This window comes from Wolffia australiana, chromosome 6 (assembly GCF_029677425.1).
Source record: "Wolffia australiana isolate 7733 chromosome 6, ASM2967742v1".
NCBI classification, from domain to species: domain Eukaryota; kingdom Viridiplantae; phylum Streptophyta; class Magnoliopsida; order Alismatales; family Araceae; genus Wolffia; species Wolffia australiana.
This window is the reverse complement of record NC_135840.1, coordinates 6,123,009-6,194,719: the sequence shown is the minus strand read 5'-3', so window position 1 is coordinate 6,194,719 and position 71,711 is coordinate 6,123,009. Positions and strand designations below refer to the sequence as shown.

At 38.8% G+C, this 71,711-nt stretch overlaps 5 protein-coding genes, 1 long non-coding RNA gene, 1 other non-coding gene and 1 pseudogene across 10 annotated transcripts in view; 5 read left to right on the top strand and 3 right to left on the bottom strand.

The window, feature by feature from the left end:
• TRNAL-CAG (transfer RNA leucine (anticodon CAG)) overlaps positions 1-51 on the top strand; it is an 81-nt gene extending 30 nt beyond the window's left edge. The window contains exon 1 of the tRNA in view: positions 1-51. This exon is cut by the window's left edge and continues 30 nt beyond it. This is a non-coding gene — a tRNA (tRNA-Leu).
• A 16,298-nt stretch (positions 52-16,349) lies between these two features.
• Positions 16,350-17,141, top strand: LOC144704680 (putative calcium-binding protein CML45). The gene has a single exon (XM_078577183.1). The coding sequence runs from the start codon at positions 16,462-16,464 to the stop codon at positions 17,005-17,007; it is 546 nt and encodes a 181-aa protein (XP_078433309.1). The 5' UTR covers positions 16,350-16,461; the 3' UTR covers positions 17,008-17,141.
• Positions 17,142-27,205: 10,064 nt separating this feature from the next.
• Positions 27,206-28,802, top strand: LOC144704477 (uncharacterized). Its single transcript, XR_013581820.1, has 2 exons — positions 27,206-27,856; positions 28,518-28,802. It is a non-coding gene; the product is annotated as an uncharacterized LOC144704477 (long non-coding RNA).
• Positions 28,803-36,879: 8,077 nt separating this feature from the next.
• Positions 36,880-38,668, top strand: LOC144704390 (malate dehydrogenase, chloroplastic pseudogene; annotated as a pseudogene). Its single transcript, XR_013581809.1, has 2 exons — positions 36,880-37,037; positions 37,133-38,668. The product of XR_013581809.1 is annotated as a malate dehydrogenase, chloroplastic pseudogene (transcript).
• An 8,859-nt stretch (positions 38,669-47,527) lies between these two features.
• On the bottom strand, positions 47,528-49,079 carry LOC144704568 (uncharacterized). The gene is made up of 2 exons (XM_078577028.1): positions 48,229-49,079; positions 47,528-47,743 (listed from the first exon to the last, which is right to left on the bottom strand). Exons 1-2 carry the CDS (start codon positions 49,077-49,079, stop codon positions 47,533-47,535), a joined length of 1,062 nt encoding a protein of 353 aa, XP_078433154.1. The 3' UTR covers positions 47,528-47,532.
• On the bottom strand, positions 49,015-51,716 carry LOC144704570 (ribonuclease 1-like). Of its 3 annotated transcripts, XM_078577030.1 has the most exons (5): positions 51,230-51,683; positions 51,004-51,159; positions 50,460-50,655; positions 50,077-50,268; positions 49,015-49,356 (listed from the first exon to the last, which is right to left on the bottom strand). In XM_078577030.1, coding segments are annotated over exons 1-5 (675 nt in total). In that variant the 5' UTR covers positions 51,359-51,683; the 3' UTR covers positions 49,015-49,354. The 3 variants fall into 3 exon arrangements, with proteins under 3 accessions (XP_078433156.1, XP_078433155.1, XP_078433157.1); XM_078577029.1 differs by lacking the exon at positions 49,015-49,356 and having other exon boundaries at positions 49,931-50,268; positions 51,230-51,666; XM_078577031.1 differs by lacking the exon at positions 49,015-49,356 and having other exon boundaries at positions 50,126-50,268; positions 50,348-50,655; positions 51,230-51,716.
• A 6,910-nt stretch (positions 51,717-58,626) lies between these two features.
• On the bottom strand, positions 58,627-60,377 carry LOC144704571 (pentatricopeptide repeat-containing protein At1g62260, mitochondrial-like; the record flags this gene model as incomplete). The annotated part of the gene is given in 2 exon segments (XM_078577032.1): positions 58,627-59,470; positions 59,472-60,377. Coding segments are annotated over 2 exon segments (1,704 nt in total), but the record flags the coding sequence as incomplete, so codon positions are not given.
• Positions 60,378-66,148: 5,771 nt separating this feature from the next.
• LOC144704498 (proline-, glutamic acid/leucine-rich protein) overlaps positions 66,149-71,711 on the top strand; it is a 6,224-nt gene continuing 661 nt past the window's right edge. The window contains exons 1-12 of the mRNA XM_078576941.1: positions 66,149-66,475; positions 66,612-66,728; positions 67,436-67,500; positions 68,688-68,793; positions 68,914-68,985; positions 69,188-69,247; positions 69,367-69,496; positions 69,589-69,779; positions 69,873-70,057; positions 70,121-70,248; positions 70,338-70,624; positions 71,469-71,711. The exon at positions 71,469-71,711 is cut by the window's right edge and continues 1 nt beyond it. Coding sequence (XP_078433067.1) covers positions 66,206-66,475; positions 66,612-66,728; positions 67,436-67,500; positions 68,688-68,793; positions 68,914-68,985; positions 69,188-69,247; positions 69,367-69,496; positions 69,589-69,779; positions 69,873-70,057; positions 70,121-70,248; positions 70,338-70,624; positions 71,469-71,711 — 1,854 coding nt within the window. The 5' untranslated portion in view covers positions 66,149-66,205. The remainder of the gene's footprint in view (positions 66,476-66,611; positions 66,729-67,435; positions 67,501-68,687; positions 68,794-68,913; positions 68,986-69,187; positions 69,248-69,366; positions 69,497-69,588; positions 69,780-69,872; positions 70,058-70,120; positions 70,249-70,337; positions 70,625-71,468) is intronic.

Sequence of the window (71,711 nt, the reverse complement as noted above, 5' to 3'; positions counted from 1 at the left end):
AGTTTCAGGTACTGGTCCGAAAGGGCATGGGTTCGAATCCCATTCTTGACAATATTCTTTTTTTCTCACCATGCAAAATTGTGTTTTAATTTTCATGAACAAGAACTGAAACGGGAACATATCATTTGTCAATGGGAATTACAAAAGTAACATCACCCTCTCTGCTTCACTTAGAGGTTCAACCCAGTACGTTTTGCTAAGAACCTCATCTCAAATGTTCATGTGGGTGCACTGATTCTTAATCAGCATGAATGCCTATCAGCCCTTTAATAAAAAGTGACTAATAAATAACATAATAACAAAGAGCATTTTGTATTTCAGACTCTTGTATTAGGGAAATTGTCTACAAATCACATCATAAATTGTGTGGAATGTCTATTTTACAACATAGCTGTAACGATTGGATGTTTTCCAATCATGATAATTTTTTATTCAATCAATACTTTGGTGTGATCCAAGCCGATATTACACAAGTAATAAGTGAAGGGTAACCATTGAAGAGCCTCTGACTCTGTAAAAAAGGATTTATTATCATCAACATTCATTACAGGAGCAAGTTCAGACCCTGTTAGGAAACTCGAGTCTATCCCATGATAAGGTGATAACTACACGATTATATTTCAACTATAGACAATCAGTGGTTGTCAGTTTAATTATTCGTTTTCAATATGTATCAAGCTTTGAGTTGGGTATGCTACTTTTTGATTAATCATTGTCGCCTCTAACATTTTTGCCTCTAATGGATTTATTCCAAGCCCCAAAAAAAGTCCTATCTTTTAAATGTTCCCATTTATTTAATAAAAAAAATGTTGGACTCGAAGCAAGCTTTGCTTTATTCCCACTTATTTCATTTTGTGCTTGGTTTTCCTCATTTCACACATGTCATTGATAAAGGATATTGAATCTTCTGGATTCAATGTCAATTCATTTTATTCAATATCCCATTACAATTTTCTTTTATTAACATTCAGTATGTGAGTTCAAGTTGGATTTTCCAAGATCAAATCTTAAAAATTTTGGCTTAATATTTCATTATTCTTTAACTATCTGACTGCTTTTAAAAATGTATAAATGAATGGCCACTTTTTTGTCAATTGAAATACAGAAGCTTTTTTAAATTTACTAGTCCTCACTTTCAGTTTCAATTTTTTCTGAAAAACTTCTATAATACATTAAAGAAAATTTAGCTCCTCACAACACCACATTACAAATGCACATATATATTTAATACTTAAGATATATTCACCAAAGTACTTTAGATTTTCAGGTCCGTGTGATACTCTATGTCAATCATTAATGTTTTCTTTAGTTTTAAAGATGAATACAAAATATAGGACAATGTGTCATGTTCTAAAGACTTTATTTATTTTAAGGTTAAAGTCATCACGACTAAACTTATTTAAAATATATATGAATCAAAATTAATGATATATTTCTCTTAAAATTTTATAATTAACTGGACATGGAATAATGAGAGACTACTCTAAGTATCATTATTAAGTATATAAATTTCTAATATACAATCATCCTCATTAGAATCCTTATAAGTCTTCATAATACATTATGTTATGGAAGTGCAATATATCTTTTCGAGGCAAGATGTGTAACACAATTTTTTGTATATCCCCCTAAAAAAATAATACATTTTATCGCCAATAAACAAGCATTATGATAATTCGAAATTGAAAATGTGCTCAATAGTCAATTAAATATTCTAAGGTGATTTTTAAAGATAAAATAACTTTCATTATAGATCTATCCTAATTCATAAAATCATAACTATAAAATTACATTTGAATGAGTTAAATAAGAAAAGTTTTCTTTTCTAAATATTTTCATCATACACACACTATTTATCATGCCTCGAATATAAATCACATATTATTATTAATATTATTTTAACCACAGTCGTAATTTTGAAAAGGTTTATTAGACATGAATGATGTATTTCTGATTCATAGGATGCTTGAAAATATTTTTAATGGTTTTTTCCTTAAAATCATCAAGTCTCCTTTTAAAGTGGAATAAAAGGAGAAAACAGGAGTTTTCAGAAACTACCTGAGCTGGATCTGGACTAAAATGGACCAAGATGCATGTTATATGACTGAAAAATTGGTAAAATATAGATTCATTACCCTAGGTGTCCCTTAAGAACAATTGTGTGCTGATCATTGAAGAAATCAAAATTAGGGCTTGTGTTTCAAATGACTTTGTGGTAAAAACTGCGGTTAAAAATTAAAATTATAATAATACTAATAGTAATAAACATATAATACTACCTTTATAATTAAAATGATAATAAATTCCACACTCAAATGTATTAATCTGAATGATATTAGATTTGGACTAGATGAATGATTCATCCTAATTTTAGGTACACGGGAATGACATTGATTCAACGTATAATTTTTCCCGTGATTTTTTATTCATTGTGCTTCTTGTACCAGTTAAATTTATTTTAGGTTAATGTTTTTTAAAAAATAAACCATAATTTTAGGTTATAATGAATTGTTTCATATTGTTAAACATATTTATCTTTTTCAAAATTTGCCGAAATTATGTGGATGAATATAAACATAGGGGGATTAAAAGGGCCTTCTCATCCAAATGAGTTTGGACAGCTTAGAATGCAGTTGTTAATGAAAAAAAGACATTTAGAACCCTGAGATGCTAAATAGGAATTTTCCGTCCGATATCAGGTATCAGACATTTGATATCCGATATCCGAAAAAAAAACGGGACGGTGTCTGATATTGGATATCAGATATCGGACGATATCTGTCTAACATGTGAAAATGGATATCGGAGACAGATATCAAATGGGTATGGACAAGACGGGTATCAAATACTGGATATTGGATTCTGATATCCGGATATCGAAACCTGTATCCGGATATCAATTTCCGATATCACCAGAAAAATCATTACTGATCATCATTTAAGATGATTTATGTTATCAGAGCCATGTATTTTCAATATTTATCCTACCACGTTTTAATATATATAGCTCAAAATTTCTGTTTTCTTCCATATAGGATAACATGATTTGGAGTTTAATATGAAACTCCAAATCCTATTGTCCCATATGGAAGAAAACATAAATCTTGAGCCGTATATATTAAACGAGGTATAATATATGTTAACCAATTTAATAATATATTAAAAACATAATTATTATATTATTACCTAGTTAAATACGTAATATATTTGACAAATGTATATCTTTAATATTACTACCTCGTTTAATATATAGAGGCCAATATTTCTGTTTTCTTCGATATAGGATAACAGTATTTGTAGTTTAATATTAAGCTCTGAATCCTGTTATCCCATGTAAAAGAAAAAAATATATTGGCCTGTATATATTAAACGAGCATAATAATAACCAGAAAAAAATCTCTGATAACCCCCTGGCCCACGTTAACCCTCTCTAAATTGTTGCACGATGTCGACTACGAGGATTAAAAAATATTTTTAACAACCGTTCTATGTTGGATATCAAAATCCGATATCGTCATCCTCCTCGAGAGACGGGGGCAGATGATGACATCGAGACGGATACCAATATCGGATATCAGTACTGTAGCAACTGATACCAGATATCGTTATCTGATATCCGGATATCGAAAAAAATGGATACTGAAAATTTGATTTTCGGTATCCAGAACAGCATCCTTCCCGATACCGTAATCCGATGTCGGTATCGGGACGGGTGATCCCTAATGCTAAGTGTTCAGTTAGACCCGCTAAATTCTTCTCCTAGAACTGGAAAAATCCTCCAGTGACATGAACTGAATATTAGGGGCTCCAGGCCTGACCTTTTTCTTCTCCAACCATTCAAGGATAATAAGTGTAACATTTAAAAAAAAAGGGAGTCTCATATCAATAAATCTCTTGACAATGATATTATATTTTAGTATTGTGTATGAAATGGGAGACCTTGGGAGGCATGTCAATTTTTGGTTTAGTGCGGAAATGTGCATGTAGTGTACTGGCCTTGTCACTGAATTGAATGATTAGTGTAATGAAATTTATTTTAGACCATATTGTCAATGTGTCAAATTTTTAAGTAAGAAATTAAATCTTTGCATAATATGAGTCTATATCGATCATTATTCTAACATTTTTTTATCAATATTTAACTAGTCAAATGGTAATAGTAATTCTCATAAGATTTTTATTTATCATTTTCAGAAAAATATTTGAAGAGTATTAATTGTTAAAAATAATGGTAATGAAAAAAATCACCGTTGGAATTTTAAATAGAGAAAAAGTTAAGAGATTACTGTGTGAATTTTTTGAATAAAATTAAAACTGAAATTTATTTTATGTACCCATATGTATAGTTGTATAAACTAAGGACAATCTCATATCACCTATTGTGTCACGTAGTCATGTTAAAAAGGCTATAGTACACATCATCATTATATTTTTTTAGACTATTTTTTAGTAAAAAAATCAAATGTGATTTTATTATATTCAATAATTTTTCAATCAAATGATAAGGATGGTTCTTGAATGCGAATAGGAGAGAGGATGGATAATGTATAATACCTTTGCCCCTAACCTACATACTAGCCATTAGGTGAAAAAGGGACTATCCATACTTTGTATAGTGAAAACTATTATAATTCTTATATAAGATAGTTAAAGGGCATTTTCATGTCCCATAAAAAATTGAACTGATGTGGCTGATGGAAATAGATGTGGTCTGTAATCCAATCAATATTATAAATCTTGTTCATGTTTATTAATAGTACATATTCATTATAATGCACATGTGGTGCTTATAATGAAGTCCATGAATGCATCATCGGACTTAGTAAATTATGATGATCTCATAATGCAGAGATCACAAGTCTGTAAGCATGTGTTCTAAATATTCCTGTTCAAAGGATACTAAGGATACTCAAGAAAGACATCGACGTATCCATGTAGAATATCAATATCCATCCATACCTATATGATGAGTATGTATGTTCCCTTACCCATTAGTGTGGAGACACTAAGTATAGATAATGGGTGCTCTTAAGTAGAGAGAGTTCGCTACAAACCCCTGAAGGGTATTTGATGGTGCACGCCATCAAAGATCGTCGACGACGTCGTCCACGCGGCCTGCCGCCGTCGTCATAGCTCGGATGAAATTGCTCACTTATTGCTTTTCATTTTCTTCGCTCTCTCTCTCTCTCTTGTGTTTTATGTTTTTCGGTCTCGTCATTGTGCTTTCATTGCATTCGCAACGCGTCCGTACGTCCTTCGTCGTCGTCACGGGACGGGTCCTCAGCCATTTTGGATCCCCTCCCTTGTGCCTTTGTCTTTGTTTTCTTTTCTTTTTATTTGTTTTAATTTCCCCTCCCTTTTATCTTGTAATGAGGGGGCCCATTATATAAGGGCCCCCTTAATGGACCCCTTTTCCCCCTTTTGGTTGACCCAATTTGGGGGCCCATTTTCTCTCCCCTGTAAAAGGGAAGAGGGGGTGCCTTATGAAGCATACCAGGAATTCACGAAGAAAGGTTTGTGTTATTATTCTTGGTCTCACCCCCTCCATCGAGAGAAACCAAAGAGGGGGAAGGAGAGGAGCACGCGAAAGCTACCAGGGAAGAGGATCTACCGGTAGGAGAGAAGGGGAAATCCCGAATCAGTTCCAGATTCTGCCAACGCCCAGTATTTCTGCTGGTCACCCTTATCATGAAATCAGCCGAATGGGAACATGTTCGACCGCAAATTCTCTAGGCCGGGAACTCGCCGTGGTTGACTACTCAGTCAGCTGGATTCGATTGGTCGGGAATTAACACGACCAGGGACCCGTTCTGGTTGTGAAGTCAAACGACCTTAACGACGGACGTGAATCCCCCCTTGACCAGGAATCCATAGTGGTCGGTCGATCGTGAACCCGCTGGTCCATCATCCGAAAATCGTCGGTCTTGAATTCATTTCACCAGGGACCGCCTTGGCCGTAAAACAACCAACTGGGGGGGCCTTGGCTGAGATCTCATCTGACTTGGACCGGTCATGGATGGAGACCTCCTGATCAAGAGCTTCCCGCTTAACCTACAGTGTTGAGGCGACGGTCCTGCTCCCACCATTTGCCGGCTCATGACGGCTTGACCCACCCCCCGGTCGTCGCCGGGACTCCCGTCCCAACTTGTGAAGGAGCATTGCCCCTCGCACCTATTACACGACTCGCTCGGGCTGACTGGCGCACATTAGCTCAGACAAGCCCAGCGGAGTTGCTCGAGTCGCGCCACTACTGTGGTCACTTCACCGTCTCCTCTCCTCCGCCCCTTTACCATGCTCCGGCAACATCACATTGCTCGTAGAGCTGCCGTCTACTCTCCGGCGCCTCTCCGGCCCATCCGCTTTGACCGTCACCGACCGTCAACAAACTCTGCACCATGAGCTATGCCGATGAGGTACGGCGTCCTCTCCCGTCGCTCGTTTAATTATCACTTGTAGTATAGTTTTCGTCTTGACTCCACCGTGCTCAGGCTAGGTAGGTGAGACAGGTTTTGAGAGAAACTATGACATATTTGAGTGTCTTACCAGTACAGACGAGACCATCGTTTACGTGCGAGCCCTACGGATTGACTTTGTTCGGCCGTAGACACCTTCGTTGCTGCGACGAGGTTCGAGAGGCCACTGTCGTCGACACCCGACGACCCCGTCCAAGCTTGGAGCTCGGTGCCTCCCTCGAGTCAGAGCCTGCATGTACGACACGTAGGACATTCAATTATTTACATCGTAGTCACATTGACCCGTTAGTGTTCACCTGTCTGACGGCGACACCGTCGACGTTCGATACCATCATCCCTTATCGGTACCAAGCCATCATACTTGGTGCCGACCAGACGACGTCCCCGACGACGTCTGACATCAGTATTATAACAAATTGTCGATCAGGTTGATTTGTGTCACGATTGTATAAGTGGTCCTTAAACCAGAGACGCCAAACAAGTCTTGTGGATGGAAAGTCATACTTTGAATATGACCTGAAAGTTCCTAATCATGGGATTTTAAACAGCCTTATTTCAGGTGCATCTAGAAGTTCACAATGATGATTGAGTGGTCAAGATGGGATTTTCCATCCTAAGTATAAGAGGAGACATCTCACGGAAGACGATGTGATGAAGTCCTTGACCAAGATAATGAGATATCATAGAGGAGTTCTCAAATTGTTTCTCAATGTAGAAATGCTAACTCCGATGGAAGATTAGGTTTTGACAATTGGCGATTACCTAAGTCTTCCTGCAAGAATTAAGTGAAGGAGGGACTATACCTTCACAGTGCTCGAGGGTCTCCTTTGTATCTTCAAGAGCACGAGGTGTATCTTGACACCCTAGAAGCTTAAGCTCGATCTAATGATTGGATTGAATTAATATAAAATTAATTAATCTTTATGATGATGTAGTTAATTAATTTTCAAGGATAGTAAAAGTTATTGGACGATTGGATTCATTAACTGGAGTGATACATGAGCCTCGCAAATGGTCTTTAGAACATCAGAAGATATAATTAAAATTTGGGAGTTTTATGAAAAATACCCACTTAGTATAAATAAGAGAAGGCCATAAATGAAATTCACCCAGGACAGAATTCTTCAAGGCTCTTTCCATCCTTCTCCCTTCTCCCCATAGCACCTCTCCATTCTCGACGCATTTGAGATGGTATAACGACGATGATAGAGTGTGCATGGAGCTCGTCATTGTGGAGGAGGAGATTTGATATGCCACAGACCATGTGGATAAGTCTAAAAGCTACACACATGAGCATCTCAATATGAATCACTCGTGGATCTAAGAAATCACAAATGTGATTCACACCCAAGTGATTTGTTTCATTGTTTTGTGGATGTCATATTATTCCGTTTCAAAACTTCTCCTAAAAATTCTTCTAATTTTCATCTAGATCAAGGCCAAATAACCCAATAGTGGCATTATCAAAAGGATTGATCCTTTTAATTAATTATATATTTATTCCCAAAATTTTAAAATAGAAGACGATTATGTTCCTAGAAAGCTTTTGTGCCACAAAATATAAGATGACTATGTTTTTAAATGTGAATGTACAAAAAATTGTTTGAAGGACGATGTTGGTCATTAAAAAATGAAGGTTAAATGTATTGGTTAAAGAAATGTATAAAGTTGTACTAATTTTCCCTTTGAAGAACCGTTTTTTGTGACTAAGTTAAAATTACTTAAAATATATTTTATAATTTTATAAGTTGAATTAAAGACTTTTGAAAGCCTTTTAATAAAATTAATAATTTAAGATAGCCACATTTTGTTACGGTACAAAGTTATTATACCATAAAGAAAATGTTTACCTCCACTAAACCAGAATCTGCGTAAAAGCAATGCATCACAAGTAAATCACATTAATAATTATGAAATATGAAATTTAATTTTTTTTTAATTATCTGAAAATACATAAATTATCAAACTATTTTTATACCAACGCTAAAAATGTAAGTAATATCAATTATTATTTTCATTTGTTTAGTGATATGTACGTCATGAAATATTTTTCAGAGTGGCTTATATGATTACGATTCTTTTTAAGGATTTAATCTATGTGTCAAAATTCAAGGTTTATTCTTGAACAGCCATTGGGAGAGCAGTGACTCTAGGAGTTGCACATAATTGTGAAAACTTTAATCATGTAATAATGAATTGTTCGCTTATGTGGCTAAGGTATGTCCTAAGAGGTGGAATGAATCAGGTTCTGAAAATTATTTTTTTAACTCTAATACATATGATATGCTTATATATGGATTATGAGAGACATTAGAAATGGTAGATTTAGAAGTAGATAGTCAAAAAATTAATTGCACAATTATAGTCAAGATAAATATCAGAAGAGCAGTGGGTGAAAATTTTCGAGTGTCTATCTGAAGAACCAACCTCAGCTGGTCACTCACTCAGAGATATTAGAAATGATATGACTTTATTGGGTTACCATATCATATTACATTTGATCAAAGCATCATAAATTGTCCTATGGCCTCTCAAGGTCCTGATCAGCTCCAAGTAGGTCATACCGATGGTTTGAAAATACTTTTACATGGCATATCAAAAATTAAATATGTAAATTATCATCATGATTGAAAATTAATATTTATTTTCTTAAAATACCTTAAAATTTACACTCCTTTCAGAATCCATCTAATGATAATAACATTTAATTTTGATTTTACTCCATCTTATGGCTTTTGAAGGACAAACAAGTCAAAAAATCCTTATGAAAGGAACATTAAAAAAACAGAGAAGTAAATAATTTGAATTTCACCTCAAATTTTCTTTTTATTATTTTATTAGTTTGTTGATGACCTATAGTTTTTACATGGACCTATCACCTTAAAATAATGTTTTAGATATAGTTTCGTTCAAATTTTCAAGTTGAATAAAAATTCTCACAACAGTAATCTCCTTTCAATATCGCTGAGTTATTGAATTAAGAAACCTTAAAGACCAATGTGATAACTTGCAAATTAAAATCATTATATTTATGTGTTTTAATGACTATATTTGCATGTTATCATATAGAAATAAAGATAGATGACTTATACTTTGATTTTATTATTATTTCTAAGTTTTTATCATTTTTTACATGGAATTTAACCTCATTTTAGTGAAGAAATGTTTTTTTTCCAGGGCTTTAAATACTTGGCTAAAGAAAAAAAATTAAATAAAAGAAGGCGACATGGCTTGTTTCTATCCATTCAAAAGTGATTCAGACGCCCAATGATTGCGCGCCGATGACGAGGACAATCACGTGTCAAAACGTGATCCGAGAAGGCAGAAAATGAGAAATAATCATGCTGAACCAATCAGAAAGCGCCATTTCCAAGCTTCTTGGAGGGGAGATAAATTAATCCAACGGTGGAGATTAAGCGCAAATAAAATGATGATATCTTGAGATCTAACCGTCCGATTGAGCTGAAATTTTGAGGGCATGTTCGTCTTTCTCCCTCTACAATCCAGACGCTTGGATTGTAAAATAGAGGTTTGAAAATGGGCAAAAATCACTTTTTGAAGCTCTCTCCAAGGATTTGGCCAGGAAGGACACAAGAGATGCTTTGGAAGTCGATAGTTCTTGATTCTGCACTCAAAGTTGTAAGTTTCTGATTTGTATTTCAATCTTCGTCTTGAACAATTCTAAAACGCCAAGGCATGGGCAAAATGTACATGCCCTAGAAGTTGGTTTTGAATGAAATTAGCACTGCATTTTGATTCTGATTCAAGATCTGGTTTTTGATCTTTAACTCTACATCAATTTGGACATTTCTGCATCATAATTCTACATCTTGATTATTTAATTCCCAATTTTAATTCATAAAAATTGTCTTAAAATTTTATAATGATTGGGAAATTAATAATCCGAATTAATCTGACCGAAATATTTAAAATCAAAATTAAGTTTTACTTGATTTTGATTAACGAAAAATATTATCAGGCATAATTAATATTTATTAATTGCAAAATTAATTCATCTTTGAATTAATTCATGGAAATTGGATAAAAATTCTTATTTGTTGCCTCCCTGTGGTTCGACCCCTTGCTTACACTATATTCTATATTTAGTGTTTAAGGGAAATTATTAATTTTGATTGTATAAGTCCAAACGCCAAATCAGCGATATATTTACATGCATTTTTAGGCTTATCACAATGTTTTACTCATCAAGTATCATGTAGTTTTTTTATAAGACTTCATCATTTTAAGAAGCTCTGAATAATAAATAATAGGATTATAAAAGAATTGAGAAGCAATACACTAATGATGGCACCAAAGATATGATTCAAATTACTTAAAAGTTAAGAATTTTTATAAATTTCAGTCCCCAAAAAAACTGCTACTAAAAAGCTTCGGATTCATTTTTGAAATAAAAAAAATCAAATGGATAAAGCCTACTTTATGCGCCATTAAGAGTTAAATGTTAGGGTAGTTTTATATCTCTGAATGGATCCATAGCGGAAACTACGCCCACAAGCCCATGATGATTTTTCTTTGAAGACCTTGGGCTGGTGGGCTCAAATTAAATATATTATTTTAAATAAACTAAAAACTTAAAGCACACTTTGATCACATATATTTTTCACACAATTCGGCAAATTTTATTTCAAACTTTTATAAAATAAGTTAGGGAAATCAACTACCAGAAAATAGATGTACCTAATATTTGGAGCCCAAGTAAAATCATTGAGAAGAATATTTATAAGTTACATAATAAATTGTGGTACTACTTAATTTAGTAGTTTCTTAGTATGATTCATAGTGCTAAATGAATGTTTTTATCACTTGCTCTCACTCCACACACACACCAGAAGTAAATGGTTTAGCAGAGAGAAAAAACAATCACATTATTGAGATGTTGATCTCTTTTTTCAGAAGTATTTATGCTAGATGATGATTTAATTGGCAGTTGCTACAGCTATGTACCTCATTAACTGCATGCCAAAAGGATTTGTGCAAGGTCCAACGTTGCAATATCAAGAACTTAAGCTGACTCATTTCACTAAATGCACCAGCAGAAATATTTTTAATTGAATCCTTGCTGCAAGAGATTCAGGTTTCCATCACTGTACTACCTATATTTTTGTGAAATACATAGATGCCACTTATTTTTTGGATAATCCTTTTTCTTTTCATGCTTGAAAACATTATGTGGAAATCAACTTCCAATTCATCCACGAATGAATTTCTGTCAAGTTCCTTCAAATTAGCCTTGTCTTTAGCAAGTATCGATTTGCAGCAAAATACCTTCTGAAAAAAACAGATTCATGTTTTTGCATGACACGTTTTGCTTTGTTCTGCAGATTAAATTCAGGGGGGAGGGATAAAGGAAGATTACGAGTTATGACTCGTGACAAATGAGTCACAGGTCAAATCTGTCATCCTCAATGACCAATGGAGGTGCAATATCAACCAATATGACCTAAGTTAAATGACAGAGCAGAAATAAATGGAACATAACCTTATATTCATCATGAGAATAGTGGATAGAATTAAACCTAGTTAGGATTGAACATAAATAATATTATATATAGAGGTTAGGATTGAATCTAGATAGGATCTGTTTCAAAAATATTATGTGTACATAAATTAAAGCCAATGTCTCTTTTAAAATTCACAGGAATAATGATCAGTAACATATATGTTTCATTACTCATAATTATTTCTCTCTTCTTGATTATTTGCATCCTTCATCTTACAGGTTTATTTTCTGATAGACGAAATCATTGTGCAGGGAAGAATAGATATAAGGAAGATGAGCTCTGTTGTGTAATGGAAACAATAAGCTTGCCATCCTTCTCAGCCTTCTCATCCATGACATACCTTGGTTCAATATGGATTATCCCTGTTTCTTCTAGGATGCTTAAGGGCTTTAAGGCCTTGATATCCTAGATCATTTTGAGGGGCTTTATGAGCATGTGGCTCTGTGGAAAATAGAATGCCTTAAAAAAGATCAGGGAATAACATAAACCAATGTAAATACAAAAGCATATTTTGTCATCACCGACGTTTGTAAATATATATACAGATTTAATAACTATTAGTATAAATATAATGATTTTTTTTCTTACCTAGGGAAAGGTCAGTACCTTACTCAATGCCTTACTAAATATTTCTTAATTTTTACGAAACAATAAAGCCCAGATCCAGTTCGACTAGTTTGGGCAAACGGACTGTCCTTCAATACTAAATCTCTTCATTAGATGATGCTATTTAATTATAACTGGAATTTGAAAAATCAAATCCAACGAAATGTGTCATTTCATCTGTTATACTGTCCTCTTTTCAAAGGGATTAGACTATTCACAAATATTTTTCTTGGTTATTTATTTTCCCAAAATGAAAAGTGCTCATAACATTATTAAATGATATTTAATATGAAATTAAAACATTTATTTCTTGGGTAACGAAAGTCAACTCTGGAGGCATATTATTGATTCGCAAGAGCCAAAAGTCAATGGGGCAGAGAAATTTATGATGGGAAGATAAAATGGACATTATTGCAACTATGTATGCAGCAGCATCGGTGAAAAGAATTACCAGAAGCTAAGGACAACAAATATATGCCATAGTTCATGAGGTTTTCTAGTGGAAAAGGATGAAAGATCTAGCATAAAGTTTACTTGGTGTTTTTAGTCAAGATAATCTCATTTTATTCAAAAATTTAACTTTTGGTGTTAGAACTGGCCATTAGCCAAACAAGCATCGAGAATCAATTTCACCGATGGAGTGATATTCTTCCATAAAAGTATCCTCTCGTTCCCTCCTATAAACAGTTTTTTATGTTTTCCTTCTTCAATTTTTCTCTCAGAATCTTATGCTCTTGGAGAGAAAATATAGGATTGTCATGATAGTGTTTATTTCATCCCAATGATTACCCCACAAAACTCAAAACTCTAAACATATATTTTTTTCATAAATTCAAAAAATTTAAATAGTAGTAAAATTTTATGAAACTATCTTTTTCCAAGAATGGAATCAAGAATATACTATGAGACGGCCAGGTAAAAAAAAAGAGACTAGTGTTTGAGCTATGATAGATGCAATAAAACTTCCGTCATAAGTCATAACTTATTTACTCATTTATTGTTTTGGATGATTTTGTCTCACACAGTTTTTACTAACTAATTCAAATTTTCAATGATTTCATCTTCATTATTCGTTCCAAAACCACTAATGAATAAAACAGGCATTCCACCTTTTTCCACTTCCCCAAAGAAAGCAAACTACAATTGAGTCACACTATGCCTGGTTGTTAGGCCCCTAACTAGGCGGCATTCCTTGCCCAGAGGTCTGTGTGCTTATTGGGAAGGTTTGTCCGTGTAATTGGCTCACGACATTTCTAAGGACTGAGTCATTATGGATAGCGATATCCAAATACCTGATCTATTAGGCCATTGCCACTGTCGGTGGTGATTCACGGTAGACTGCGCACGTGCCCGTCCACGTCCAAGGCGGGACGGATCGGGTACGGCCCGCGCGTGCTGGGCGCGCGGGCTGAACGGCACGGACGCGCGCGTGCCGACGCCAAGTGCCACGCGCGGGCGCCAATGCTACCCGCCAGCGTCGAGCGCTGCGCGCGGGAGTGGGAAGCACTACGCGCGGGTGAGGGACGCGCAGGCCGGGCGGCATGCCGCGGGCGCAGCGCGCGTAGTTGCGCAGATACCGCGTGCATTGCGTGTGCGGGGCGCGCGGCTGGGAGACATCCCCGCCAGGAGACTAAGGCATGTGGCGCACAGAGAGCGTCGAGACGGCACGATGGGTGTGTGGCGCTTTTGCGGGTAATGCTGGGCGTGCAGCGCCCGACTCGAGGGCATCGAATGCGGTGCGCCGCGCAGACTGCGCGCTAGAGCGTTGACATGGGTGCTGGCGGCATGTGCGATCGTCAAGGCAGGGGTGGCGTGTGTGATCGCCAGGCCCGCGGGCGCACGGCGCCCGGCCCGCCGCGCTTGTGTAGTGGCAGAGCGGGCGTGCGCGCGCGGAGCGGTGGCCCTAAGGCGGTGTGGCGACATTACCTCGGCGCAAGGCGCCTCGTCTCGTTCCTTGTAACACCCCTCGTCTTCCCCCATGTAATCTACGATGTATTCTTGATGATATCAATGCAATGACCCCATTCACTGACGGTGCCTAGCACCAACCACTCCTCTAACCCATTCTATGCGATCTTAAGCAATCCCAAGAGCTTCCGCTGCAAGAGATCAAAGCTGCTCAGTGTTCTGCCCAAGCATTGAGGCTGGCACACGTCAATTCCGAGCAAAGAGTCCTAGCTCGAGATTTGACCGTGTGACACTGGTTGTTAGGCCCCTAACTAGGCGGCATTCCCTGCCCAGAGGCCTGCGTGCTTATTGGGAGGGCGTGTTCGTGTAATTCGGCTCACGACATTAAAGGACTGAGTCATTATGGGTAGCTATGCCCAAATACCTGATCTTTCAGGCCATTGCCATTGTCAGTGGTGATTCACGGTAGACTGTGCACGTGCCCGTCCATGCCCAAGGTGGGGTGGATCAGGTACAGTCCGCGTGTCCTGGGCGCGCGGGCTGATCGGTGTGTGCGCGCGCGTGCCAAGCGCCGCGCACCAACGCCAAGCACTACACTCCAGCGTCGTGCGCTTCTCGCGGGAGCGGGAAGCGCTGCGCGCGGGTGCGGGAAGCGCTGCGCGCGGGTGCGGGATGCGCTGGCCGAGCAGAGTGCCGCGGTTGCAGCGCGTAGCGTTGTGCGGGATGCCGCGCAGTGGCCAGGCGGGCAGCGCGCGCATTACGTGTGCGGGGCGCGGGGCCAGGAGACATCTCGCCAGGAGACTAAGGCATGTGGCGCACTGAGAGCGACGTGGACGACACAGCGGGCGCGTAGCGCTCCTGCGGGTAGTGCTGGGCGCGTAGTGCCTAGCTTGGGGGCGTCGAATGCGGCGGCATCGCGCAGACTGTGCGCTAGAGTGTTGACACGGGTGCCGGTGGTGTGCGTGATCGTCAAGGCTGGGGTGGCGTGTGTGATCTCCAGGCCCGCGGGCGCGTGGCGCCCGGCCTGGTGCATTTGTATAGCAGCAGAGTGGGCGCGCGCGCGCGGAGGGGCGACCCTGAGGCGGTGTGGCGATACTACCTCGGCGGAAAGCGCCTCGTCTCATTCCTTGTATCACCCCTCGTCTTCCCCCATGTAATGATGATGTACTTTTGATGATATTAATGCAACGACCCTATTCCCTGACGGTGCTGAGCACCAGCATCTCCTCTAACCCCTTCTATGCGATCTTAAGCAATCTGCAAAGCTTCCGCTGCAAGAGATCAAGGCTGCTCAGTGTTTTGCCCTGCACATTGAGGCCGGCACACGTCAGATTCGAGCAAGAGACCCAGCTCAGGATTTGACCGTGTGACACTGGTACTCTGCCTTGTTGTCTATGGAATAAATTGAGGACAAATACGAAGACAGTCTGAGACGAAGGACCCTTGTATGATGCTTACAAATATGATTGCACTTTCCCTCCAACTACTCCACCGACTCGTCAATGTTCGAAAGTCAGTGCCATTACTCCTCTCTTTGTAAAAATAATTCAGGAAACGCGGAGAAAGTCGGTAGTTGATTGACTTCCCAAGACATATTCAGATCTGGAGAATATCTTATGGTATGTGGACAGCGTTTAGGCTAAGTATCCTAAGTCAGCGTTTCTCATTCTTGCACGCATCCGGACCTGGCCCGGAGTCATTTTCACGCGTATATAATTGACCGAGTCACCGACTCCCTTCACATAGAGAAGAAACAGGGAGAGACCATACAACAATGGAAAAATATTAAACTATATTACACTTGGAAGATAAAATGTCTCTAAAAGCTTTCCTGCACGTCCTGGCAGCTTCCTCCTCGCGGGCTATTAAAATTGCCAGGATCTTCTTCTCCTCCGGCGAAATTGAGAGCTCCTCCCGTTTCTCAAACTTTCCAACAAAAAAACAAAGTGAGGATGGAGAAGTGGCTCTCTAGTTTTTCCTCCTCTCCTCTCTTCCCAGCGGACGTTAACAAGACCATAGTTTTCGTCTTCTTTTCCTCTTTCCTTACCTGGGTCTCCAGAGTCAAGAACTTCTACGCGAGGTTCCTTCACGCTGCGGGGATCTTCTCTGCCGGGTCAAAGCATGGTGTAGAGGAGAAAAAGACAGAGAAGGAAGACGATCTAAGGATCACAGCTAAGGAGATGAGACTGGTAATGAAGACGATCGGAATAAGTTGCACTGGAAGGGAAGATTTGGACATCTGTGCTGGCGATATGAGACGGATATTCGACGTGGAGCCGAGCTTAGATGAGATGCAGGAAGCATTTTCCGTATTCGACGTGAACGGAGATGGGTTCATAGACGCGGAGGAGCTGCAGATTGTGCTTTGCAGGTTGGGCTTCCGGGAAATCGCCACGGTAGAGAACTGCCGGCGGATGATAAGCGCCTGCGAGAATAAAAGTGATGGGAAACTAGACTTTTTTGAGTTCGTCCATGTTTTGGAAATCAGTTGTTCATGATGTCCACTCCTGTGTTTCTGTTTTCCTCTTCCATCTTTTGTACAGAGAGCAAGAGGTATGACTTCCTTTGTTCAACATGAAGAACAAAATACAGAGCAGGTCCGTGGATCATGCTTGTTTTAGATTCTCGCTGATTTGTGGATGTCCAGTCTTGTTGCTACTCAATTTCAGCCTCTTAAGGATCGTCACAAGATAAAAATGATTCTAACTAAGATGTCGATTAATCATGTATTGTTTTTCATCGCTTGATCTATAACAAGTTATAGATGCCATGAACGACACAGAGTTTGGCGTAAGGATCTACAGTCGTATATGATCGACACGGAATTATCTCTAACGGCTGGTGATGTCTCAGCATGAGAACACAAGTGATATAATAATGTATCTTTTGTTTTCTTATTTGTGTTCTGGTAGGTCGACTCATAAATGGTTCTAGAGAGTCATCTATAATTTAAGATCCCGCACAATTAGTCAATGTCCCAATTTGGTCTAACCAAACTGATTTTTTTTTCCCTTTACGGCAAGCACATTCATGAAAGAGTAATGGTTGGAAAATATAGACTCGGACGCGCACATCGGAAGATGTTGTTGGGCAGTTAATTCTGACTCAGTTATTTTAGGAGTCGGTAGTTTTTAATAGGGGAAATACTACGTATCATCACCAACTCTCTGTTTTGTTCAAAAAATAGCACAAACTCTGTGTTTTGTCCAAAATATAGCATGCGCCAACAAGAAGACGCCAAGTGGCGTCTTCTTTTTTGTCCAGCGATGGTCAAAATGCTGACGTGGATTCCACTGTGGTAGCCAGGTGGACTCCACGTCGGCATCCACGCCAGGTAGACTCCACGTCAGCATTTTGACCATCGCTGGCCGTTGCCGCCGCTGCCCGTCGCGGCCCGTCGCGGGCGGATTCCACCGTGGCTGCCCGTCGCTGGCCGTTGCCGCCGCGGGCGCCCGTCTCTGGCCGCCGCCGCCCGTCGCCGGCCGCTGCCGCCGCTGCCGCCGCCGCCGTCCGTCTCCGGCCGCCTCCGCCGTCGCCGGCCGCCCGTCTTTTTCTCGTTTTCTCACCCTCTTCCTCTGTCCTTCCCGTTTTCTCCTTCTCATCGTCTCTCCCTCTCTCCACTCGTTCTCTCTCTCTCGACCTCTCTCCCCCTCTCCTGCTCCTTCTCTCTCCCTCGCTCTCTCTCCTCTCCGTCTCACCCTCGCTCCCGCTAGTTCTCTCTGTCTCTCATCCCTCTCTCTCGTGCTCTCTGTCTCTCGCCCCCTCTCCCCCCTCTCTTTCTCGTTCTCTTGGTCTCTCGCCTAGTTCTCTCCCCCTAACTCTTTCTCGTTCTCTCCCCCGAACAAGTGGAAGAATGAGGCTGAAACTACGGGAGAGGGAGGGGGCGGAAAGAGAGAGAACGAGAAAGAGAGAGGGGATGAGAGACAGAGAGCAATCAAATCATTCCCAATCCTTGAACATAATTCACCTCTGAATCTAAAAACCAACATGCCGTTCACCACATATGGATGGACAAAAATATCATTACTAGAATCTCAGGAGAGTACCACTGAATTGACAAGGTTTTCACCGCTTGAAGATGATGCTGCAATCAAGAAAGTTTTTATGTGGATAAAAAAGGGTGTAAATGACAGTAGGATAGGGAGAGAGATCCTGAGATGGACAGAAGGATAGAGACACATGATGGCACATATGACGAAGAGAGGGGGCATTAATCAGGATTCTTTTGAATCATTAAGAAATGTCATATTTTATAAATATTTATATGTATTAGGATAAAAATTATATTCCTAAAAGTTTCAATCCATATTATTTCCTGATATTTATAATATTTTTAGTACCAAATGGAATTCTTGAAGTGATTAAAATAATGTAACGTGTTCTTATAATTTTACGTCAAAACTTACCTGGGAGTTCGAGTTTTTAAAGTGTGTTCCTCCATCCCTGATGATTTCTCAGGAACATCTGTAGCTACAAAGGACATAATGAGTAACTAATTTTGCAGAAGTCTTGAGGTATTTATCCTTTGTTAAACTTGTTCTACCGACTATGAGACATAATTAATGAATATGAGTATGTGTTTGTACCTTCTAAGGTGGGTAAAATGGATGCATGGAATCAATGCCACATATATATAAAATTCCCATTTCAGGATTACTAAATATACATTTTTTCTATCCTGGAGACATTTTACTCATATCAGGATCATTTTTACTGCTCAAAAGTTATTGTGCAACTTTGAAGATTTTTTTCCAGAGGAAGCTACAAAGAAGAATCTTTTTTCATGTAAATTTTATGGTGGTGATATTTTCACAATGTTTGAGGACACATGGTAATGACAATTTATTGCTGTTCTCCAGCGATGTATCCTCTCCCACAATTCAACCATCAATTTAAATTACAAGTCGACACCATAATCTAAATTATTGCCAATGACATCAAACCCGAATTTATTTTTTGAAGAAAATCACTGCCAAATTTATCAATCTAGATGAATGAGTTTCCTGCATCTGATTAGAGTAAAATAAAATGAATCATCTCGACCTTAAAAATTTGAATAAACTTACAGTAGAAACCAATAATTTCCTTATTATTACAATATTTCATTATTGGTTTAAAATGAATGACATTTATTATAGAATTCAAAAGATCATTTAATATATCTTATTTATTATTGAATATTATGAATAATTAAAACTCACCTGATGACTCTAGTTTGTGCTTGATTGTAATCAAAATAAAACTTTCATCCCATCTCTACATTCGATACCAACTTGTTCCAGTAGACTTTTTAGTTAATTTTAATGTATAAATGTCAAAAAATATTTTGTCTTAATATTAAGTTATTTTTAGGACATAAAACATGCTTTTCAGTTGGTTTGGAAGACTTGTAATGAAAATGGAATTATATGACTGATTAGATTTAAGTCATTGTGATTCTTCAAAAATCTTTTGGATCTTAGTAAAAACACTTAAAAGGAGAACATTTTGTTTAACCAGCTAATTAGGCCTATTCCCTCTCATTTCTGTATGTTTTAGAATAAGACTCTCATTTGTGTCTTTTTATAGTATTTTCTCCCAATTTATTAAATAAGAGCAACATGTTCCTGAAAAATTGTATCTGTCACTAGGTGTGTGATAAAACAATTAAGTTCAAATATGTCAACTATGGAAGAATAATATAATCTTACATACGGGCACAAATCAATGAAGGCTCAAATCCTTAGAAATAATGTGATAGTGAAATTTTAATTTATATTTATTAAATGTAATTACATTGAGAAATATATATTTATATCTTATTTAACCAAAGTTATCCAAAATTAAAAATAATTTTTGGAAATTTATGGAAATTATAGTAAGAAATACCAATTAAATTCAATTTAAATACCTTAGGTAGAGCTTCAATATTTTTGGGTTGAAGTGTGCAAGGGCCAAGCGGAATGGAGTGGATATTACCACTGCCCATTGCAATGGTAATGTCATCAGATATGTGTCGACAACTAGGGTAAGATGTATGAATCTATCACCATTGGATACAAAAAAGTGCGATGGAGTGGTGAGTTTTTTTTCACCTTCAGAACTTGATCTCACCATCTCACCTTTTGTCACTCATTGCTATAGGTACCCATCTATTCCTCATCTACTCCCAAGTTTTATTTTCTTCTTCCTCTTGTGATTTCATTCTTTCATGATATATTTTCCTTTCTATCTCCTTTGTTTTCATCTCCCTCTTCTCATCTTATTTCACCCTTCCCCTACTAGCATAGGATCAATGTTATGATGATTATATTTGATAAAAAAATTCCTTGTTTTTATAATAATATTAGGTTTTGTTCTTATTTTTGAAGCATGTATTGTCATTATTTTTATCAACCCATTTATCATCTTGTGTGTAGGTGGTACAGACCATACTGTCTACCGTATCATGAATTTTTTTATCCTAATTTTTCTTACACCCTTCTAGTGTATTCTGCTTATTCATTTATAATTGGGAGTAATCTATCTGAGTATGATATGTATATCTGGTATCCCTTAGATACATGTATCCATTTCTTTGGAGCCATCCATCATCCTCTACTTTATTTACATGTAGTTAGATAGGAGCCTCACTGCACATCCTGGAATGATACATAGTGGATACTAACTATCTTTTATTTTCAGGTAGGAGAAAAGTTAGCCAGAATTATAAATGGTAAGTAACCGCCACTAGTGAATGGTTGACATAGATACAAATAAATAAGAGAGCATCACCTGGATTATAGTATCACCCACTGTGAAGTAGGTTCAATCCTCAAGATCACCAGATTTTTTTGAGATCATAAGGGATTCTATCATGTGCACTCTAGAGTTATAAAATTAGAGGTGTAGTTGATATCTTTCACACAGCATTCTGATGCTTTTAGGTTCGTGAGGTGAATGAGTAATCAATGGGTTTTAGAGGCCATTGCAATAATTTAAGTGAGAAGGTGTCTGATAACATACATTTCTAGTAGGTCAATATGATGACATTTATATATCTATTTGTTTTTTATTTTCTTTTGGCTATTCTTTCTTTCTATGAAGCCTAAATGATTCAATGTAGTCTAAGAAAGATGTTTGATTTTATGATATAAACTCATTTTTAGACTTTTTTGATGTTACATTTTGAACCAACATGACTTTTTGAGTCAAAATATGACTTTTCCTTTAATTTTCTACATTATATTTATGAATATATGATTTTTTCTAAGTTCAAAAACATATAAATTTTATTTTGGGATCTATAATCAATTTTATATGAATTTATTAAAGACTTTTGGGCTTAATAATTTGACATGCCACGTGTTGCCATTCGATTTTCATCAAATGATGACTAATTAACATGTGGGTTAATGATTAAGAATGGCCTATCATTAAGAAAGATGACATTACGGTATCACAAATTGTGATGCCGTAATGGCCAATCATTTCCCAACCATTTTTTATGTATTGTAATAAGTAGGGATGCCATGACCCAATCACAAATGATGACATTTCATTCTCAATGAATGTGGTTGCGTGGATAGAGGGTACCATAATCAAGTAAATGCTTTTTTTTATTGTTATACGGATAAAAGTCAAAAGTCATGGAATTATCACTGCATGTTGCAACTATATATACATGTGGTTTCACATGTTGTCAGCTCATTGGGCAGGAAAAAGGAAACATTGGTGTGGCATGCACTGACACAACAATACATCGCTAATCTAAAATTAATGTTTCTTATATTTCTCTTCTTGTCTTTTTTGTGCGCAGGATACATGTCACCTCCCTAACCATCGATATGGAATGACATGTGAGAATCCACATCAAAGGATCGGGATGTTGGTGAATATTAAAGAAGAAACCCACAATGTGACATGACGGTTGCAGCACGGATGAGGAGAGAAACCTTTAAGTGAAATCAAAGGCCATGAATTGTCCAACTTGAGAGCTTGATATCCTACAATCCAAAGGGCCAATTTAAGCAAGTTTCATCTTTCTCTCCTCTATTTTTATGGTTGGACATATAATATGAGCTCCCAATCTTTGAACTTGCTTCCTCCTAAAGAGGATGATTGAAAGTGAAGTTTCTGAATATCCATTAAGGTTTCTTGGTGTCCCGAGTCTTGGAAGAATGTCAATTGTGAAGTGAGGGGGTTGATCTGCATGAGGAATTTACCTTGATCCTGACAGAACATTATATAAGGTATGTCTGTTACCTAACATATATCATTCTCCATTTCATCCTTTAGTTAAATCCATATCATCACATCCTTCCACAATCATACATTCACATCATCCCCATCAGATCAATTTAGTATCTTCTCATCCATATAAAACCCTACAAATACATTCCATCTCCTCTCCTCCATATCACTTACTGTTATCAAATATCTTTTTTCTCTGTTACTCTCTTTTATCTTCTACGTCTTTCCTCTTATTTTTCTTTATATCATTCTTTGTATCCAACTATTTTCACCATATTTATCTTATCAACCTTTCTTATCCTATATGTATCACTTCTCAATCTCTTAAAATCACAATATCAGAGTTATTTCCCTGAGATTGGTTCCTTGTGGAGAATATCCATACTCATCCAGTATATAGAATTATTACTTGAGTATGATTTTATTTTTTAGTGATTAAAATTACAATGAAGTATATAGAATTATTACATACGAAACCCTAATTTTCAGGTTTATTAGTAATAATTGTCATTAATGGGTAAATGAGCCCACCAAGTGAGCAGGGATCCCTGTCCATTGTGTACGTGGTGAAAAGTTAGGTTTCAAGTTCATTATTTGATGATGATGATGGCTTACACAAAACATTATACTAATAATGACAAATTTAGCTAGAATTTGGACACACACTTCTTATTTTTACATATGGATCCTTATGCACAAATACAAGGATACTTCTATTTTTATCCATTAAGCATAATTCACTTATGGAAGGGTTTCATGACTGGTGCTCTCATAAAAGCCTTGTTATACCATAACTATAAAAATAATATACCGTCAAATTCATCTTTCAGCCCGAGGCAGTAAATCATGAAGGAAGTACTCTCATCATTGTGACAAGTAGGGTGTATTTGTGTCATAGTATCACCTTATCCTGCATCAATGATCTCATGAGCAGAGGACATTACTTATTTTCCCACAATAGTGTCCAAAAGATGGTTGAAAATCCTTCAATTCCCACTTATCACGAAAGATCTGTTCCCGCTTCACTCTTGTAGTTAAAATGCATACCTTTTCTGAGTATTTCATGCTTCATATGAGCCAACGTAACGGTCTCCTGCATGATGTTCTGTTGTGTCATGCGCTCAAGTTAGATCATATTTCTGTCAATTAATTTATGCTTCTCACACAACTCTAGGTACTGTATGCGTTTATGGGGGATTGCATGACACTCTAGGATGCATCTACGCCCTTGTTCTTCCCTTGAAATGTGTGTTCCCTATTCCTTTCCCCATATGTCACATTGATGAAAATTTAATTGCAATGTAAACTTTAAATAAATATTTTCAATTACAGTATTAGACATAATGAAACCTCAATGATTTAGAATCTCATTTGGAGCCCTCAGTCCCTTCCCAGTTGGCATCCTCCCACTTCGATGTGTTCACCCCAACCCTGTCTCATGGGATGCCTCACCATTGCATCCCGATCGTCACCCCCACCCAGAAGAAAAAAATTAAAAAATGAAATTCCTAAAAGTTTGAAAAACACACAAAATTAAATGATAAAAATAAAATGATTATGAAAAAATATCAAATTAATAACAAAATAAAATATTTTCAATGAAATTCACTTCGCAATGGCCCCCAAGCATTTTGTGTGTGATGTTCCATCAAGTTGGGCTGTCCAGAAGGAACATTTTTCATACCCATATAATGGTGCAAAAGTCTATGATCTACAAAGGGTGTGAACCTCACTTTTTTACCTTCGTTACCACTTCTCCAGATATGCCCAATATTCTACGATAGAAAGTAAACATAAAGGAGGGAGAGGAATATAAGAGATATCTGATTCAATATTATATATATAATAACTAATGATTTCTATTTATATTTTAAGGATTATTAGCTATTGAGATGAAGCAATTAGATCGTTGTGAACATTCGGTGCAACAATCTAGAGTACACCAAGTGTCAAGTGCAAATGAACTTATTAGGTGATCTATTAATATTTGAAGTATACCTATATTGGAATCAAGTAATATTAACGAATGAAAAATTAGGGGTGACCAATCAATGGAATACATTTCAGCACAATGTTACATATGGTTCTATGAGGCAACAATTTGAATAAAAAGAAAACTATTATTCAATTGTAAAATTCATTGAGTTTTCTTGCCCCAAAATCAGATTCCCAAAGCAAAATATTCATGCCAAACTTCTTGGTATTTTCATAAATTTGACCACTAGAAATCATTTTGGATAATCTCAATAAATCTTAAACTAGAGATCTCAAGTAAAAATAAGTATTTTAGTGGCATGTAATTTATATAATTTTATTCACTTAATTTAAAATTGGAATTTAGTGTTAAGATAATTTTTCCGATTCTTTTTTATGCAAAAAATTATAAAATTTCTAGCTAAACTTATAAATGATGGTCAAATTGCAAAGCACACACATTAATTTGTTAAAAAATTAATTTCCAACTAGCTATGATCTAAAAAAAATTATATTTTTGGATTTTTACATTTTTAGGAATACATGAACAAAAATATAATAAAAATTTAAATAAAATAAATTAAATAAATAATATTTATTAATTAAATGAACTGATTTGAGACATTATGAGAAAATTTTTGGAATGTTAAGGGCAAGAAATAAATCAAAGATACCTAATAACTTCATCCCATATTTAGTATACAGTAGTTGAGGGCTATGGTGCACAAAGAGGGCAGCACTGCTAGAAGCGTAATTTGGTGGCAGCATGATACGTACAAAGTATACTATGAAATTTGATAAATGTGTATTGGGAAAATCTTATATGGTATCCAGATAAATAAAATCCAGGAAAATTAAGGAACAAATCTGAGCGGAAAAGGTGGGAGACCCCTTGAACCTCTATAGAGGTAGCCCATTTAAGAAGTTTGGTGCTTCTCCTTCAAGTATCGTTCTCCAAGCTTCATACCACTTTGACCTTCACTCTTGATGAATTAGGAATTGTACCAAATGAGATTTTGATGGGGTTTTTAACTCTCTCAATTGAAATTGGGAAAAAAATCCAAGGGTCAAACAACCAAGGAGGGAAGGATTTTAAAATTTCCGAGACTCCACCTGGTGGATGGATTTTAGAATTTAGAGCCAGGTAAATATTTAAAATATTTAACTAATGCAAAAAGATGTTTTATACATGCTTTGCTATTTTTAGATGATACATATTAGTAATGTAGCACATAATGAACTATTTAGTGTTATTAAATATTTAATTTTAATTCAGTTAATGTTATTAACCAGGTAGTCGAAGTTTTATTAAATCTTTAAATAAAGGGCATGATGAAATATTTAAGTTGAATAAGAAAGACATGAGATTAGAAAGTTATCGGGCATATCATAAAGCAAGCTCATGTAAATGTGAAATGATTTGAAGGTAAGTGGAACTTTTGTGGTGGATACAATACTAAATCAACATTTTTTTGCCTAACCAAGGGCGATGGATCATGAATTCTAGTAGATTTATTTTGATAAAAAGGAGAGCTAATGAAATTGTATTTCGATATTAATCCATCCATCTAACAAATACTAATGAAATGCATTCATAGTATATGTTTGAAAGATTTCATCATTATTTTATGCATTGAATTGTTTAGCATAATGTATGTTATTATTTATTTTAAGCTCATTTGTATTATGCATATAAATATTTTTATAGTATTGTGTTTTGAGACCTCAAATAGAACGGTATACAAATTATTTCGGTGATATTTTATGATATTTTTCAGGCCATTATTGGATCACAGTGTGAGATTAGTAGGCTAGAAGATTGGGCGGTAGATTATCTGGTCACAAGAATAATTTAGAAGTCTGGCAGGAGTAAGAAAAAAAGAACTAAAAAATGGACTTGAGAATTCCTGGATGATGTGGGTCAAAAAGGCTAAAGGATTAGGCTACAATGAGCTAAATTGACTGACTTAACTCAACTCAAACAGAGTGTTCCCAAATTTAAGTAATGTGGGATGTGTGGAAAGCTGAGATAGGGTCACACACACGATGAGCCATCACAAACACATGTAGGGTTTGACGGTCCTAGTCCGGTTCATACTTTTAGCAAGGACCTAAACTTTACCTAAGGATCGGTCCGGTTCCAGTCCCATGCCGGTCCTGGTCCAGTCATGTTGACTAGTCAAAGTCAAAGAAAAAAAGTCGAGAAAAAATGGTATGGACTTCTCGTCAAATGGAAAATTTATTGTAAAGTCACTCATAAACTCATCTTGAAAATTGAAAAGAAAAATAAAATAAAAAGAAGAAAATAATAGAAGATTGAAAGATGAATTATTGAACAATAAAGAAGTTTTAAAGAAGAAGAGAGGGAGATGAAACGGAAGAAGGTAAAGAAACATAATAAGAAATAATAAAATCAGGAGAAAGAGGACTCAGGAAAATAGTAGGAAAAAGGTTACAGAGAAGAAAAGGTAAAAGAAGACAATAAAAGGGGAAGACTCACAGAGCGGGAGACAGCGAGAAGGAGAGAGAGAGAGAGAGAGAGAGAGAGAGAGCGTGCACAAGAGAGAGAGAACGGGAGAGAGAGAGTGTGTGTGTACACAAGAGAGAGAGAAGGAACATGCGAGCATGTTGAAGACACGTGTGTCTATGAGAACATTGAGGATGCACCTCAACTGCTGTCACTGCCAGTAATGACACAACAACTAGGGAAGGTCCGTTCGTGCGAGCTAACATGCAAATGTGCAAATTTCGTACATTATACAGCACACAATATTCGCACACCGCGCCCCCATGTCCCTTCGTCTGGCCACCCTCTCCTTTGAGTCCTCTCTTGTATGAAGGATGTCCACTGTAAAGGAAGGTCTGTTTGCTTCATCCATCGTTATCAATCACCCGCCCCCTTCATAGCCTCCCTCCAAGAACCATTTTCCCCCTCACCTCAATCTCTCCAAATCCATCTTCTTCCCCCTTGTCTCTCTATCTGGAGTGCTCTCCAGTGGCAGAGGGCTCCCCCAGAATCTGATTCGCGTTCTGTATCATACGATCTAATTTCCTATTTCTGGTCCCTTTTCTTCTTCTTCCATTTGGATCGCTTTGGAGGGGCTGAGATCTATTATTTGTCGTTGAGCTTCTGATTTTGACTTGTTCTACGATCCTCTTCAGGTACCTTCTTCGAATTTAGATGTAATTTTCTGCCAATTTATCCTTCAGTTTCTGTTTAATTTTGTGTCTCTTTTTCTGTTCTTCTTCTTCTTCTTCTCTCTATTCTTCTTCTTCTTGTTTCTTCTCTTATGTCTATTAATTTTATTCTTCTTGTCTTCTTTATCTTCTTCCTCTTATTTTTTCTTACATTTTTCTTCCTTCTCTTCTTTTTTTTTTCTTCTCCCCTTCACTCTTTTTTTCTGTCCCTATCATTTTTTCTTGTATGGCTATAAATTCTTCAGTTCTTAGTTCATTTCTCTTCTTCTTCTTCTTCTACCATTTTATTTTCTTCTCTTCTTCTTTTATTTTTCCTTCTTCATTCATTTGTGTTCCCGGAAAAGGTTGAAGGTTTCTCCTCTGTATTAACAATACAAAATCATAAATCTTAAACTTCTCTAATTTTTCTTCATATCCGTCATTGATAACTCTGAAACTACCAGAAATTAAAAAACATTGATTCCAAGTTCTCTACGCCTGTCCTTCAGCATTTTTCACTGCAAGAAATTTGTCATTTGTTAAGCTTCATGAAGCATTGAACTCCAAATTTGTTGGTGCAATTATACTGAAATCGACCTACCATGTATTGAAAGATATTTTTTAAAACTAATGTTTTGAGATGCAGGCTCATTCGAGAGCTGTTAACAACTTGAGAAATCCTGTTATTTGGAGTTGTTTACATCTTACATGTCCTATTAAAGTTAAAGATGCTGTTGGAGAAGAATCAAAGGAAAGAGATGAGGCTCGCTCACCGGAAGGATGCGCCACTGCGTTCGGCTTGGGGATTAGGAGTTAAAGTCTGTATATTCACTTCTCACTGAACCATCTTACGGAACGACATATTTGGAAAAGGATGAGAAGAAATCAGGCTGACCCTTGCTTGGAGGGTTTGTCATCCATTTCATTTCCCCATGCAGTTTTTCAAAAGTTCACCTCGTAATTTTGCGTCTTGTAGTCTAAGTAAAACTAGATATCTGGCATGCTTACTTTCATTCTGCCAGAAGGTGCCGTTGTTATTCCATGTAACATTCCAATATGTCATTGGCATGGTTAAGATTTAACATAATATTTGAATGAAGGTGCAGAAAAGATCTGTTAAAACTATAACTTTGTGGAAACCTGGTTTAGGTTAAAAAGTTTGGTGAAACTTCGACAGGTGAACACTTCCTGTTGATGTTCAAATAACATTTATTACGGGCACTAATCTAGCATCTATAGATAAAGCAGCAAGTATACTCTAATGTCCATGCCCTGTGATGTTTATAAGTATTCAAGCTAATATTGAGGTCAGAAGTTTGGCAAGTCGTCATTTTTCAAGTCCTTGATGAACAAGGCACTTCTGAGCTGAAAATCCAGTTTTAATAAATCAAGATGAAGTCAAAAAGTGGTGAAATTTGTGTCTTTGCTTATGTGTTGATGATGTTGTGTAAACGACCAATATTTTGAGAGTCATATTGTACGACTTGAGACCCCAATGAAGTCCTTCCATCTTAAACTCAGATTTGCATGGCCAGCTTTTCCTTCTAATTTTGTAGCCTTTGTTTCCTGTTTTGGGATGTATGATTGAGTTAAGTGTCTCCAGGCTTGTGTTGTGGTGCTGTTGGGTATTCAAGTAAGAACACCATTTTCGAGTAAAATTCGTCCTCCCGTAGGTCTGGTGATAGCCTTCCTAATTACTTCTATTGGCATGAGCAGTTCATCAGATTAAGTTTATGGACTCTTCTATGCTTTCACAGTGCTTAAACTCAGATTTGCATGGCCAGCTTTTCCTTCTAATTTTGTAGCCTTTGTTTCCTGTTTTGGGATGTATGATTGAGTTAAGTGTCTCCAGGCTTGTGTTGTGGTGCTGTTGGGTATTCAAGTAAGAACACCATTTTCGAGTAAAATTTGTCCTCCCGTAGGTCTGGTGATAGCCTTCCTAATTACTTCTATTGGCATGAGCAGTTCATCAGATTAAGTTTATGGACTCTTCTATTGGCATGACAATTTCCTAATTTTTTATTAGGAAATTGGAAGGATAATGGCCGAAGCGTCACAACTAACTTAGAATTTAATATTGTTTATTACATTAAAAAATATTTGTAGAATTAATTAAGAATTTTCTAGACTTTTAACGACTATTTTTGCCTTAGAAATGATTAGTGACTTCTATTGATTTTTAAAATATTTTTTAAGCGTTCATTTTAAATTATTTTTGCCTTAGAAATGATTTTTAAAATTAATTAAAACTTTTCTATAATTTTGATGACTTCTATTGATTATATTATGATTTTAACGGTTTATTTTTTTTATTATGTTTTGCCTTAGGGATAATTCTTAAAATTAATTAAGACTTTTTTAGAATTTTAATGACTTCTATTGATTATATTATAAAATTAATGGTTATTGTTTTACAAATTACGATTGATTTATAAAAATACATAAGAATTTACTACCATTTTTAATGAATTTTATTGATTTTATTATGAATTTAATGGTTAATGTTATATTTTTTTAGAAATTACAAATGATTTTTAAAATTAAGTAAGAAATTACTGTAATTTTAATGAATTTTATCGATTATATTATGAATTTAACAGAAAAATTCAAATTTTTTTGCGTTATAACTGATTTCCAAGATTTTTATGAATTTCCTTGAATTCTAACGACTTCTATCGATCATCTTTTTAATTTAACTGGTAATTTTATATTGTTTATCGCATTAAAAAATATATTTTTACAATTAATTAAAAAGTTTCTAGAATTTTAACGACTTCTATCTATTATATTAAAATTTTAACAGTTAATTTAAACTATTTTTGCCTTATAAAATATTTTAAAATTTAATTAAGAATTTTCTATAATTTTAACAACTTCTATTGATCATAGTATGGTTTTACGGTTAATTTTTTATTATTTGTTACAGTAGAAATGATTTTAAAATTAATTAAGAACTTCTTAGTATTTTTATGACTTCTATCGATTATATTATGCATTCAACAGTTAATTTTATATGATTTTTTGCCTTAGAAATTGATTTTAATATTAATTAAGAATTTTTTAGTATTTTAATGAGTTCTATCGATTATCTTTTCACTTTAGCGGTTACTTTTAGATTGTTCTTTCCCATTGAAAATCATTTTCAAAATTAAATAAGAAATTCTTTAACTTTAAAGAACTACATAAATTATCTTTGGAATTTAATGGTTAACGTTTTATTATTTTCTAAGTTAAAATGAATTTATAATTAATTTTTTAAAAGAAAAAATCAACTGCAAAATGTGCAAATTTGTGCGCTGTCCTCTACGAATTTCTGCACGAAACCGCACAGCACATCGCACAGCCCCTTTGGTGCATGTGAAAATTCGCATCGCACAGCACGGGCTACTCTAACAACCATTGTCATCGCCGTCATCGACTCCATTTGGACCTCTTATTTCCTCTTATAAACTGCGGGACGTCCGTCCTTATAAATAACTTATGTAGTCGTTCATTTCATGTGTGGAAAATTACTTTTCCTTTCCAAGACTTCTCTTTCTCTTCTTCATTCTATTTCTATTTCTCAACAGAGAGAAAGAGAATGGGATAGAGAGAAGAAAGCGTGCGAGAGAGTGAGAACGGGAGGGAGATAGCGTGCTAGAGAGAATGTTGAAACTCGCTGAAGAGAACAACGACCCAAGACGCTACGGTGGAAATGTGGAATCAACTCGGACAAGATAAATTGGTGAATAGAGATAGATATAGGAACCTCTTACGTCACCGGCGTGACGTCAATGTCCAAGGCTCTCGGTGCAGGGCACTAGCTTCTCGTGTGGTGCTTCAGAGCAACTCCTTCAACTCCCAAGCCAAGGGAGTGACCACCAAGGAGTGATGAAGACAAACCAAGGGAGAGAGAGAGAGGAGAAGAGAGGAAGAGACAAGAAGAATGAACAGAAAACTCATATGCATTGCCTTTGAGAACAGGTTTGCCCTCTATATATAGAGGGCCAATTACATGTTCAGGGAATGTGAAAGGTCTGGAATATGAAAAGCCATGAGCCTTTTCATATTCCCCGAAACAAGCCCTTTCATCTTCCCCACAAAGAGACAAGAGGGAGGGTTCAGCCTTTTCTTATCCGCCTCCTCTTTTTTGGGGCTTGACTAGTCAATCCCCCCCCTCCACATTCTCGTAATGGGGGGGCTGACAAACCCCAACAGAGAAAGAATAGGAGGGAGAGTTCGAGAGAGAAGAGAGTGTGCGAAAGAGAGAATGCGAGAGAGAGAAAAGAGCATGCGAGAGAGCGAGGACGGGAGAGAGAGTGTGTGCGAGAGAGCAAGAACGAGAGAGAGAGTTTGAGAGAAGAGGGCATGCAAGAGAGAGAGAGAGAGAGAGAGAGAGAGAGAGAGAGAGAAGAGAGCGTGCAAGACAGAGAGAGAACAGGAGAGAGAGAAGAGAGCATGTGAGTCTAAGAGAGAACAGGAGAGAGAGAAGAGAGCATGCAAGAGAGAACAACGAAGAGAGAGAGAGAGAGCATGATATAGAACAACAAAGAGAGCACTGTTAAGAAACGTGAGTGCCAATATGGGATCAAGAAGAGGAAACAGAGAAGAAGAGATAAGGGCATCTCACGTTCTTCAATCAAATGCCATTCAGGCAGAATCATTGCAGAACAGAGGATAGAAGTAGAGAGTAGAAGAATGGATAGGGCGACGGGCGGAGCCGCCGCCTTGAGAGACATAATAGAGTAAGAAAAACCTCAATGAACAAATGCATGACACAGGTATTTATAGCCCTCAACATGACCGTTGAGTTTTCGACCGTTGTTCTCTTGAAATAGCAGCAGTGGACCGTTGTATCTCTCTTTAGAAATGACAATGTGTTGGAAGGAACGGTCATCCAGTTTGTGAGCAAAGTCGACCGTTGTGTCCTTAATAAGCACGAGAGAGAGCGTGAGAGAGAGAGAGAGCCGGGGAGAGAAAGTGAGAGAGGGAGAGAGAGAGAAAGTGAGGTTGCCAAAGGGAGAGTGAAGAGGGGCGACGCGGTCGGTGAGAAAGGGGAGCTGAGGATAAAATATATTATATTATTTATTTATATTTTAATCCAGTCTCGGTCCGGGTTGACAATCGGACCGGATCCGGCCCGACCAACCGGTCCACCCTAAAATGGTGGACAGGCGTCCTGGTTTGGTCTGGTCCGACTGGAATGATTTTCTACTTGTATGAAATGGCCCTTAATTTAGTTCTCACACAGTGACAGAGTGTGCTTCATTTCATATAGGCCTTGTGGAATACCTGACATGCTTCTGCAAGTGTTTATATTTCTCGGAAAACTGAGCCAGATATACTTATTTTGAATTTAATTTAAAGGGAATTGATTTTTTAAATGGCCTTGAATCAAGGGTTTTAAGGATGACGAGAATCAGGGGGAAGCTGAGATCTAGGCTTGATTCATCAATCAGTGCAGAGTTGAGATCTAACTCAGTGACCATCACTTTTGAATTTAAATGTATATTTAAAACCAATTTTAAATTATTGTAATTTTATGGTTTCTCTCATACTAACGTTTCAAGCTTTCTGACAATTAAAGGACCACAAATTTTCAATTTTTTAACTCTTCGGTTCAATCATCTCTCTATTTGAACACTTCACTCACAATCTATTCTGCCAAGAAGCATCCAAAAAAGTAATGATATGAAGCCAAACGTCTCAGCAGATGACCTTTCACTCACCAACACGTAAAATTTTGAATTTCTAGGTGATTTCAGGTTTATATGTTTTAACGTACGGTTTAATCGGCATGGTGGCATAAATCAGATTAAGGAATTGTGAATGTATGAAAAATGAGGGAAACCAGGATTGAGCCTCAAGTAGTGTGTGCCATGACAAATCTTACAAAAATATAATTAAGAACGTTATTCACAATTTGGATACATGGATGAGTCATGAAAGAACCCTACGATGATTTCTTTTAAAGGACAATTAATCATATTCGTTATTATGATAAAAGTATATGCTTTATTAAGAGTTTAATGAAAAAATTTTAATTTAAAATTCAGCTTCATACACGAAATAATTAATAAAGTTATGATATTTATTTTTACTATCATAATCACCATGTTCTCCTAGAGTTGGACTCATATTTGGACAAAACATATGTTAGAATTATATTTATCTTTATGGTTAGAAACTTGCCTTTTACGTATTTATTTAACATTTGATATTAGTATACACATATTATTATTGTTCAGACATATAATTATAAACATAGCCTACTTGAATCACCATGAAGAAATATCAAGTCTGTTCGGCAAGCAATAATGATACTACTGCTCTAAGACTCTAAAGATATGTTGAGTAATCATCTTATACCTTTCCTAAAAACATATTTTTATAATTTTTTTATTCAGGAAAGACCATGAAAGGATACTTACCTTTTATTGTTTTTCATGAATCCTCATTTCTATGTCTATCTAATAAGTGAAATGGAGAGGATGTAGAATTAGCTTCAATAGTCTTTTTAATGTGCCTAAGTTATTCTGAAATCCATTTTTTAACTTTTATACAAAATATGGCTATGTATTCACATCTGTGGTTTGACGTGATATTGCACTGAATGCATTTTTTATTTTTGATTGAGTCTAACTTGATCTTACTGCTTTTGTGTAAAGTAATTTTAGTTCAAAACAAGAAAGTTTATCATATTATTTTATAATTAATAAATTATAAAAATGTCTTGATAATTTGATATCTCTTGTTAAGCTTTAGAGGATCTTAGCTCATCAAATTCAACTTTAAGCCTGTGTTGATCAGCTTTTTAAACATCAACCCATGGAATTTAAAAATTATTATTACCAATATTGTCCATGTGAAATCAGATATTTGGAATTTTTGAATAAATTCTGGATATTGAGAAGATTCATAAAAGTGGCTTTGAAAGATTTTATCAATGGCCTTCAAATTAGCGATGATTAATCTCCACGAATAGTCCGAAGGAGGAATGAAGGTTGTTTTGGATAGATTCTCTTGTGAATATCTTCTTATATTATTTACAGGGATAGAAGAAAAAATATTATTGGGGTATAACATTATGTACTCATCAAGAGTACTATGAACACCACATAACTTATGTTTGGAGAATAACTTCTGAAGAGTCTTTAGTAGGCATTATAAAATTATACATTATTTTTAAAATTCATTTATTTAATATCACAAATTTATTTTTAGTTAACCAATAATACTTTCAACATTCATTTAAACATTAATGCAATTTCAATATTGCATCATACCATCAATAATATACTTTTACCATAGGGTAATAAAAGTAAATTAATGAAATGTTTGAGAACATATATTTTCATTATGAAACCCTAAAACTGAATCAACAACAAACAGAGTTATTAAGCAATCCACATGACTAGTTAACGAGATTCAGTTCTATATTACTAGAAGTTTTTTTGAGTAGTGGCGGTGTAAGATACATAACTCAAGAGAAACTGGGTACAATGACTTTACAAAGTTCCCGCATTGTTCATAGTAAAAAGATTGTCATCTTGATGTTACATAATCAGTAATAGACAATGTTGGTTAGATTTGATCTAATCATTTATTTATTCATCCTTTCTTCCATTGACCAAGTGTGCGGGTTAATTAATATATATCCTCAGTATATAGATATATGTGATATAAAGATTGTAATAATCTATTTAATTTATATTTCACCACAAGTCAACTATTTAAAAAAAACAAAGAAAAATATGAAATTTGCCTTTTAGATATTAAGTCTTTGTCTATTACTGATTAAACATAATACAGGTATCCAAAGTACAAAAACCCATATAAATAAATTATTATCATAAATATGCCATGAATATAGCATGGAGAGTTATAAAATCCTGAAACATAAAATTTTGTCAAATCCCACTTCAACCGACTATTAATCTGTGGGTTTTGAAAAGCTCTTATACTTTCACTTCTAACCTGTAGGTTTTGAGGATGACCTTCGATATCCTGCTATCCACAATCTTAATTGGATTCATGTCTTGCTTGTATAAGTGTGAAGTCTTGTTTGTGCATTTCATATCGATGTTCGTGGTCCAGCATGACTTATTGAGCTCGGCAACAGATATTCACACCAAGTTTGTAAAAAACTCCCCCGCTGTAAGTCTGCTAAATTTAACGAAACTTTATAGAGTAAACCTGATAGATTTGTACAGAACCGGTGCCATCACTTCGGTGCGTTTGGTTGGTTCGGTGTTGACTATTCACATTTCAAAGTTTTACGCAATTCTTTAAAGTACTTATAATTTATTATGATGATACATCCAGCCATGGTAGAAAATATCAGAACATAAATTACAAGAGGATTACCGAAATATTGTAATTGGATTGTGTTAGATTAATTTAGGCTCAAACTTTGATCTTTTTGATCTAGCATAGAAAAAATAACAATCTGTAGTTTTTAATTTGAATACTTTGGAAATTCTGGCATCACATTAAGGGCAAATAGTCACGAGTTATTTTTAAAACGCAGGATAAGGTGGAGTGAAAACGACAGGCTGCCAGCACGTCAAACCAGGAAATGAAAAAATGTACCAAACAAATGGAAAAAAAGTTTATATTGAGCTCTGAACGCACCCCAGAACGTTTCAAACGCGTTGTTTCCTGTCTGAAGAGAGAAAAGAACGCAGTATTGAGAATCTGGGATCTCTCTATTTTTATCCCGTCTTATCTTATTATCGGCTATAGCCATGCTTTGCTCAGTACAGGCTCGCCGACCACGCTTTTACTTCACCGACCAATCTTAATCCTCGCTACAATTTGGGGCATCGGAGAACGACGTGCGTGAAAAGGCAGAGAAGACGTGGAATCCAGCAGTCCGCACACCATCGCTGTTACAACCCAGTAACGTAGACTGGTGAATATTCCCAGATCTCGCAGCAATGATATTACGCGGACAACTTGCGGGCCTATTAAAGCTGCGTGTTGTCGCGATTATACGAACCATCTATGGCGTTGAAATCCACACGAACGGCTCCAGATTCGTCGATTCCTCTATAGAGATGAGACTCCTTAAAGCCGCAGCCCTCGCGCCTCCTCCGCCGTTTCTTCTGAAGAATAAGCGCCAGAGGGAGAAGAACCACCGTCTTCTTCTTCTCCTTCTTCACCTTCCGGCGGCCTTCGCGCTCAGGTACGATAAGAAAACACAGACAGAACGATACATAGACAGACAGATGTATAGAAAGAATAAAGATAGATAGATCTGAGCCTGGGTTATCTTCTTAGGTGCGGAGATGGCGGCGGCGGCCACGGCAGCGGCACCGGGGTTCTCTGTTCGTCAGCGCAAAGCCCAGGGGAGGGACTTAGCGCAATTCAGCGGCCTTAAGGCGACTGCCCACAAGGCAAAGCCGGGATCTTGCTTCAGGGGTCTCATCAGAAACGACGTTATCCTAAGGAAAGCCCTCAAGCCGGCGTCCGCCACCGCCAAATCTCCGCCAAGCTCAGCGCTCCGCCCGCGCGCCGCGGCCTTCAAAGTCGCGGTCCTCGGCGCCGGGGGCGGAATTGGGCAGCCGTTATCTCTCCTCATAAAATCGTCCCCCTTCGTCTCGCACTTGAACCTCTACGACGTCGCCAACGTGAAGGGAGTCGCCACCGACCTCAGCCACTGCAACACCCCCTGCGAAGTCGCGGGCTTCAGCGGCGCCGCCGAGCTCGGCGCCTGCCTAGCCGGCGCCGACGTGGTCGTCATCCCCGCCGGCGTCCCGCGCCGCCCGGGCATGACCCGCGACGACCTCTTCAGCATCAACGCCGGGATTGTTAAATCGCTGGTCGAAGCCGTCGCCGACCACGCCCCGCGAGCCTTCATTCATATTATCTCGAACCCCGTCAACTCCACCGTCCCCATCGCCGCGGAGGTGCTCAAGACGAAGGGCGTCTACGACGCGAGGAAGCTCTTCGGGGTGACCACGCTGGACGTGGTTAGGGCGAACACGTTTCTAGCGCAGAAGACGGGGATTAGGGTTTTCGACGTGGACGTGCCGGTCGTGGGTGGGCACGCGGGGGCGACGATTCTGCCGCTGCTGTCCAAGGCGCGGCCTTCGGTGGCGCTGACGGAGGCGGAGGCGGAAGAGCTGACTTGGAGGGTGCAGGAGGCCGGGACGGAGGTGGTGCAGGCCAAGGCCGGGGCCGGCTCGGCCACGCTGTCCATGGCGTACGCCGCGGCTCGGTTTCTTGAGTCGTGTTTGCGAGGATTAGACGGGGAAGAGGGGGTTAGCGAGTGCGCTTACGTTCAGTCGACGCTCACGGAGTTGCCGTTTTTTGCGTCGAGGGTGCGGCTCGGGAGAGAAGGGGTGGAAGGGTTCTATGAGGATGATCTTAAGGGACTTAGCCGCAGCGAGGAGAGGGCTCTGGAGGCGCTCAAGCCTGAGCTGCAGGCCAGTATCGATAAGGGGCTCGCCTTTGTTCTCAAGGAGGAGCCCGTCTTGGTCCCCGCTTGAAGATTTCTGTGACTTGCTGGCCTTTTTATCGCCATCTTGCCGAGGTCTCTCCTGCTGCTGCCACTTTTTCGGAGTGCCTGTAGTTTTCTTACCCCTTGAATTTATCAGGATTTCATCGAATAGGTTGCTTCATGGAGTCCTCTATAGCTAGAATTCCAACATTGGATAAATAGTAAGATTTGATGAAGCTGTCTTTTGTGGTCCCTTAGCATGGCGTCTATCTAGTTCAGTAAATTACAGACTGGTGTATGAAAGGTCTCCTCAGTACTTGAGTCTGTTATCTAATGTTTTCGACTTCCTTTTCCAATGAATTTTGAACCCAGCATCTATCGAATCATAGAGAGTTGACTTAGTTGGTCATATTCATATAGAAATCATTAAATATCATCTGAATCAGATCGGCAATCGTCATCCGTCACGTCACGCGTCACCGTGACGGTCACGTGACGGATGACGTGACGGTGACGAATTAGAGGGCCTGTGACGGTGACGGATCCCCCGTGACCGTGACGTGACGGTGACGAATCAGAGGGCCCGTGACGGTGACGGATCCCCCGTGACCGTGACGTGACGGTGACGGGGTGGTCCGGACGAGTGACGTCCGTCACGGATGACGTCTCTCTCTCTCTTTCGTTCTCTCTCTCTCTCTCGTTCTCTCTCTCTCTCTCTCGTTCTCTCTCTCTCTCGCTCTCGTTCTCTCCCTCTCTCGCTCTCTCTTTCTCTCTCGCTCTCTCTCTTTCGTTCTCTCCCTCTCTCGCTCTCTCTTTCTCTCTCGCTCTCTATCTTTCGTTCTCTCTATCTCTCACTCTCTCTCTCGCACTCTCTCTCCCGATCTCTCTCTCTCTCGCACTCTCTCTCCCTCTCTCTCTCTCTCGCTCTCTCTCCCGATCTCTCTCTCTCTCTCCCTCGTTCTCTCCCTCTCTCGCTCTCTCCCTCTCTCGCTCTCTCTTTCTCTCTCGCTCTCTCTTTCGTTCTCTCCCTCTCTCGCTCTCTCTTTCTCTCTCGCTCTCTATCTTTCGTTCTCTCTATCGCTCTCTCTCTCTCTCGCACTCTCTCTCCCGATCTCTCTCTCTCTCGCACTCTCTGCCGATCTCTCTCTCTCACACTCTCTCTCCCGATCTCTCTCTCTCTCTCTCTCTCCCGATCTCTCTCTCTCGCACTCGCTGCCGATCTCTCTCTCTCGCACTCTCTCTCCCGATTTCTCTCTCTCGCACTCTCTCCCGATCTCTCTCTCTCGCACTCTCTCTCCCTCTCTCTCTCTCTCTCGCACTCTCTCTCCCGCTCTCTCTCTCTCTCGCACTCTCTCCCGATCTCTCTCTCTCGCACTCTCTCTCCCGATCTCTCTCTCTCTCTCTCTCTCTCTCGTACTCTCTCTCCCTTTCTCTCTCTCTCTCGCACTCTCTCCCGATCTCTCTCTCTCTCGCACTCTCTCTCCCGATCTCTCTCTCTCTTTCTCTCGCACTCTCTCCCTCTCTCTCTCTCTCTCTCTCTCTCTCTCTCTCTCTCTCTCTCTCTCTCTCTCTCTCTCTCTCTCTCCCGGACGTGCCGTTATGTCACATAACAATAACAAATGGTCCATAAGAATAAAAATACATAACCTATAAAAATGAAAAAAAATTCCGTCACGGTGACGGTGACGCCGTCACTGTGACGGTGACGTGACGGTGACGTGACGGTGACGAGGGTCTGCGGACGAGTGACAGTTCGGTGACAATTTTCCTGAAAATCCTTGGATGAGTGACGTGATGGTGACGTGACGACCAGTTCGTCACGTCACCGTCCGTCACGATTCGTCACCGTCCCGTCACGTCCCGGACGTGCCGTTCCCTACTTCTGATAATTAAGGATACTAAGGATATTTTCTCGCAAATTTCCTTCCTATTTTTTTCTTTCCTCTAGTGATAAGACCATAGCCCATTAAGTGAATAAGTTTGGGGTAATTATTTATGTGAAGAATATTAATAGTAACTCTAAAGTTAAGCACCGATGTAACCCTTCCTTTGAAGTAAAATTAGATTGGCAAATAAGAAATCGCAGTAATAATACTCCTCTCAAGATTTATAAGTTTAAAATTTTAACGGTATATAGAACAGATTTAACACCAAATATTTTGATTTATCTAATTTATAATCATATAAATTACATTCTAACTAAAACATTACTAGTTAGTTAAAGTAATTAGAGAAATGGTCTTTTCATGTTGATGTTTATCCAACTCTAAGTTTTTCCTTTAATGGGACATGACCAAAGAAATCCAACATACATGTAATGGGACATGACCAAGAATGTTGCCTTTATGCATTTGAAATCATAGTAAATGAAATGTGTCATTCATGATGTGACAAGTATGTCATAAAGAAGGATCTTAAACTTTGTTTCCTACAATTTTTATTGGAATGAAATAATGATTTATTAAATTTCTCTATACTGTTATAGATACTAGTAATTTAGAGTATTTGATACTTAGTATGGCACTCAATCAACTTACCAACCAAAGATACACAACTATATGACTACAAAATATGTCTCAGTTATACAATGTTTTTATAGGTCATTATGCACGTTTGATGTAACAAAGGAGATAAATACTTAAGATGTCCCTTTCTTAGAATTATATCTTGATCATTTACCTTATCCTTATTTTGAAATGTCTTAACTCACCAGTGTGCTCTAATAAGAGAAATTGCTTTTAATATGGTTTTGAGAATCAGTGTTACTGCTTTTTCCATCTTCCTATAATAAAAGAGCAAATAATTGCAAAAGATTTACACTCTGGGGGAAGCCCCAACCTTCATATAAATATAGCTTATGCTGTGGGAGATTTTGAAAGGCCAACATTCTTCTCATTTTCTAGGACATCCCATGACTAATCAATAAATCATGAGGCGTATGAGAAAGTGTTTGAAGCAAACCCATCACTACTCATAAAGTTCCCTCTGCATGAAGATAATCCAACAAATTGAGCTGCTCGTGACATAAGGGATATCAGTAGGTTGACTAGTATCAATACTCACGTGCAGCATGGGAAATGGAACCCATCAGTGGAGGGCTTCCTCGAGCTCAATTGTAAGCAAGAAGCCAAGGAAAACCAAAGATTGGAGAGGGCATCGAAAACAACCGCACAGGTATCATCTTATTATCATAACCACCATTTTTGTGATATTTAGACTAACAATATAAAAAAAGCTTTGGTATTACAAGATGGCCAACTCTTTTGCTAAGAGTGTAAGGTTCACATCTAATTATAAACTCGCAAGAATTTATGTAATAATGTCTGGCCTCCAAGTCAATTACACATTTCTCATATCGTTACACACTTATTCATAAAATTATATCCATCATTATACATATCCAGTGCTTATAATTAAGTCCGAGAAAAATGATAAGTAAATAATGATGGCATCATGCTAAAGTGAATACTTAGCTTTAAACACCAATCCTAAATTTTCTAATTGTGCATATGATTTTTGCTAAGGACATCAAAATATCTGGACAAAGTATCACTATCTGATCTCACTCAAATGGTAAATAAGATTAATCTTGAAACAACTAGTCTGTATATGCTAATTATAGATAGTGGGTGCTATTTATGGAAAGAGCTCTCTGAATTGATCAGTATGAATCCATGGATGGTATTATACCTAATTGTCAAATATGTCAATTCATGTCATGGGTGTAAAAATGGTCATTTTACTTGAGATTACTTTTTTACTATGATTAATTGATAATCTCAATTTTAGGGTTAAAATTCGTCGTTGGTGACTGAGATTGTTCAATAAAAATATATTTAACCTTACTTTAAAATACTTAGTTAGTGATAAGTACGGATCGTCTCCACAAGGAACGATGATCAAGGAATTAATTTCTTAAACTAGTGATGATCAATGAGAGGATCAACAAAAGCACTTAATTTATATGTTAATTTAACTTAAATAAAAGAGTAAGTGATTGTGACAGACACAATGATGGACGACAGTATGAACGAGGATAGTGGTTGGATGTGGAGTGGTACGATGGCAAGGATAGATAGACGAGAGAACGGGGACGTAAGTAAGTGAAGTGATAAATGAAACGTTGATTAAAAAAACTATAAGTATGATAACGATGATATTGGGAGAGACAACGTAAGGCGAAGACACTTACCTTAGATCCTTATGTTCCGCCAGGATCACGGCGATTTGCGAGTGCCGGTAAGCTCCCCCTCTTCTCTTATGTCTCTTCCCACACATCCAAGACACCAAGAACACTCTTGATGGATCTCAAAACTCACTATCTTTCAATCAGCCCACAAAAGTAGGAAGCAAGTTCAATATGATGTTTACAATGATCTAGGCCTCTATTTATAGATCAGAGGGTATGGATAGAAAGGGGAGGGGAAGATCAAAAGTTATGGCCATTGGAAGTTGAAACAATCCTAGCCTTTGATTTCTTCTCTCTCCTCATTAATGTCATCGGTTTCGTGCCTGTTAAGAAGTCAAAGCACTTGGTATTCTGTGGCTTTTGGTATTCTGTGACTTTTCGTATTATATGGCTTTTCGTGTTCCGTGGCTTTTCAAATTCCGTGGCTTTTCATAATCCGTGGCTTTTCAAATTCCGTGGCTTTTCATAATCCGTGGCTTTTCACATTCCATGGCTTTTCGTATTCCGTGGATTTTCGCATTCCATGCCACATGTACATGACAAAAGGACAAAAACAAAGAAAAAAAACTCTTTCTCGACGCTGACGTGGCGGCGCAGCGGCGCGCCACGTCACCCTATGCCATAAAAAACCAAAATACTTAAAATTGCATATTAAATAAAATAAATGCTAAAAATACGTATAAATGTATATTTTGACTAAAAAAAAATCATATATTTCCAATTTTAATGTCAAACTATTCCAGAAAAATCATATTTTGCCTCAAATATTATATTCTTATAGGATCCAATTGTTGAAAAAATCCCAAAAAATGTAGAAAATTCAGAAAATCATTCTAAAAATAGATTTAATCATTTTAAGCTTGATAACATGCAAATATAAGTGATTTAATTCAAATAAACATGTAAATGTGATCATAAAAGGTACTAAAAATGCATGTTATTATTAATGAGTTGCGACTAACAGGATTCAAAATGCACCAAAAAGACCAAAAGTAGGATTCCTTATTTCAATATGTGATCATTTACCTTCAATATAAGAAGAGACAGACTCTATGAAGGTAATGGAATGAAATACTTGACTGTGGTAGTTGAAATATTAAATAAGTTATTTGAAGATTTTTCGAAGTATCATTATTAAGTAGAATGACTAATTAAGGTTTGATAGTTTAAAATGTCCGAAACTACTCTAGAAGTGTCACATGCGTGAGGGATTATACATACAGTGTAACTGATGGTTGAAAGGTTTCAAGAATTATTTTATTACTCAATTATTTTTTATGGAGCACATGATATAGCTGAACACCTCACGTGTTGCAAACTCCAAAAGACACCATTAACCATAATAGAAGAGCTAGCCCTTGCATTGAGTCGATACTTCATGGTATTCTCATTAGACCTTAAATCTATCTAATTGTGTGGATTTAGGAACTGCACTGAGGAGAATTAGAAAAGAATGTAGAGTTAGAAATAAAGAAATGTACAGATATCATTTGGGTTAATAGATGCAAGATTAATTAATCTATTTGTTGGATTTAATTAATTAATGAGGTAGGGGAAGAGGGATTTTGTTGATCCATGTTTATTGTATTTTTTTGTTGGGCTTTTTCTTTTGTGTGTGTGGGAACCTTTGCTATTCTCATTATCTCGTAGGTTGGGTTAGGAAAAATATCATTGTCGTGAAAAATACTCCTTAAGGTATGGGTACCCTTGTCGTGAAAAATGTGTAGGAGTTTCTTCATTAAGTGTCTATGTTGTCATTATTTATGATAGGGTTTGCTTTGTCTTCCTCAAAAGCCTCTAAAAATGTTATTTTGATCTATATAATTCACAAATCTAGACCTAGTGTCTGGTCTTGTCCCAATATTTCCAAGGTTTACAACTGGTTGAGACAAAATTTTTCAGTAAACTCGATCATCTTTATTTTTCTATATTCATATTTATGTTCATAACTGGCGGCATGAAAATTCTTAGTTCTCTTTTTTATCTCATACCATGATTTTAAGTCACCATCTCCTTCATTTTCTCCCTGTCTGAGCAAACCTACCTTAAATCATGTCAATTAGAGCTGGATGATGCAGGATGATAGTAATAGAATAGGAAACTTGATGTTATGGAAAAAGTTTCAACTTATGATAATGTCTATAAAGAGGAAGATGTTATCATGAGACAAAGTATAGCATAACTTTTTCATGTTACCCTATCACACTCAAAAATAGGTGAGGAGAAGGAAATCCAAATGATAAATTAGTGTCATGGTAACGATTAGACTAGATGAACCTTCCTTTTTATTTGGGTCCATTATAAGTAAATGATGCAGACCTAGAATATCTAGGATTTTTATTTCCATTACTAGGCCACTCTCCTCTCTGTAGTAAGAATGGGAGTATTGGACATACGACATAATATTATAGTCTGTCACAGGATCAAACTTTCGAGTCACTCCTGATAGATATGATGTCTAGAACTTATGTCTTTGGTTTAGCTATTTAATTTGGTGTAAAGATAATTTTGAATAAGCTGTCTTCATGTTCATCCCTCCTTTCTTGCTCAGTTGTGAGGCTCTCCCTCAATGTGATAGATTTATTCTGTAGAAACTATTCTCCAAGATTGTTTTGATTATAATGAAGTGAATCTACTAGCCGCGTCCAAGAGGTATCTATCATTGTCACCCAAACCCTCATAGAATATTTGGACCAACTCATGATCAGGCACTATCAGATGTAGCCCATAATTTTTCAAGCTTCATAGGTTTCACTAACTCCATGGGTGAACTAACAAAAAACTTCTTTTAAAATAATTCATATTTCGCAATTAGTATTCTTAATTATTACACTTTTATTTATTTGAAACTGTTAAATTCAAGAGCCAGTTTTATGGGTCGCATCCGCAACTCATTAGCCTGCTATGCACCTAAGGCCTAGAAGTCTGCTATATGCCAACCTACCAGTAGCCTGCTGGCCCATTTCTGCTGGCATATACTGATTTAATAAGCCTAATGTTCCAAAAATAAATAAAAATGTTTAATGTATATATAAAAATGAAAAAATAAATGTTTATTTATGAAATAATCACATAAATTTTATAAAATAAGAAAATGTTATTAAAAAACATGGTATCATACAGAAAATTCTATAAGACATCTTATTCTCACTTAATTATCTTCAAACCATATAAATTAAGGATTATTAAGTTTATCAAAAGCCATATAAATGATGACAACATAATTTCATAAATTCAAATGCATGAACATGATTATATTGTACTCTCTCTCCAAATAGATAGTCACATGTTAGGATGGATCATAGCGGAGATTTAATATTTGTTAAGAATAACAACCATATTTCAATTGATGAATATATATACACAAAAGTACAACTGGTGTAAATATTATATAAGATGATATGGAAATTTTTTTCACCTTTCTAATATCTATATAATACAAAAATTCTTATTCTAGAATTTATCTCTAACAAGAGTAAATAGATATACATGGTGCTTTTGGGTGGAAATATGGTATAAATTTAAATTTGACCATATCAATGAATAATTGTGTACCTTTATGAAAGTTGTAAATATATTATTTCATTAAATATTATTTCTTGATTTATAAATATTTTATCAGCTATTTAGGTAATAAATTAATTATTTTTACTCTCAATATTTTGATATTTTTTTAATCAATTAAAGTGTAGCATAATGCTTTTTACTCAGAATAATTTGAGAAATAAAAAAAATTCTTTCGAAATAAATGTTAGATAAATGGAAGTTTAACATTGTATTCACGAGTAGAGAGTGGAGCTCCACTTAAAGGTATAATTGAACCTATACCACATGATGCAGCCTTAGAATTGGAATGATGTATAAATATGACTTGAATCCACAACCCTTGCTCTATTTGAAATAGACAAGTCCTGAATTCACCATTAAACTAGCCTACTCAATAATTTAGCCTAAAAGAGGGTTGTACTTGACTCCTCAAGAATTTGAGCGCTCTCTAAAAAGGAAAACATTTAAAGTGAAGAAACATATTTCTCATAAAAATATAATATCTCAATAATGATCCTTCAAGGTTATACTGGGGCCTTATATAGGCTACTAAAGGATCAGGCCCATTCATATTGAAAGTACCCTTGGAAAGACAACTTTAGATATTAGGAAAAATACCATTATGATGCAGGATGATGGGACTGACTCGGGTAGGATGACTAACTTGGCTAGGGTGGATAAATCAGACCACAGAACACAATCGAATTCGAGAATTAAATCCGGTGTAAATACTGATGGTGCAGCCCCTTTCCTCGCTCGAGCGTGGGAGTAGTATCTTACAACCACCGCGGTGAAAACAAAGCAACATGATCAATAAATTCGAATGGATGATCACTAGAAGATTCAAAGAACTATTCAATCTAATTGCTTGAAGATTCAAAATCCAAAACTAATCCGATGGCGGTGGATAAACACTCGAAGAATACTGGATGAAGAACACGATCACCAAGGAGTGCAGAGAGTACTTCGGCACTAGAGTAGTGTGTCATGGCGATAAGAGAGATTCTTGATGCGTCGTTGGCAGGAGCGATTGACGTATGTTTTGACAACGTGTCGTGGATCCAACTGCACGATCAGTTGGCGGGGGATCAAGTGGGGAGTCGCCCCCTTGCGGGGTTCAGGGCAACGCCTTGAAACCTAAACGGTGTGCGTGGCGGCAAGTGGCTGCGAGGGCGATGTGAAGTAGGTGGTCGAGCACGCAGCGGGCGCAGGCGGCCAAGCACGCGGCAGGTGCAGGCGGTTGAGTGCGCGGAGGGCGCAGGCGGTCGAGCGCGCGGCGGGCGCGGCCAGCCGAGCACACAGTGGGCGCGAGCGGCGGCCTTGCGCACCGCGGGTGTTGACGGGTGGACGTATGCGCGGCCGGCACAGGAGGGAAAGTGATCTTCTTGACGGCGATGGCAGCGGCGGTGACTCCGCAAGGAAGACGACTATGGCAAGCTTCATTTTAGAAGAAGAAACTCCAATTCCAAAATAAATTCACCAAGTATTTCATACAACTTTGGCCTAAGTATAGGCTTTGTAGGAAAGAGAAAGTAAGATAAAATAGACGATGTGTTGACGTGTCACGTCGAAGGGCAGTTCTGGAGTTGTCGTTGACGACGTGTCACAATACAGGACGTCTCGTGTGAAGGTGGAGGCACGTCTGGTTCCAATGTGTAGACGTGGCCGCCACCACATTAATTGTGTAAATCCGAAGGTCAGAAGCCAAAGAAACCTGAGCAGAGATGTCTTATAGATTTTGGGACTTGTAGAATCCATTGAAAAATATTTTGCGGCTCAAGATTATTTATGTTGGATAAATCAAAATATATTGATGCAGGACAACTAGATGAATGGATGCAGACGACTAAAGGAGACAGGGTGGATGACAGGGATACGGGTGCAAGAAGTGGTTGAGGATAGGAGGGATAAAACAGACCACAAATCCACACGATCAATTTCGAAAACTTAAATTCGATGAAATAATGGTGGTGCAGCCCCTTTCCTCGTCGAGGGCAGGAGTACTGTCTTCAACCACCGCGACGATGCTTAAGCACCAAATCCAATACTTTGAATTCGCATTCGAGGGAAAACTCAAGAGAGACCTAATTGACTAATCGTTGAGAATTCCAAGAAATTCAAAGAAAATCCGACGGCGGTGGACGAATTATCGAGGAATACTGAACGGAGAACACACGACACCAAAGAGTTCAGGCGTACCTCAGCACCAGAGTGCGTGATGAGGTTGCAGGAAATTCTGGTCGTGACGTGGCCCGACGATCCGAGCGTGGTATGACCCCGCTTGGATGATATAGCTTGATGATCCAGGCGTTGAGCGGCCCTGGCAATGGGACGGCTGGACTAAGCCTGGTCGCTCGATGGCCGGAGTGCTTGGGCGTGGGGTGTCGTTGGCAGGACGATTTACGAGCGCTTCGATTCACGTTCGGCGTGGCAGCCTGCGCTAGCGTTGGCGGGGGCGGCCCTAGGTGGGCAGCCTGCGTTGGCGTCTGGCACAGGAGACCTGCGCTGGGCATTGGCGCGGGCAGCCCTGGGCGGGCGGCCAGCGTCGGGGTCTTGCACAAGCGGCCTTGGGCGGGCGGCCTGCGCTGGGCGTTGGCACGGGCGGCCCTAGGCGGGCAGCTGGCGTTGGCGTCTGGCGCGGGTGGCCTTAGGGGCGGCCTGCGCTGGGCATTGGCATGGGCGGCCCTGGGCAGATGGTCGGCGCTAGCGTCTGGCGTGGCAGCCTTGGGCGGACGACCTACGCTAGGCGTTGGCGCGGGCGGCCCTGGGCGAGCGGCCGGTGCCGGGCGTCTAGCGTGGGCGGCCCCAGGCAGGGCGAAGAGGAAGAAGGGAAGAGGGAGAGTATGGGTGAGAGAGAGAGAGGTGGTAGCCGGCGACGGTGACGATGGTGGCGACGGCGACGATGGTGGCGACGGCGACGATGGCGGCGACGGCGGTGGCAACCTGAGGGAGAGGGGGAGGCTAGGGCAAGTCCTCCAAGAAGAGTTAAAGAAACTCAATTCCTGAATTATGACGTGCCTAACTGTTTCTTGGAACATTGGCCTATACATATAGGCCTTGGAGGAAAGAGAAAATACAGTTAATAAAAATAAAAATAAAGATGAACGACGTGGTTTCGTGTCACGTCAGGGGGAGTTCTGGATCTGCCTTTGGCAACGTGTCAGGAAGCATGAAGGGCCATGCGTGGGTGGAGACGTGCCTGATGCTGGCGTGTGGACTTGGTCCGGTGACCATGGCGGCGTGTCCTTAGCAATGGCGTTGACTTTGGATGACGGTGGCGGTGCTTCTGGTGTCGATGCGTTGACGCTATCGCCACCATATATGCTCCTTTAACGGTATAGTAGAGATATTTTACAGATGTTAGAGGATTGTGGCAGAGGACGAATTCTCATCTTAGGCCACCTCTTGTTAATGGTTCTCAAGAAATAGGCTTTTAGGCTACATCAGTAGTAATGTTATTCTTTAGATTAACTTCAAAAAGGAAGCCGTTACTTTCATTTCATTCAAAAAAAATGGTGAACAAGGACCTTGATTGTCAATATGTTCGATATGTTTGATACACAAGAAAGTTCATCATTCTTGTTTAGCATGATACTATGATGTGTTCATAGACAACTATTGAATTATTATAATGAATGTAAATTGAACAAATATTGCATTATTTAGGAGATTTAAAGTGCAGAGAAATTAAACCTATACAATTAGACATTGATCTAGAAATGAAGATTCATAAATCTAATTTGAAAATAATAGATCAAAATTTGTATCCATCAAAATAGTAAATAAAATTCTACTATCATTTTAAATACTTTAGTAAATTTAGGAGTTCAACGACTTTTGAACACAATAACGAAAACTGTAATGAAGTACACCCCCCCCCCCCCCCTCAAGATGATTATGGTGTCAAGAAGATAATGTTGTCAGGAAGATTATGAAGAAGTGTTGGAGCTGTTGGGTTATAGAGATAATCCAACAGCACGAAATAGACAAATGAAAAAGAGCCAGGAATAATTTAGAATGGTGGGAACTGAACCCTGGCAATCTCACAACGATTGAAGGGCACCGCCGGGCAGTCAATGAAGTCAGCAGCTTTGTTGTCAAGGCAGACGTAGACCTGGTAAAGTTGAGTGTTTCCTGCTTCGTCCTCGTTGCACACAATCCCTACATAGTGGCCTAACCCCCTCCGAATAGTCTCGCTTATATTGCTCAAACTGTAGAACCCACCGTCAGGAACGATACCTGCGTGACTGACGAAGTATAAGGCGTTCTGGATTGAACTGTGATGAAACAAAGATGGCATTAAGGCTCGTGGACGGACGAAACGGGACTGAACGGGCTTCCATTCCTGCGTTACAGGGCCGGTTGTTTGGTTCCGTTCCCGTTTGGTTCGTCATCCATCCGCGAGCCTTGGCTGGTAGCCACTAACTCACCGGCGTCTCTGAGTGCCCCGAGAAGGTTGGCCTTTCTCTTGAAGTTGAGGGTTGCTTGGAAGTAATGGTGCTGGTCAGAAATATCTGAACAAGTGCCGTGTTTTAGCCACTCGTGCTCCCAGAATTTATGGCCGTTGCTGCTTGGACACGCCAGCGAGGGCCACTCTGACGCCATCTGCTCCTGCAGGTCGCTGATCTACAAGAAGTGAAGGACAGAAATAGCGTAAGAAAGAAAGAAGGAAGACAGCACCAACGAAAGAAAGAAAGAGAATGAAATTCAGGGAGAGAGATAGAGACGGAGAAAGAGAGAAAGAAAGAACGAGAGAAAGAGAGAAAGAAACACAAGAGAAAAAGTAAGCAAGAGAGAGAGAGAAAGACCGACGGAGAGAATGAGTGAGAAAGGATGGAGATAGCGCCAGACGGAGAGAGAACAAAAGAAAGAAGAGAAAGAAATAAAGTCGCACTTTACTATACATGGAGAAGTGAAAACGAAAACTGATGGATGGACAGTAAAGATAGACAATTAGGTAGATATGATGATTACCTTGACGATCTCAAATGGCTCGCCAGGATTGCAGAACGAAGGGTACGAGCCATCCACGTTGCTAGGCCAGAGCCCATGTATAGAAAACTCAGCACCTGGTTTTCCCGATGTAGGATAGCAACAGCTCTCCCTGGTGTTGCAAAGAGACCCCGGCCACTGTCAACATCCTCAACCTCAAGAGCTCCGCCGAAAGTTAAAAAAATAACTCATGCAGGTTTTAGCCTACCTGCTGAACGAAGTACAGAAAATCGTAGCAATGTCCCGGTGCGATAAGTAGAAGGGCTATCAGTTGCGAGATCGCCGAAGGCAGACGGATGTGACGGGGGGCGACTCCAGAGTGAGAGGCACTTCCCATTGCGAAACTCCAGAACTTACCCACAAATAATAGAGCGAGAAAACAGAAGGCAATCTGAGAAATCGACGGGCCAACCTAAGAGTGAATGCCGAGGATGTCTTTACTTCACTGTTGCTTTGGCGTTTGAAATGGTTCAACTTAAAGATAAGAGTTTTGGATCCGGGAGGAACGCGTCTTTCTTGGGGAGGAGTCTGACGGGAGGAAGTGCGCCGAATGGTTTATCTGCGGGATGAAGTATTCTTTAGGAAGATACAAGATGACGGTCCACACTAGCGAGAAGCCCGAGTCGCCAATAGTGGCTGTATTAACTCATTGCCGACGGTTATTTTTGAAATTAAACAGCTGTGATTCAGCCTCTGTAAGTATACAGAAATCGTAAGGGAATTTCATCCTTTTTCATATCACATTCTCTACAAATCTCTTCACTCACTGCTTTAACACAGACTAGATGGCTGATGAGGAGCCCAAGACTGGGACCGTGGCCTCCCTCTCTCTCTGTAAATTATATATATGTCTTCCTCTTTCAGTCTCTCTCTCTCTCTCTCTCTCTCTCTCTCTCTCTCTCTCTCTCTCTCTCTCTCTCTCCCCCCCTCTCCCTCTCTCTCTCCCTCCCCTCTCCCTCTCTCTCTCTCCCCTCTCTCTCTCTCTCCCCTCTTCCACTCCCTCTCTCTCTCCCTCCCCTCTCCCTCTCTCTCTCTCCCCCCTCTCTCTCTCCCTCTCTCCCCTCTCTCTCTCTCTCCCCTCCTCCCCTCCCTCTCTCTCTCCCTCCCCTCTCCCTCTCTCTCTCTCCCCCCTCTCTCTCTCCCACTCCCTCTCTCTCCCCTCTCTCTCCCTCCCTCTCCCTCTCTCTCCCTCTCTCTCTCCCTCTTCCTCTCTCTCTCCCTCTCTCTCCCTCTTTCTTCCTCTCTCTCTCCCTCTCTCTCCTTCCTCTCCCTCTCCTTCTCCCTCTCTCTCTCCCTCTCTATGTCCTTCTCCTCTCTCTCCTTCCTCTCCTCTCCTTCTCTCTCTCTCTCCCTCTCTCTGTCCTTCTCCCTCTCTCTCCTTCCTCTCCCTCTCCTTCTCCCTCTCTCTCCTTCCTCTCCCTCTCCTTCTCCCTCTCTCTCTCTCCTTCTCCCTCTCCCTCTCCCTCTCTCTCCCTCTCTCTCTCCCTCTTCCTCTCTCTGTCTCTCTCTCTATCTCTCTCTCTATCTATATCTACCTCTTTCTGTTTCTCATCTCACTGTCTTTCTCTAACTCTTTCTTCCCCTCTCTATTTATGTCTCACTTTTTCTCTCTAATTTAAACCCATCTCTCCTCTCTCTCTCTTCATTTATCTCTTTCCATCAGTCCTGATATCTAGGTGTTCCTACACCTTGTAATTTTTCATGGGAGATGTAGCATCAAACCTGCTCGCCATTGTAAATCTTACATGAACATTGAATAATATGAGAAGTTGGAGGTTATGATAACATGTTACTAATTTCATGCATTCATATATTTATTTGTATTAAAGTGATAATATGCACATTCTATCATGACCAAGAGTATTAAATTCACCTTTTGGGTATTATTCTGATTCTTCTTGATTTTATGGTGTTAATGCAAAAACATTCTAATGTCCGCTTCATAGAGAAAATAATTTTACTAGTCAGAATATATTTCTAAGATTTATTCTAAGCCTTTTATGGATTTAAATTTCTTTAATGGGATTTAATGTCATCTCATCATGTTTGTGGTTTCAGCCACTTTGCCATATGGTTTGCGGCTCCAATAATTGGAAAAGCATCATAATGGCGTCGCAATTCGCGGTATCATAATGAGCCAAACACGAGAGAGATCATATTATTTTAATTTTCACAGATATAGATACCTATACAGCAAATTTTCATTTACAAATTCACATGGCTTACCCAAAACATCCCTTATTTTTCAAAAAATAATGTATGATGATTCACACATGTATGTCCATGTCGTAACTATGTTCATGGAAAGAGTCAAAATAATCTAAGTGACACATTGCAATTCGCCAAACCACATTAAGCATTTAATAATTAAGTAAAAAATTCACTTATTTTATTTATATTACAGGGACATATGTTGGGTTGAGATTAAGAAATAGAAAATGGCAAGACATTCCACACCCATCATTAGCTGGGTAGATACTTCAAGGACATGATACCAGAAAAAGCAGACTGGCGGTGGCATGGCGGAGAGAGAAGAAAAGATTGACGGCCACAAATTGCCAAATCAAATCATGATATATAAATTTCCAGACACCAGATTGATAAAATTTGGAGGGCAGCTCAGTCTTTTCTCCTCTTTCGATCCATGTGAGAAACCCTATCAGGGGAGTATAGGAAAAACTCAGAAAAAACGTTTTGTGCTCACCTCTAGTAGTGGTTATCAGGCAACTGAGCAAGTGATAAATTCCAAATTATAATTTCATATCGATGAATATTACATCACATATATGTGTTTTATTGGCCATATTTGCATGTTATCATACATAAATGGACATAAATGACTTGCACGCTGATTTTATGATTTTTTTAAAATTTTTTAGTATTTTTTACATGGTATTTAACCTCAGTATATTGAGGAATATTTCGTACAGGCCAAAAATTACTTGGCTAGAGGTCGTTGAGGGTTTTGGTAATTTTTCTGGAATTTTCCATATTTATTTATAATTTTCTGACCATTAAATAGCCAAGAAATGAATTTTTGAGAATTAAAAGAATATGTTTTATGAATTATTTCAAATTTTAAAATGATTTTTATTTGTAGATCACGTGGCATCCACGTCATTTGCCCGAAATTCAGGCGAATGACTGGATGCGTTAAATGAAGTGCTTTATTGGCTCATTATGGCATCGCAATGCGCGATGCCATAATGAGCAAATCATTGCTTTGAAAGGAACTACATTGCGCGGTCGACGAGGAAAAAAGTACACCTTGTCCTTTATTGTATTTGCTTTTTCATGCAATAAATGCACGCAGAGAATCGATCTCACGTGCATTTATGAAACAGGAATATTATTGTGTTTAACACACGTGGATCAATTTGCCAAGTACATTGATTGCACGCCGCCATCGATTCCGTGTGCATTTAATTAATCGGTAAGCTTACCTCTCTTTTTCTTTTTAAAAAATTGTATTCAAACGTCAATATATGCGATGATGTGGCGCTTTCTTAGCTGTTCAAATGCAGCATCATTTCGCTATGATTGCGCCTTTGGAAGCGCACAACGACGTGTCAGAACGCGATCCGAGGGCGGAGATATCAAGCAAGCAAATCAGAAAATGCCATTTTACTGCTGCACGCAATAAAAATTGCCATTTTGTATTGCATGCACATCAGCTACAGAGCAATAGCTATAGTGCTAAAACATGTAGTGCACACTACCATAGTGCTGCAGCAGTCCCAATGCCACACCACTTACTACCACAATACCAATGTGCATTGTGACTACCATTGATGCCGCCAACCAAATGTCCAGCTTGGCAAGCTGCTGACAACTAAGGAACACTTCAATACAAGCCTTTGATAACATGATAGCTGGCAACCGACAGAGAGTTGATTTCCAATATTTTTTGAACTTAAAAATTAAATTAAAATACTATAATATTTAAATAAACATACTTAATCAAATTCTTGCCTTTTCTGCACGCAATAAATATATAAAATGATTTCAATGATATAATTATTTATTTAGAGGGGTTTCTGCATTTTCTAGATTAAAATAAATTCTAGAAAAAATCTGTAAAAAACTACAAAACCCTAAAATTGAGAAATAATGCATTTATCTACATCAGCCCGTTTCAGATATCTCAATATTTATTTAAGGTTTAAATTATTTTCTGATTCCTTGCGGATCTACACCTTTCTTATGTTTTACTACTTACCAAGTAGAACGTGGAAAACTGAAATTCCACATTTTATTGCATGTATAAACCCAAGAACAAAATATTTTATTATGATTTTTGGACTTTTCAGTAAGTGCATCCTCTAAATACATGAATTCCTATATATCATTAATAAGTGTTAAATTTTTCTTGAGTTTATAAATATATGCTGGTCAGCATCATGAAAAAATCATCATAAGAAAAATTATAAGCCAATGAGAGAATTTGAATTTGAATATTTATTGGAATTTCTTATGTGTAAACATATATCTTGATGTAAGGAAGCGTTTTATTCCGTAATGATGTTGATGGGATATCAAAATATTGGAAGAACTTTTAGGTGAAGGGTCATAGTCTTAAAATTTGTTTATGTACTTTGTCATTCATAGAAGACATAAAATTTCATACATCAAATCTTAATGAGTAGGTGATCCCTAGGGGAAGCTAACTTTCATTCCCATCCCCTTTTCCTTTTTAATTAAAATATTTATTAACATAAAAATTCATTATATGTAATAATGGAAATAGAGAGAATTTTTCAGGTAAAATTTTCAGTTCACAAAAGAAAGACAAGAATAAGGAAGCCAAACCCAAAATCCTTAAAGGATATAAATTTTTGATTTGCCTAAATCTGATATCTAGTTCTGTGAATTCTCAAATAAATATGAACCTACTATAACGGGTTGGTATATTAGCCAATTCTACTCACAAGTCAGATATATTTCATTTCAAATGTTTCTAATTTATGAAGACAAGAGTGCATCCTTTGTAACTTGTATCTAAAAATCCAAGTGCATACATATTCATTTGAATGACGAGTTATCTTACCAAAGAAATTGTTATATAATGATTAGTTTGGTGAAAACTGTGAGAACTAAGAGTATATCTGGTGTTTTAATTAATATGTCATTTTACGTAATAGATACTTTATGGATTACTTTTTCAACTGAAAATGAAATAACTGTCCAACTACATTGTTCCTCTTCTCTCTCACACCCTCCTCCTTGTCTCTTTCCTTCATCATATTCTTCTATCTCATTCCTCTTATTTTCTTTCTCTACTCATTATCCTTCTTGTTCCTCTTCTTTCTCATTTTCTCATTCCTCATTCTTCTCCGCCTTCCTCTTCGTGTTCTACTTCTCATTCTCCTTTTTCTTCCTCTTTTTCTTCTTTCTATTATTAACTAGTGTACTTTTATAGTTTCTATTTACAAATTGTGTGCTAAAGGACTGCACGAACTGATCAGACCGTGATCAGATGTTTGACCATTTATCAGAATATGATAATAATTTGATTGGATCTTGAACATTAATTAGAATTAAGCCAATCAAATGATGATTTGCCTACTTCTGGTCAATATACAAAACTTGGTCAAATTTCGGACCCCTGATCAAACTATGATCATATTCTGGAAATATCCTAATCATTTATCAGAAGCATGCTGATCATATTCTCATCTGAGAACTTCTGATTGGCTATATGAATCTGATTATGATCCCATCCCAATCAAAGATGCACACTTTGCAAACAAGCTTATGGTCCCCGCATGCCTGAAAAGTGTTAGCCATTGATGCACACTGTCGCTACATGCTGAATCAGTGTTTAAAATTCACAATCTTCCATTGGTTTGGCACCCCCACTTAGCTCCCATTCAGTAGGTCCACAAAGTCCCCAGTCAGTCTACATTATTGGCCAACCTTTCTCCAAGTCCAAAACACTTTTCAACTTTCTATTCCACAAGGGTGAATGACATTCCCTATTTTCAATCATTTGATTTTAATGATTTAGCCAATATTAAAATGATTTAAGTTAATATATTACGTAATTAATGTTATCATATATATTTTTCTGATATTGGATAACAAACCTGAAAAAAAAACAAAGATTGATATGATATCATTAATTTACTGTTATTCAACATCATAATCCAATTGCAAATATCAGATAGCGGTAACAGAATGATCAATGTCTTGCAAATCTTACCATAGTAATTATCTGATACCTCTTCCGTTATTGTTATCAGAATGGTAGCACCCTAATAAGGACTGTTGCGGACAAATCCCTTCTAAAAATCTCCCACATAACATTTAAAATTAGATATTTGAAGAAAATAAACCAAAAAGGTTGAGTTTCTTTCAACAAACTTGCATCTCAGCTAATTAGCAATGCAAGGATCATCAAATTATCATCTTAATTGATCCCATGATCTTTAACTGGTCCACATTGTAGATAATACATCCAAAGTCATTTCAAAGCATAATTTGACCTACACAAATGTATTTTAAACCATAAATATTGTGGAAAAGAAGACTATTATGTGGAGGAAGAACCTCACTGAGCTCATGGTAAATATACTTTCAAAGAGGAGAAAAGGTATTGTAATTCCATGCAAACTTGTGATTGTATTTGATCTCCGTTCAATCCAAAAATAGTCATATGATTTCATTTCTGCTCCAGCGGATCATTATAATGTCACCTTCTAAATGACGATATTATAGATAGATTTATTTATAAATTATATAACATAATGATGTAATAAGATAATAATGTTATTATACATAAAGTGAGAGTACATAAGAAAGAAATAATAAGAAAGTAAAATATTGGACGAGATGGTTAATAATATAATAATGAGGGCGAATATTTATAAAAATATATAAACAAAAGAAAAAACAAAATATGTAGACTAAGATTACAGTATTGAGACTTAACAGATTTAATAATTAAGAAATTAATAAGAGGTTGAGTAGATACGAATAAGATAATAATTAGATGATAATAACAAAAAATTTCAAAAGAAATAATTAGATGACAGTAAAATGATGATGAAGATGATAGTGTAATAAAAAGCTGATAAAAAGGGAGTATGAAGTTCAATAATTTGTCTGTAAATTTTATTATTTTCTTTTGTAAGCTTCTCATAAAGTTTCTTAATTACAAGAGCCCTACGCTTCCAAGGTGAGCATGCTTGTGTAACCTTGCATTGTAGTGTTGAGGAGCCTCCGTATTTCTTGGAGCATTTACAGTTGCGTGAACTCCAGTAGCATAGTCTGTTGTGAGAGACATCAGCCGTTGGAGGAAGGGCTTGAGCACATCAACCATAACATGATGCTGCCGAATGCCAGGAGAAGTCTTGCTCTGAGCGATGGCTGCTCAAATCAAGAAGTTGAGGCATAATAACATGAAGGAGGTTTTTGTCAAAATGTGCATTTCTCATGGTACAATAGATGCCAGCTTCGTCTATGGAAAGGTTCCTAAAAATGATCAGCTGCAATGCAAGCTCCAATCTTCTACCCCAATTCAAGATCTGATACCTGTAGCTCATCATTTGATGATAGTCTTGTCTATGATTGATCTCCAAAATGGAGCACAAGAGGTCATTCCAGTGCTCATCAAACTTCTGGGACATTGAATATCAGAAAAGATGGAATATTACAACGACAAAGGGTTGAAGTTGATCTCATCCCTTATTGCTCTGCTGCACCAGTCTGCAGCAGCAAGAATCTGTAAGGAAAATGGGTGGGACATGTCCCCAGCAGTGAAGACATGGGTGCTACCCGGGAGCTCAATCCAGCTGAACCCGGCTTGTTTCTTGATGCCTTGTTGTTCCATAGCCTCCCTCACGTCTGCTGCCTCCTCCCATTGCCCTACTCTGGCATGCATATTGCAGAGGAGCACATACGGCGCTGAGCCCACTGGATCAGCTGCTGCCAGCCCTTCCATGGCTAAAAGTGCGAGCTCGTCATTCTGGTGCACTCTACAAGCCCCCAGCAAAGCCCCACACACTGCCCGGCCTGGCGGAAGCGGCATTCTAATGACAATGTCCAATGCCTCTTCTAAGCACCCATGCCTGCAAAAAAGGTCCACAAGTGCAGCATAGTGCTCCATCTGAGGAGAAATCCCATGCTGATGCACCATGGCATCGAATATCCATCTCCCCTGATCCACCAGCCCAGCATGGCAGCAAGCATGGAGAACAGATACAAAGGTGATATGGGTTGGCAACACTTCTGCACCCATTAGTGAGAAGAGCTGCAATGCTTCGTCTGCTTGCCCATGCTGCGCATAGCTGCTGATGATAGCATTCCATGAAACAACATCCCTTCTCGTCGTAATTGTATCAAATATCAGTCGAGCATCTGTCAAGCTCCCACAGCGGGCGTACATGGTGATAAGGGCATTGCTGATCGGGGTGTCCGGTGCAACACGCTTAGTGAGGACGTGATGGACCGGTGCAAAGGCTTGCAAGGCCGGCACAGGCGCTGAGCGCAGCCAAGAGGGTGTGCCCATCAGGAGCCTCCTCTCCAGAGCTCATCATCTTGGAGAACAAGCTCAATGCCTCACAATGCTCGCCCGCCTGATCATAGCCGGCGATCAGTGTATTCCATGATATGGTATTCCTGCAAGGCATAGTGTTAAACAAGCGTCGGGCTCCATTCAAATCGCCACTTCGAGCCAGTCCAGAGATCATCAGATTCCATGTTCTCACCTCCGGGTATGGCATCTTGTGCAAGAGCGCCATTGCCTCATCCATTCCCCCTGACTGCACATACCCGGCAATCATGGTGTTCCATGAAAAACTATCCCTTTCAACCATTTCATCGAACAAATCTCTGGCAGATTGGACCATGCCCACCTTCGTGTAACTCATGATCATAGAATTCCAGGATATGACATTCCTCTGGAATCTCCTCTTCCCTTCAGCATGGGCACAGGGAACCCTCTCAAACAGCCGACGGGCAGCGTCGACCCGGCCAGCACGGCCAAAGGCTGCAATTAAGGTGTTATAAGCATCAACATCACCCTCACCAGCATCAAGCAAGGCCGTCTCAGCAGCATCCAACATCCCATTACGAGCAAGACCAGAAATCCAAGCGCACAGCGTGGCCGAGTCGCGCACCGGCATCTTCCTCCACATCCGAATGGCCTGTTCAACATCGCCGCAAGCGAGAAGCCCAGTCACCACAGCATTCCAAGACACAGAATTTCTCACAGGCATTTCATCGAACAGGCAGACTGTATCAAAAATCCTCCCGCAACGCACATACCCACTGATCATGGAGTTCCAAGACACAGCATCACGTTCAGGCATTTCATCGAACAGGTTCTGAGCATCGTCAATCTGCCCAGCGATGGCTTACCCGGAGAGCATAGTATTCGAGGAGATCACGTCCTTGGCGGGTATCTCGTCAAAAACTGCTCTAGCACGGAGAATTTCTCGATGCCGCACGCAGGCGCCGAGAATGGTGTTCCAGGTGACTACATTCCGACGGCGAAGCTCGCGGAAATGGCGAAACCCTAATTGGAGGCCTTGCAGGCGGAGAATCTTCGCAAGGGCGCTGTTCTGTCGTCGGAAGAAGCCATCGTCGATGCTTCCGCCGCTGAAGGTCGCAAGGAAGAGGACGATAGCGCCGAGCTCGTTGCAGGAACTCTTGCGGAGAAGGAGAGATCTGCTCGATAACAGTACCATCGTCTTGCTGCCTCTGCATGGAAATTGTTAATATAGTACCCGATTTAACGTCATCCATCCACGTCGAAAGTGAAGATTTGTTGACGGATATTGGCGTCAACCGTTAACGTCATCGAGCCTTGTTTACGGTTATGCTACTTCATTTTATCGTTGACGCCGTCGTCGTCATCCAAGAGTGTTTAACCCTAATGATAGGGTTAAGTTTATGGCCAGATGACGAATAAAACTGGATCGAATCTCTTAACGAATCATCACTTAGTTAGAGAACTTTCTAGATGTGACACTGTCCAAACCTTACAGAAGTATTTTATAGAACATTTCTGGGTTCCTTGTAGATACTCATTTTGCCCAGAAATATTACTTGAGAAGAGGCACTAATACATCTTGTGATGTATCCTTTTCCCCACCCTTTTGGCCTGGTGGACTCCGGTGAACTATCATTTTTCAAAATTTGTTGGCCTGGCGGCCTCCAGTGATTTGACCACATCAACCTTGATTTTTCAGCAAGCCAAGCAGATGTACTGGTCAAATTTACTTTAGTTATTGCACTTGACTTCTATGAGCCGTTGACATCAACGAAGATAATGTTGACAAGAATATTATCGTGTATTGAAGAAGATAGATGTTGACAAAAACTCAAAAAACTTAGCCATGACTCACAAGACAGGGATCGTCAACCTGTTGATTTTGACCTCCCCAGATGTTTTGATGTGTGATGATACCTAATTTTGGGCATATGGACGGTTGACGTTGACGTCAAAGCATGTTAATGTTGATGCCACCATTGTTGCATCATCAACGTCAACAAAAGGGGTCAAATCCTTCTGGGCTATCATGAGCAGTGTGTGGTCTTAGGAGGGAGATTAATTCATCTCATGACAAGGCATCTTAAGACTTGGATGATAGACATTTGAGACAAAGGAAGGAGCCAGACCATCGGTCAGCCTTTTTAGGGCTGAGTGAACGTTTGGTCTGGTTCTGGTTTGTATGTCGTACCAATACAAAGACAAGCAAGCAAGCAAACCCTAACCCTGCCTTGTGAAAAGCAAGCAAGCAAATTCTAACCCTGCCATGTGAAACACAACAAGGACGATAGGCCGAGGGCACCCTGTCTTTTCCTTTCTTTTAAATAATTTTTTTTTTTATTTTTCTGGATTTGATAACTTAAAGACTTGAATCTTACAGCAATAGTCAAGGCCGTCTGAGGGCATCTGTTTGTTTTTTATTTCAAGAATCGAGCAAAGGTGGAGAAGGCATAAGGAGATAATGGAAAAGCCAGAAATACAACTTCTCTGGACTTGAAGGATAGGTTATTCCAAATAGGAATGCAATATTTTAGTTTCTCTTTACTTCGAGTAGTTTTTGTTTGGGGTTAATTTATTGATTCAAAATGTTGTATTCCTTTCAAGAGGGATTTAGGGGGGCTGCGTTCATTGTGCTAAGAAAATGAGTTTTCTTTTCCCATTTTAGGAATTGATTTTTCCATAAATATGGGTTAAGGAAACTAATATAAAAGCGGCTTTTTCTAGGATTAAGGATCCTTTCCAGGATTTAGGAATGTCCCCTTCGTTAGAGGGCTTTCTAATTTGTTTTTCCTTAGAAAAACCATTCAATAGATTCATTCCTTATAATCTCCACATTTCCTTGGAAAGTTGGAGTAGAGGAAGTAAAAGATGAAAATAATTTATATGACTCCACTAAGGTTTGCAATACAGCACAGGCTAGGGGCTGAACTCTCTCTGGTTCTTCTCCTGGGTAGGTATGGAGTCTTATATTAATATATTATGGTGGGAGAGGAATGGGTCAGCCAATTTCCACAAGGCACATCAGTCCTCTCCCCCTCGCTGATCCATTCCCACTGTCGATGCGACCACTGCTGCCAATGACGTCACTGATGCCACCAACTATCTCTGCAGCCATTTCAACTAGGAAAGACCTCACGCCACAACCTTCCTCTTTTTCTCCCTCTCTGCTTCTTTCCCTCTCGCAGTCTCTCTTTTTGATGAGCCCGACCATCAGTCTCCCTACAATACATTGTTTTAGGATTCTGATGTATACAATAATATTTCCAATTTTTCTTATGAGCACATGGTGAGTAAGGGTCGAATCCACAAAGAGCGAGTATTGAATAAGTGAATTTTAACTTTAATTCCTAATTTTGGTTTTTTTAATATTTATTTTATAAAATTAGCCTAAATTAATAAAATCAAACTAGTGAAAATAAATTCAAAAAAAACCTAAAATGATTAGAAAAATAATTTTTGTATTAACCCAATTTATTTATAATTTATAAAATAATTTATAGAGTTTTAATATAATTTTATAGTAGAAAATGCTAAGTAATTCTAAATAAATACCTTTGCTGAGACTTTTACAGTGTGAGTGGAGTGGAGCAGATGAAAGAGATACCATTGCTGATTGAGACACAGAGATGGTGGCGGATGCACACCGACGAGCAGCGTAGTGAGAGGGAATGATGGCGATTTTATCATTGTTGGAGAGAAAGAGATGGAGCTGAATACACGCTGATGAGCGGGCGGAGTTGGATGTGGCATATGTGATAGTGGAAACCTAGGCTATCGGTGATGACAATCAAGGAAATGATGAAGCCATGAGATAGAAAAAGATGAAGATAACACTAACCTCTTCATCAAGTACCAACGAGCCGAGTGGCACTTTTTCATCACATAACTTGATCTGAATTTCGGTCCTTCAACCATTCACTCTTAAAGTACAAAAATGGACCCAAACAATATTTTGAATGAGAAAATCACTCTTCTAATCGCAAGAATGACTAGAATCCAAGGGTGTATTTATTACCAGGATGGGGAGTTTCTTTTTAAAGATCTAATATCATGGATGGATAGAGGAGGAAAGATGAAACTACCCTCAAAATTTCAGCCCTAAACTCCTTATGGATCGTTAGAATTCATCGTTTGAATTTGGAGCATTCTAAGACATCTAATTTCCTCTCACCTCCGATTTGTCCAGCAGATTACCAGCATGGCATGCACTCCTTAGGGAGGGATATCTAAAAAAATATTTAGATAAATTATATATTATAGTTTATGGCTTATAAAATTGTTTTATTTGTGAGTTTAATGTCAGCAAATTCCACACAACTACAAGAAAGTCTAGAAAATCAAAATATCATTTTAAAAATATTATAAATCCCTTAAAATATTTAGATAAATGTAAATAAATATTTGATGAAATTTGAAATTATCTTATTCATGAAATTAATTTCATAAAACTATTTTAAAATACCACAAAATCAAGAAAATTAGGAAATTGATACCAAAATCACATAAAATGCATAAACTATTATTAAATAACATGATATTTTTTACTATCACCCTCTCACTCAGCCTCTCTCAATCTCTCTCTCTCTCACTCACTCTTTTCCCCTCTCCCCTTTTCCCTATCTTAATCTCTCCTTATCTCTCTTGCCCTTCTCCTGCTCTCACTCCCTTCCTCTCACACTCTCTTGCTCTCTCCCCATCTCAATCTCTCCCTGTCTCTCTCACCCTCTTTCCCGCTCTCATTCCCTCCCTCTCACACTCTCCCTCTAACCCTCTCACACTCTCCCTCTCTCTCTATCTCCCTGTCATACTCTCTCAGACTCGTTGTCTCACTCTTCCTCTCTCTTTCTCTCGTTCTCCCTTCCTCTTTCAGTCCCCACCCCTGCGCACTCTCTCCCTCCCTCTAGCTCTGACTCCCTCCTATCTCCCTTTCTCCCTCTCTCCATCTTGTTCTTGCTCAGTCTCACTCTCTCACTCGTTCTCTCTATTTCTCTCACTCTCCCTTTCTCACTTCTATTTTCTCCCTCTCCATTTTTCTCACTCTCTCTCTTTCTGACTCCTATTTTCTCCCTATCTCACTCTCACTCTCCCTCTCTCACTCTCCCAATTTTCCCTCTCACTCTCATCTTCCTCACTCACTCTCTCATTCTCGAACTCTGTGTGTCCCCCTTTCACAGTCCTCTCCCTATCTCATTATTTCCATCTCACTCTCCCCCTCACCCTCCCTCACTCTTTCATTCTCTCTCCCATCTTACTATCGCTCTCTCCCTCTCTCACTCTCTCCTTCTTTTAATTCCCACTCTCTTTTCTATTTCATGCATTATTTTTTTCAATTGCGATAAATATGATTACTTCTCTTAGGTACACAATATCAAACGCAACTAGGCCATCGAGGCGACATTTGGATGAAGTCTATTTATATGCGATGAGACGACCGAGTGGAGCAAAGGTGACCTAAGTAGAAGAAAGGAAGACTACTTTTAGTGCAATATCTATAGATGGGAATATTATATTTTTCTAAGTTGGCTTAAAATATTTTCTAAAATTCACTTAAAATATTTTTAAAGATTGAGATTGACTTTCACATTGTCCAGTTAACTGGACCGAGACCAAGACCGGACCAAGACCCTACGAAACTTCAATCTATATTTAGGTTTTTACTAAAAGTGTACCAAGACCGGACCATGTCCTTCCCTATTTTGGGAGTAATTCTATTCGAATCACATGCAAAGTCAGCAATTTCAACTCAACATACCAACCAGGGAGATATGGGTGGTGATTATGTGACAAGATGGTTTATGACGAGACAAAAAATATCGGGACGAGGAGAAGGCCATCTTGAAACGTCTTGCCGTGCCATCCATGACAATCACCCACTTTTACAATAGGTTTTCTCTCTTTTTAAGAAGCGATGGACCGAGGTATGTTTTACATTCATGTGTAGTATGACTAGGGATTGGCACACGTCATCCGTCGCTTCACGCGTCATCGTGACGGTGATGGTGACAGTTTTAGGGGTCCGTGATGGTCACAGTGACAGATGATGAAGTGGTCGTGAAGAGAACGTGTCAGTTATGGGGTGCCCAGGACGCGTGTCGTGACAGAACGGCCATCTCTGATTAAGGCCGTTACAGAATTTTTGAAAAGTTAAAACGGCCAGAAAATACATATAAAAATCGTTCTTTTTAATCTTTCAAAACAGCTGAGATTTCGCCACATGACGTGGCCATTTCGATTTCCTGGCATTTTGCACAGAAGTCCCTATTTCCTGCGCACACGAACCGATGCTGCCTATAAATAATTGGAGCTATACCCCTCCATTCAAGTAGAGTTTTATTCACGTCACCTGTGACATTGATGCCGACACGGTGACGGGGATATGACCGGACGTCATATGGAGGGACGGTGACGAGAACGTGATGATTTTTTTGCATATGCTGTGACGCGTGACGGGACGGTGGCATGACAAAAGTTTCATCACGTCACCGTCTGTCACGTTTCGTCATCTGTTCCGTCACGTCCCGGACGTGGCGTTCCCTAACTGTTTGACCATCCTTGAGAAATCAGTGCAAATTTCCTAACAAGAGGGTCATGGGCCATACCATCTTAAACCCACTTGGCCCAGACCTGCAATCCACTAAACCCTAAACCCCAGTCTCTCTCTCTCTCTCTCTCTCTCTCTCTCTCTCTGCCATGGATTTCCTGGATGACGCGAACGACGCGAGGCTGAAGCCGAGGTTGCTCATGGCGATGGTGAGGGAACGTCTACCGGACGAGAAGAGGGCGCTGGGAGACGCTTACCGTCTCTCCTCCGTTCTATCTCTTGTGCGCTTGCACGGCCTCCTTTCAGAGTCTCATTCCAACGATAATCCTGGCAAAGACCACAAGAAGCTTGCCGTAGCGTGGAAGGCTGCTGTGGATGCTTGGACTGAGCGCTGTGTCTCTCTCTGCACTGATAAAATGGTATGTAGTTTATCAAGGATTGAAGAGAGTGTGTGCATTTAGAGATTGATTGGTTTTCAAAATTTTTTTTTGATATTGATTGAATTTGGAGATGGGTTTATCTGTTGAATTTCTTCTAATTCTGGATTTTTAACAGCCGGATAAGTGCTGGGTGGGAGTCTCGTTCTTGGGATTGACATGTGAGTTGTGTGCTGACTCCCGCTTTCTGGAGTCTTATCCAGCTTGGTTCCAAGCGCTCCTGAGTAATCTTCAGGTTGGCCATCCCCCTCATCTCCGAATGTTCTTCCCTTTGTGTTTTTGATTGTTTGCATTAACTTCTTAATTTTGGTGATAAGTTTGGATAGGTTGAGTATTTCTCTCTAATTTCGTGAAAATCCTAACTGGACCTCTAAAATGCGAAAATTGCAAAGCATTGAAGACTGGTGGTTAAGAACAAAGTGAAAGAGGACGACCTATGGAGAATGAAGAAAGGCTCAGACTATGAGAAGTGCTCCTCCTATACCCTCCAGTGTTTTTAACTCCTGATTGGACTATACTGAATCAACATATTTATAACATCTCTGATATAAATAGGCCCCATGTTTGAACCCGGCCTCTGGTTTCCGACGTTCAGATTTGTAAAGAATCAACATACTCTTCTACGGACTCTATTTTTCCATTCATCAATTATTCGGACATCCCCTCAGAACAAAGATGGTGATAGTGCTGATATCATTCCCTCTTGTGGAGTATGTTGTTGTATCAGATAGTGCTCTATAAAAACATAATGATTGAGTATACTGGGTATGGTTATCAGAGATAAAAATCATTCTTATCATTCCAGTATACATTCGATAAAAACCGTATCTGCTGTGATTATTGTGGGTTATTTTCGTCCTATTGTTTTTGAGTTTGGGAATACACATTTAAAGTACTTCACATCTTCTCATTTTCTTCTTGTTTCCTTGTATATTTGAATAGCCATTGGCTGATTCGGATCTTGTGAAGTCGGCATCTTGTGCATCCCTATCAGACCTCTTTAGAAGGTACGCTTATCTTTTTCATACCCTTTTTTTAGATAAGCGGGCGGAGGTTACCTGAGATTGGTGATCCTACCTATTTTTCATGCCATATTTTATCTGAAAAACTCTAATAAAATTGGCTTGAAGAAAGTCCGCTTAATCAGATGTTTGCTCTTGTACCTTAATTGGAAAGTGATACATCCAGCTTGTATCACTAAAAGGAATTTACCAGGAATAACACGATCGAGCTCAATTGCCAACAAATCATGAAATGTCCATGACTGTTCTGATGAATCTGTCTTGAGAGAGAGAGAGAGAGAGAGAGAGAGAGAGAGAGAGATGAAAAGAAAGATATAAATGGACTGCCCTGATGGACGAGTTCCCCTCTGGCCACGGATGGATCCTCCGCTGCTCCGGCCTGCGGCAGTCCGCCGCTTCTTCCCGATTTCCGGTAAGACTTCCAAGAAAATGCCCATCCCCTCCCATTGCAGGTTGTTCCTCCTTTTAAGCTAATTCACACGTGCAAACATTCGCATGTGCGTTCTGTTGGGTTTCTTATTTTTGAATGCTGATGATACATTCTTGTAAAGAATGTATCAGAAAATATGGACTATATTAACATACGGACCACCTTAATTGAAAAAAATATATTATTTTTGAGCCTCAAAGCTCTATACACTAGAAGTCCATGATAAGGGCCTTCAACTCCATCAGTATCAGAACATTGAGGACGACAGATCTGATGATAAAACCTTCAAGAAATCTGCAATAGCGAGTTCCAACACAAGAACGAGAAGAATTATTGAACGTCCAGGAAGAAATGATGAGGGGAGGAGAGAAATGTATTAGGAACGAAGGAGGGAGCTAGGCCGAATTGGCTTCACTCATACAGCAGGGAGGATCAACTGATCGCTGGCCAATCCCTCTGGCGGCTCCAATTTCAAATGGAAGAAATGCCTACTGCTTCTTGAACTCGAAACCCCTCTTATTTATAGCTTGTTATCCCGCATCCTCCTCTTTACTTCAAAATCCACACGTGCTTCAGTTATGGGCACGAGTGGCTTTCTTCATCTTCTTCCTTCGGTAAATTATCAAGAGTTTCTTATCTGTCCTTTTCAAGATGTAAATTTTCTTGACTGAAGATAGTTTTTTTTTCGGAGGCATCCTTTTCTTCTGTACTATTCTGACCTTATGAATCTGAGTTTGACTAGGCTTTCGAGGTTTCCTCATGTGAAGAAAGATGCAACATCTCTTGCAGGCAAGGTTGTGCTTCCAGTCCTTCAGCTAATGAGCCAAACTAATACTGATGCTGTTCTGGTTAGTGATCATTTGGTCAATGAATACTGATCTCCAAAGTATTGTGTTTTAAATAGTATGCGTGAAGTTTGTTTTCTGGGATAGACGTCATTCAAGATCTTATGGCTTTTTTCTATGAAGGTAGCAGCGGTTGATCTATTTGGTGTCCTTGTGACCTTCTTCCCATTTTCACTTCATCGTCATTATGAAAAGGTAAAAAACATCATTTCTTGAATTTCCTCGACATTGTTAGTTTTAGAAGTAATTTGATGTAATGCCGACCGACCATTGTGTTTGATTTCCTTTCGATGATGCATTTAATTAAGTATTTCTTCTTGGGTGGATGGAATGCCAGATCTCTGGATGAACATTTTGTTTCTCTACTGCTTAAGTCATTTCTCTGCTGTGGTGCCAGGCTGAAGCGATCGTTATTTCTATCCTCTTCAATAACAAGTGCAGCGAGGATGTGTCCAAGGTGAGGTTATTTCATGCTTTCTTTACTCTCTCTTACGTATTGATTGCAGTTTTATTGAATATCACTTGCAAAATCTCATAATTGGTATTAATTTAATTTCTTATCTCTCCCTTAAATAGAAACTGGTATACTCTCTTGCTTCCCTTCCATGTGTGAAAGGTGATGAAGAATGCTGGAACACGATAATGCTGAAAGTTCTTATTTCTATTAATATGTATCTGAACCAAGCCTTCAAAGGACTAGAGGAAGGTCTGAACCCTTTTTTCAGCTGTTAAAAATTCAGGCAGTTCATAGTACGTGACTTTTAATGCCTGTATTTCCCATCATTGCTATTGATACAGATCACAGGTCATCTGAAACCATGTTGTTGTTGGTTCCCCCTGGAAAAGACCCTCCTTGTCTATTAGGAGGGCAGTCCCTCTCTTCTTCTTTTGATCTAAAGATGGCATCCGACATTCAAGATGTGTTGATTCCTAGGCTCTCTATTTTGATGCAATCTTGCTGCGCTCTAATTACCTATCCGCCATTCCAAGTAATTCATTATTCTTTACATTTACCTTTTTAACCTCTTGAGGAAGGAAAAAATAAATTTCTAATTTATCATGCAATTTTTCTTTTCGGGCAGGTGAATCTACCTCTCCGTTCTTTGATTTTACTTGTAGACCGAGTGATGGAAGTTGATGGTTCATTACGTCAATCTGGATCAATATTCACTTCTGAGCTACATCAGGAAGTTCTTTGCGCAGAACTTCCAACACTCCAGTTGTATTCCTTAGACCTTTTAATGGCTATTGTACAGTTTACGGGAAGGTGAGGTTGTTTTTCATTTCGTTGTGGGAAAACAATATTCACTAATTTTTTCATTTTTTTTAGCCCATTGTTGGTCTATGCTTCTCATATTAAGAGAATTCTGACAAAGTACTTGAAGCGAAACCCACTGAGCTGTTTAAGGGTTAAAGTTTACTCGATCATCCAGGTTTTGCTCATTAAAATGGGTGTGGGTATGGGATGATCATTATTTTCTATTTTCTATTTTTCTTATCCTTCCATCTTGGGTTTCAGCCAAAATCTGTTTTCAAATTTTGATCAGGAATGGCTCTTCAACTGGGTGAAAATGTCATCGGCAGTGCATTTAACGACCTAAGTAATCTCCTCCACCAGAAAAAACCAAAGCTCCCCGACTTAAACCAGGCAACTCCGGTAGCTCAATCCATGTTTCCCACCAAGAACAAAAAGAGAAAGCAACGACCCAACGCGAAGAAATCAGGCAACGAGGACACGACTGAATCTAGACAAGACTTATTGAACGTAACACCCACAGCCCGTCTTTCTGTTCAGATTTCTGCTCTTGAGACCTTAGAAGCTCTTCTCATTGTGGTGAGTTGGAACATTTTTTTTCACATTTTTTCTCAAATATTTGAGGGACGTTTTGTGATTTGCCTTGAGATTAGTTTTTCTTTAATTACATGTAGCCCTCTTTTAGGAGGGCAGTCAAGAAGTTACTGAATTGACCCCGAGATGGGCTTAGAGCCTTTGTTATTATTCAGTGTTTCCTTTCTCTTCCTTACCAACACTATTACTCTATTGAACCCGTAACCCTAGAGGCTCTTCCCATTATGCTTTGTCAGCACATTTATCTTTTCATCCATTTCTTGAAATCTTTGGTTCATTGAAAAATTGTGGTTGGATACCCAACCTTCCTTTGGAATAATTTCCCTTTTAATTCCTGTAGTCCTCCCTCAGCAACGGCAGTCAGGATGCTGAGTTGGTGCTGACTGGACCTGTAGGCAGGTTTCAGCAATTTTGACAATGTTTACTTGACACTGACATATGTTGATAGTTTGCCTATAATTTCTTCCAAGTGAACGGGCATCAACGTCACCGTCACCATCTACGGTTTATACCTCTATCCATACGTTGACAAGGACAATGATGTTGATGCCTCTCTATCCATACGTCAAAGTCAAGTGTCTACTGTAACCTATCCAACATCATCGTCATTGTTAACCTCATGGAGGGTCTAGGAAGTTGATTAGCTCAGAACCCTACTTATACCCGTTGTTATTTTTATATATTTTCTTTTTCTTCTTTACAAGATCATAACTCCATGGAAACATACATCATCCTCTATTTTTTGTTTTCTTTGACCTTAAAACTTCAAATTATGAAGTTCTCTGTTATTTTAATCTCTCTTTGCTGCCTCTTCCACAAACTTTAACAGGCAGGGTCAGTGGGAGCAGAGAGTTGGAGGCGCGATGTCGACAAGCTCCTGATTACTGTCGCAACAAGCGCGTGTTCGGTTGTCCAAGCCAACGATAGAAAGAGAAGCTCTGTTGAGTGGGAACCACCCTATACATGGACTGCTTTTAAGCTTTCTGCGTTGAGAGCGCTTTTAGCGTCTCTGCTCTCATACTCCCACATACGTCCGCCTTATTTATCTCAAGGACTCGAGCTCTTCTACAGA

What these genes read in the sequence shown, in the direction of transcription:
- LOC144704680 (XM_078577183.1), top strand. Translation starts at nt 16,462, where the DNA reads ATGGAGAAGTGGCTCTCTAGTTTTTCCTCCTCTCCTCTCTTCCCAGCG.
- LOC144704568 (XM_078577028.1), bottom strand. Translation starts at nt 49,079, where the DNA reads ATGTATAGGCCAATGTTCCAAGAAACAGTTAGGCACGTCATAATTCAG. An exon ending in TCACGCACTCTGGTGCTGAG is followed by an intron (nt 47,744 to 48,228) that starts GTACGCCTGAAC and finishes ATCTCTGCTCAG; the next exon opens with GTTTCTTTGGCTTCTGACCT.
- LOC144704570 (XM_078577029.1), bottom strand. Translation starts at nt 51,358, where the DNA reads ATGGGAAGTGCCTCTCACTCTGGAGTCGCCCCCCGTCACATCCGTCTG. An exon ending in TTCTGTACTTCGTTCAGCAG is followed by an intron (nt 51,160 to 51,229) that starts GTAGGCTAAAAC and finishes GGATGTTGACAG; the next exon opens with TGGCCGGGGTCTCTTTGCAA. An exon ending in CGGGGCACTCAGAGACGCCG is followed by an intron (nt 50,269 to 50,459) that starts GTGAGTTAGTGG and finishes TCAGTCACGCAG; the next exon opens with GTATCGTTCCTGACGGTGGG.